The sequence below is a fragment of the Rhinichthys klamathensis genome, unplaced genomic scaffold, assembly GCF_029890125.1.
Source record: "Rhinichthys klamathensis goyatoka isolate OS25496 unplaced genomic scaffold, OSU_Roscu_1.1 h1tg001096l_1, whole genome shotgun sequence".
Lineage (NCBI taxonomy): Eukaryota > Metazoa > Chordata > Actinopteri > Cypriniformes > Leuciscidae > Rhinichthys > Rhinichthys klamathensis.
The window spans coordinates 31,370-103,458 of NW_026607340.1; the positions used below are offsets into that span (position 1 = coordinate 31,370).

Here is a 72,089-nt window from a genome sequence, read left to right on the forward strand (position 1 = left end):
AAAGTAAGAAATTTCTCTGAAACCGAATCTAAGGGCTCGAACGGAGCCCTAGACAGGCCTTCTAAAACTATTGCAAGGTCCCAAGCTGGCACCTTAGTGCGAGTTGCAGGCCTCAGCCTCAAGGTGCCACGAAGGAAACGAGTAATCAGGGGGTCTCGACCCAACGATGTACCACCCACCAAGGCGTGGAAAGCCGCTATGGTATACCTTGAGCGTGGATGGACATAAACCTGACGTAAAGCGTTCTTGCAGAAACGTACTGTGTTCACTGAACAGTTAACTGGATCCCACTGATGCTGGTGACACCAAGAAGTGAAAACTCTCCATTTTAGTGCATAAAGTTTCCTCGTAGTGGGAGCTCTGGAGCTTAGCATGGTCTCAACAACCTCGGTTGTTCTCTCTATGAGTTGGGTCCCCTCAGGGACCAAACCCACAGTTTCCAAATCCCCTGCCGGGGGTGCGATATTGCGCCCCCGGCCTGAGACGGAAGGTCTCTCCTGATCGGGATCTCCAAGGGATCTCAGTCATTTAATTAATCACTTAATTATCTCATTAACTTCAACACTGCTTCAGTGTTACTTTAACACTATCTAGTGTGCACAGTGAGCAGTGTTCATTTAACACTGAGGATTTTGAGTGGGTTAAGATAAAAAGACACACAAAGTTTTTTTTCTTTTTTACAGTTTTTTTTTTTTTTTTAAAGAAAAGCCATGATCAAAATTAATGCTGGAGATTGTTTTTGTTTTCTAACCTCCATTTATATTCCGCATGTAAATGCAGCTAACAGTGACCGCACTTGTCACGGACTGATGATGTAAAACGCCAGATGAGTCTTCTTGCATGCGTACATTTTTAATATGTCTTGACTGCCGTACAATCTGACATTAATGACAACTGAGATGCCACAGTGTGACATGGCTAACAGCGGGAATCATGTTCAAACAGTCTGACAAGCAATAAGCGTAAAAGTCTATTATACATCACACAGTGTGCACCCAGCTTTGGCAAAACTGCTAATAAAAAAATATAACTAAAAAAATACATAAATACATACATACATAAATACATACATATATTCATACAACATCATACAATACAATACAATACAATACAATACAATACAATACAATACAATACAATAAAATAGTAAAATCTTACCCAAATTGCCCAAAGGAAAATGTGATATTTCTGAAAAAATATCTAATAAGGAACTTCTCTCCTGCGGTTTTTGGATCACTTGTCTTCAACGTTATTGTGTCTGTATTTATACCTAAGTGTTCTGGGTGGGGTTTTCACATTGCACACACACACACACACACACACACACACACACACACACACACAAAAATGACTGAATACTTTTTTTTAAATACTTTTTTGAATCTGAAAACTTACCACATAGAAACTAATTGTGAACATCCCTACTTCTCTCTGTTTTCCTCTTTTTTTATTCTACACTACTGAAAATTGTGTGTTGCTAACCTGAGGATAAATAGCTTATATGATGTGTTATAATAAAGGCCAGGTTCAATATTTGTTTGTATGGTTCAGAATCTATGGGACTGTGCCATGAAATGTCACGTTTTATATTAATACATATATGTAGTAAGCATAGTTTATTTGGGATAACTTATTACACAGTTATAAACTTATGTGTGAAAATACTGATCATACTCATCATGAAAATACTCCTAATATTAGTCTAGTCATGCACCTGAACATACAGCTGTGCTCAGAAATGTATATACACTTAATGATCTATACAGAATCTGTAATGATGATGAAAAAAATATATATATTATATATATATATTAATAAAGGGATTTCTAGACCCAACATTTTTTTTAATTATTATTCTGTAGCCTACAGCTCTGAACATGGTTTATCTCCAACCTGAAGATGAATGGCTTATGACATATAACAAAGTCTGTAGATTCAATGTTTTTATGTTTCAGAAGCCGAGGCTCCAGCATGAAATGCCACGTTTTGGACATATTTAATGAGCTGAAGCTTTGGAAATATTTAAAATTAAATTGCCTTAAACTGGTTTTAAAGAATGCATTAAGTCTTTACGCTAAAGTCACTGACCATAATTTTAGGTGTAAAAATGTGCATATAAAGGTTAGTGCCTTAAGCAAAATATGTTTTTCAATTTCACAAAACCAATTCACAGTGCATTCAATTGCCAACACTTTAAAGAAAGTTGTCAGGTTTCATTTCAAGCAAGTCATTTCAGGAACTTGACAACGTGGTCTGTGCTTGAACAGGCTATAATCAGAATTCTATGTCTGCATTTAATTTATTTTACCCTAAAAAAGTTAAACTTTCATCCACTATTAATATTATCTAATTGACAATACATTATTGTCTCTTTGACTGTTCTTTTATCAGATTCATATGAAGAGCCAAACAAGCCAAAATTCATTATTCTACTCTCACACACACTTACATTCTCCTTTCACATACACACACTGAACAAAATTATAAACGCAACACTTTTGTTTTTGCCTACATTTGTCATGAGCTGAACTCAAAGATTTAAGACTTTTTCTATGTACACAAAAGGCCTTTTTCTCACAAATATTGTTCACAAATCTGTCTAAATCGGTGTGTTTTTAAATAAACATTTAAATGTTGGCTGTCATAAAAACTTGCCAGATTTATTCAAACATGCATTAAATATTGAAGAACTTTAAACATTATGATGAATGTGTAATATGGTGAATATATTTAGCAAAATGCTCCTCTCTAGAGTTAATTTTTCTAGTTGACTAACGAGTTTATGGTCACTGGATATGGTTTTTCTGAGGTACATGTGACGTTACATGACACCAGCTGCGTTTACATGGTTCAATCGGAATGAAATCAATCCGATTGATCAATCCGAACACGGTGTTTACATGAACGATAAATAAAGTAATCGGGTTGATGTGCGCGTTTATATGTCACAAGATTCAAATCGGAATTGATTTTTTGACATGCGCACACTGCACGAATATGCCGCTGTTTGCGCATAACTATCCTCCTCTATTGGTTCTTTATTTTTTTTAAACAGCAGACTTAATATTTATCCATCTCTGGTCATGATTTGGAGACGATGAGCATGAACCGCTTTGCCGTGCTGCTTATGATCACGCAGTAAAACCCCGCGCCCAAAACCAGTCGTCCATGGATGATAATCTGAAACAAGCACTGGTGGGACGTTGTCCCGCTTCACTTCACAGACGCTGAGTGAAATGAGAATTTTTTAATAACGGAACACTCATTTATATTCACTTTATTCAACGGGAAGAACAGCTCGTTCCGTGCGTCATACGCCATTACGCTATTTCAACGTCATTGCATATGCGCAGTCCTTTTAGTTTCAATCTGATCAAGTGTTTACATGTTCTCTCGATCGGATTACAAAAGGAGTAAACCACCCCTTTCAAACCGATCGAAATTTCAATCGGATCGAGCTCAATCGGATCGATTGAGGTGTTTACATGAAGGTTTTTTAGTCCGATTGAGCCGTCAATTCGATTATAAGTGTCCATGTAAACACAGCTATTGTTTACAAGTTGTTTTACTGACGTCTTTCCACGGTTGAAACACTGATTGAGCGATTCTATGTGAAAGATACGGATGTCGATAAGTTGTACTCTATCTTTTAACACACTTTCAGATGCTCGTTCATGTTTATTTCGCACTGTAACTGGTATTATTAAGGCGGAAGAGGAGATCATGTGCTCTCCGCGCTGCTGCTTCTCTTGAGTTGGGCTGAGCCAGAGCGATCTCACGCCACAGCGCCAAATCGGTATGTTTTTGAATTTCGTAAGAAAATGGACGTACTTTGTTTCATATCACTAGTAACAAAGCACAAAGATTATTGCGATTTATTGGATGGGATGCTCGCTACAATGTTCCATTCATTCGTCAACTGAAAACAGGATGACTAATCGATTCTTGGGATTTAAGAATCGATATCGGTTCGTAAAATTGAGAATCGATTAAAATCGAGAAATCAATATTTTTTACCCAGCCCTACTAATAGCCTGCCGGCGGTAATTGGATGATCAGCGGGCGGTCCTTTTAAAAACTCCTCTTCCGTTTGACAGAGGGAACTGTTGCGGCTTCTGGTCGGTTGCAATGGCTCAGACTTCCTGCCAGCCGCCAGATCAAAATATTCTTTCGGTTGTGTGTCTTATTTAGAACGTGATAATGTAGGAGAGACCTGCTCTTTTGTTTGGAACTTATTTATCCTGTTTTTTTATGAGCGTAGTTAGGTGAGCTTTATTGTAGTGCATTTTCTTTTCTTTGTGTTAGGTTAATTACGTTGTCGTTTAATTTCGTTAGATTGCGTTTTGTTTGTTTTTTCTCTCTGACGAGAATACCACTCTATTTATTTATGTCTCTATTAATTTTTCTTTTTTGTTAATGATACTATACTTAATATACTATACTAGGCCTATATACTATATACTGTATACTATAATATAATATACGGAACTATACTTTATTGGGTAACACTTTATTTTAAGGTGCTTGTAATAAGCAGTAATTAACAGTTAATAAGACACTTATAAGACCTTATAAGATGCATATAAGATGCATATAAAAAGATGCATATAAGCATTAACTAATGATAATAAATAAATTAAATTAAATAATAAATTTCTCAAGTATCAATATATTGCACTTTTAGAACAGCCGAACAAACATAAATGGTCACACAAACTCCCAGTCCCTTAAAAATTGACCTTCCCAAGAGGGAGTAGTTTCCCTGATCTCTTCAGGGCCTGGACCTTTAATTACCCCTTATATGAAGTAGTTCATGCTTATATGCATCTTATATGCATCTTATAAGGTCTTATAAGTGTCTTATAAGGTCTTATAAGTGTCTTATTAACTGTTAATTACTGCTTATTACAAGCACCTTAAAATAAAGTGTTACCCTTTATTGTTATATTGTTTTCGTTTGGGCCATGGGTCCATCTAACGAATAACTGATTTATTGTCATTTACTTTTGTGATTCACAATAAATTTATATTATATTGTATTCGCCGCCTTTGGTATTTGTCCTTCGGTTCTTTTGATCTGACGGCCTGCTTGAAGCCTGTCGTATATTTTTTCTTTAATTTATTGCATCTTACCCCTAGTAGTAGTAATATCCATAATTAGCGTAATTACTGTTTTGAAGTTGGAATGTAATGCATTTTTTTCTGAAATGATGACGTATGTGGCCCTCTGGAGAGTGTGGCCTTCAAAATGAGACACAGCTATTGTGGAGTCCCTGCAGGGACAGATTAATGCACATGCTTTCGTAGGCCGTGACCTAGGGGTCCACAGCGATCAGCGGGCTCTGTTCAGTCATTTTTACTTACACCTTATCAAATCTCAGGCCTATGGAGCAGGAAGGGAATTATATTTCTGGACAGTGTTGCATTTCCTTGCAATAACTGTTCTGTGGTAGCAGGTTTTTTTCTAGGGTTCCCCTCACACAACAGGATTTCTGATCGTAAATATTCAACATGTGGAGGCAGGCAAGATGGCTGACTGAATAGTCGATTTTTATCCGCTTCATTAATGAGTCCTGAGTTTACTCATAAGTGATGCTTTTATACTCCAATCATTGATTGTAATTATCAGTGATATTTTATATGTTTTTATAAAAAAACATTGGAAAATGTATTTTTGTGGAAATTGCTTCTTTAAATGTCAGATGGAAGAACACTGCTATGCGATCGACACTGTCATTCTCTGTTAATCTCAAAAGAGAAAAGGGTATTGCCTCAGATTCACCCACCCCGAAAAAAACTGTCCACTGTTGGCTGCAGCCCCTGAGCCCACTCCAGCCCATCCTCCCGCTCCAGAGCCCGCAGAGACCTTATTGAAACACGTGACCTGGTGGCGCTGCTCTGTAGGCAACCTGGGGCCCGTTTCAGAAAGGAGGTTAAGTGAAAACTCTGAGTATGTTAACCCTGAAATGAGGCAAACTCTGGGTTTTCCGTTTCAGAATGGGAGGTATGTCAAACCTGAGAAAGCTGAGTAAGTAAAGCCTGTTTCTAAAAGAGAGGTGACTTATTGTCACGGTGTGGGTCTTGTCTGTCACGTGATTCCCTGTTTGTCATGTGATCCTGCCATGTGTCTTGTCATTTTGTTATTTGTTTGCTTATTGTCCACAGGTGTTCCTTGTCTTGTTGATTAGCAGGGGCGTCGCTAGGCCCTTTTTAGGGGGGCTTCAGCAACCCTAAACTTCTGCCTAGCCCCCCTAAAAATGTGCGATGTAGGCTACACAAATTCGTGTTCGCTTCAGTCTTGTTATAATCAGATTCAGCGCGTTTTTCATCTTCAATCCACAGCGGCGCCGTGCAGAGAGCACGTCAGAAACAGAGGACAGGGTGTGTGTGTGTGTGTCTTTGTGTTCGTGTGTGTTCATCTGAGCCTCATTGGTCTGTCACTGCTCGTCAATGTCAGAATATTTGAGATGACCAATCAAATCAAAGTAGGCAGGCTTTATGTTCACAGACGTTGCTGAGCGTGAATTTTAACAGTGCGACTCGACGCGTACGGTCAAGTGCGAGATAAGATGTAAGTAGCTAAACTTAACATTTCATATTTTACTTTTTTTAGGTCATAAATGTTAAACGAATGACAAAAAATAATCAGGCAAACTAATATAGTTTTGTCTAATTTCGCCATTTTGAACTGAAAATAGGCCTAACATGTAATGTAATAATTAGTTTACAAGAAACATTAACAAAGCCGTTTTCATCATGTTAGGCACAAGATTAATAATGAATGTGTACATATTGAGAATATAATACAAATTGTAGCCTTTAGTAAATTAAAAAAGCTCAGCTTTAGGAGGGGAAGAGAAAGAGACTGAGAAAAAAAAGAAAGAGTGATGGAGATGAGAAGAGAGCAGGTATTGACAAATAATCTGCCCACTGACATGGTTTTAAAGTAATTTCTTATCCTTTTTTTTTGGTCTTCAAACATCTTGAAATGCACATATCAGAGAAATAAAAAATTTGAACCCTCTACCAACCTCAAATTTAGGACCTCTGTGATTATAAAGCCCTGTCTACGGCCCTATATTAGGCATAAGATCAATAATAAATGTGTAGCCTACATATTGTGAATGCATTTAATAAACTTAATTACCTTTAGTAGCTTTCAGTAAATAAACGCGTCTGAGAAAATGATTCATAGGCAAAATCAACCTATCAGTTGACCCTATGTTTACTTTCTTCACTGACAGACAAAAATGAAAAGCCTATATCAGTCAAAGCTCAGCTGGGCAAGATAAAAACAAAGAGAAAAAGAGTGTGATGCTGATGAGGAGATAAAAATAATCAGCTGCCCACTATCCAAGTTTTTTGGCTTTCAGAACATCTTAAAATGCAAATATGTAGATCAGAGAAATCAAAATTTTCTTGGGAAGACCCCGAACCCCCTTATTTGCCCTACCTCACATTTGGGACCACAGTTATTATAAAACCGTGCCTTTGCATCGTTTATAATGAAAATGGTTAATAGTGATCTTTAGATCCTAAACTAAAGTGTTACCTTTTTTTATATTTAAAAAAAAAAAAATCATATTGGGGGCTTTGCCCCCCTAAAATGAAAATCCTAGTGAAAATCCCCTGTTGATTAGTCTCCCCAGGTGTCTCGGATTAACCACGCCCCCTTTTTATTTTGTTTAGCTTGTCTGCTTGTGTATTTATACCTCTGTGTTTCAGTTGTTGTTGCTTTTAGCTGTTCCTTGTTACTGTCCTGAGCTCCATGTCCTGTCGATTACCCTGGATGACCTGTTTGTTTTATTAAAGTGGTGCTCCATTTGGATTCTCTCTCCGCTGTTTTATTGACGTCACAAAAATGAACAGCTCAATTTGAGGCATGATTGATTATATGTAAGTTTGATTGATTATATGTAAGTTTTGTTTATTATTCTATTTACATTTTGTTTATTATAATTATTTGAGGAAGTTATTTTTATGACCTCTTTATTGATAATTTGAGTTAATTACTTTATTTTATTGTAATTGTGTTAAGTGATGATTGTGGTGTCCCCTGTGTGTGTTTAATGGACTAGTCCTTTGTATATATAAGTTCCCCATGTGTGTCATTAGGTAGGTCATGTTGGTTTGGTTAGTTTGATTTGATTTCTGTTAAGTCTGGTTCTGTTCAGCTAACCCTTTTTCTTTATGGGCCCAAGACCTGACTTTATTTTCATTCAGTTTTCAATTATTTTGATTTTGTAACTTTATTTTTTGTATTTAATAAATCATTTTTGGTTGGAAATCCCGTGTCCTTTGCCCTTGACTGCTTGGTCCCTCACATATGGTGTCAGAAGTGGGATCCGCAGAGGGCACAGGTTTCCTATTTGTTGGTTTTTCCCCATTTTTATCCTCCCTGTGTCTTTTTGAGCCATGAGTCGGCCTGGAACGAGAGGGGCACAAAGGATGATGCCAAGGAAAGTACAGGAAGGAGAGGTGGAGACCGTAGAGGATGGTGAGGAGATTGTCCCAGAGGAGTCTGGAGGGCAGGAGCCAACGCTGGCAGATTTGACGAGTTTGTTCCGGGCCCACATGGCGCAGATGAATGCTCGGAAGGCCGGAAGGGCCCAAGAACAACAGGAACAAGAACGACGATTTAAGGCGTTGCAGCACCAGTTTGGCTTACTTCAGAGGGAGGTACAAGCTCGTACTCATACTCCACCCACCCCTGATCCACGTTCTATGAATCCAAGTCCAGAGGAAGGGCAGGATGGTGACCCTGATCTTGATCGACCATTTCCGGAAAGGAGGGAAAGAGTACTTCACCACGTGGACCAAGACAGAGGTCAGTCCTGGATCAAAGAACCCAGATTAGAAAAGTTAAGTGACTCTGATGACATAGAACATTTTCTGATAACCTTTGAGAGGATTTCTGCAGCATGTGGCTGGCCTAAGGCTGACTGGGCGTTCCGCCTGATTCCCCTACTGACCGGTAAGGCCCGAGCGGCATATGTGCTTATGGACATTGATGATTCGCTGGATTATGAGAGTGTTAAGTTGGCTATTCTGAGAAAGTACGACATTAATTCAGAAACTTATCGACAAAGATTTCGTTCTATGGAGGTTGAATCATCTGAGAGTCCTAATGAACTGTATGCCAGGCTGAAGCTGTATGGGAAGTGGATTCGACCTAAAGGTAAAACTATTGAGGAAATTGGAGAAATTATTATTCTTGAGCAGTATCTGCGAATGCTCTCTCCTGAGCCTCAGGTATGGATCCGGGAGCGGGGACCTGATACTGCTGCTGAGGCTGCATCCTTGGCGAATGTGTTCATTGCTGCACGATGAAGGAACCAGCCATGGAGTTGGCGGGGTGGGAGAGATTCTCGAAAGCCCCATGTCATTCATCCGCCCCAGCACTACCACTCTGGTAAGCCTCCTGAAGCAGGAAAAGCTGAAGCGGTGTTTCTCAAATCCCCTAGGAAAGTGCCTATTTGTTACCTGTGTGGCCAAGAGGGTCATACTAAACCTGTTTGCCCGAAGAACGTTAAGGTATCTCAAGTCTGTTATGTGCCCAGCAGTAATGCAGCTCCGGTGAAGCCCGGATTGTCCGTAAATATGACCACTGTGGAAGTGAACGGAAAGGAACTTCATGCTCTGGTTGATACTGGCAGCGACCAGACGTTGGTACACCGACGGTTTGTTTCACCTGCCTTGATTAATTTTACTGACCAGAGATTGATATGCTGTGTCCATGGTGATGAGAAACTGTTACCTACCGCGGGTCTTTATATCACAGAACGTGGACAGACTTATCTCATGGACGTGGGGGTTGCAGATAATTTGCCGTATCCTGTGATTCTGGGGCATGACCTACCCATACTTTTAGATTTACTGCAGTCAGAGCAGCTTTGTAATGTTGTGGTAACCAGGGCCAAAAAGAAACCGGAAGAGGAACCGACACAAACACCCAGTACTTTGCCTTTCTTTGATGTGGATATTGAAGTGGAACCTTCAAAGTCACGGAAGTCCCGTGGTGAAAAACGACGAGACAAACTTGCTTATAATGTTTCCAAGACACCGACTAACCCCTCGTGTGACTTGTTTCAAAGTTTCCAGGTGCCTACTAACATGGTCCAGTTACAGCAGGGGGACTTCAGTTTAGCTCCGTACCTCAAGAAAGGGGAACAGGAAGCTACAGCCAATGCGGATGACACTGACTTTGCCGAAAGATATTTGTTTCAAAAAGGTATTCTGTATCGTCAGTTCGAGTCAACAAACCAGTTTGTCGTGCCACAAGGTGTCCGAGAGGTAATCCTCCAGTTGGGTCATTCGATTCCCTGGGCTGGCCACCTAGGGAAACACAAGACCTTGGCCTGCATCAAGAGACACTTCTATTGGCCAGGATTAAGGAGGGATGTGACTCGATACTGTAAAAGTTGTCCTGAGTGTCAGAAAGTCTCCATGAGAAGTCCTTCCAGATGCCCTAGTCAACTTCAGTGGTCAGAGGGCGCAAAGATGGCTTTCCAAGACATCCAGACTGCCCTGGGTGGGGACCCTGTGTTGAATAATCCTGATTTTAATGAACCCTTTATTGTGCAAACAGATGCTTCCGAACGAGGCATTGGAGCGGTGCTACTGCAAGGGACAGGTGACGGACGACAATTGGTGGCTTGTATTAGCTGTAAACTTTTCCCGAGAGAGGTCCGGTATTCTACCATCGAAAAGGAGTGCTTGGCTGCGAAATGGGCTCTGGATTCCCTGAAATATTATCTGCTGGGGAGAGAGTTTATTGTGGAAACTGACCATAAGGCTCTACAGTGGTTGAAAAGGATGAAGGACACTAACATCAGGATTACTCGGTGATACTTGGCCATGCAGCCCTTCCGAGGGTATGATTGATTATATGTTAGTTTTGTTTATTATTCTATTTACATTTCGTTTATTATAATTATTTGAGGAAGATATTTTTATGACCTCTTTATTGATAATTTAAGTTAATTACTTTATTTTATTGTAATTGTGTTAAGTGATGATTGTGGTGTCCCCTGTGTGTGTTTAATGGACTAGTCCTTTGTACATATAAGTTCCCCATGTGTGTCATTAGGTAGGTCATGTTGGTTTGGTTAGTTTGATTTGATTTCTGTTAAGTCTGGTTCTGTTCAGTTGACCCTTTTTCTTTATGGGCCCAAGACCTGACTTTATTTTCAGTCAGTTTTCAAATATTTAGATTTTGTAACTTTATTTTTTATATTTAATAAATAATTTTTGGTTGGAAATCCTGTGTCCTTTGCCCTTGACTGCTTAGTCCCTCACACAACCACAACAGATCACGTGGTTTCAGACTCGATCGGAATCGGACTTTACCTCCCGATCAGGACTCGGATGTATATTGGGGTGTAACAGTAACTTACATGTATTCGTATTGAACCGTTTTGGTACGAGGCTTCCGGTTCGGTACGCATACAAACCGAACGATTACTAAGACCATTTTTCCTGCCGACAAAATCCGCGCTGGCGCGACCATAGGGCACGACCACCGCAACGTTGCGCAACATCAAATGGCAAACGTAATGAAAGCAGAACGAAACTGCGCTACTCATTATATTGTGCTTCACGGACAGTTTATCAGTTCGGACCAGCAGCATATGTGCAGCGCGAGCCGATCTTGATCAAGCGACACTTGTTATACAGAGCGCTAAAAGATGACGTGGAAACCAGGAGACACATTGTGCCGTGAATGAACTAGTTATAGACTTTAAGTCAACAGAGCAGCAACATTCACCATGGATTTAATGTAGTAACACTAACTGTAACCATGGAAGTCTGGCTGGAATAGTGAAATGCTTTCAAGTAGCCTACTTCACACCTTTTTCGAGCACTTCAAAACTCAAATATTATATATATAAATATATATTTAAATGTTATTTTTAATGTGATGACCATTTATAAACCTGATGTAGATGTAGGAAAACGTCTCGGGTTACGGCTGTAACCTTCGTTCCCTGAGAAGGGAACGAAACGCTGCGTCGGAAATCGACACATTGGGGAACGCCTTCAGCATGAAGTGTCTGAAGTCAACTATTCAATCTCGATTGGCGTAGCCTAATCACGTCACTCGTGACGTCGCATGTGACGGAGAGCGGAAGCTATAAAGGGACACCGGAACAAAGCAGCGTCAGCTTCTGATTGGTCGAAGCAAGTCGTTTTCAGGGCGCGAGCAGTGTGGCCGAGGGACGCAGCGTTTCGTTCCCTTCTCAGGGAACGAGGGTTACAGTCGTAACCCGAGACGTTCCCTTTCGAGGGAACTCTCGCTGCGTCGGAAATCGACACATTGGGGAACGAAATGTCCACTGCGCCACACTGAGAGAATACACCCTGGTGTGAAGCATCTGGCACACTCACGGACGATAGGAATGAGAAGGCAGATCCAACCTAGATTGTCATAGATTTGGTGTAAGAAGGGGAGGTCTGGAGCCGGTGGCTCAACGGACCCCATGGATGGGAACCTCAGACAGTAAAGAAATATTAGATGAGAGGTGAAGGCAAGAGCGCACCTCGTATATCAGTTATGAGAGGTTTCCGTAGATGACCAACTGTCTAATTGAAAAAGGGGGATAGCTCCTAGCCCTTGATACATATCTAGATAGATCTAACTCCTACCAGCCCGAGGCCTAACATAGGGGCCTCCCAGGCTCCGACCTTGACCATCCGACACATGCGATGGAGGATGGATTACCTGAAGAATCATGATACTGCCTACAGGCACCTCAGTGTCAAGGCAGAAATAAAGTAGAGTGGCTGCCACGTCATCACGTAAGAGGGGGCAGCACCACCACTCTTCCAGGGAGCAGGACGAGCAGGAAGCAGACTCAAATAGATTCTTATATGATGAATACCCGGAGAATCATGATATTGCCAACAGGCACCTCAGTGTCGAGGCAGAAATAAGATAGAGTGGCTCCCACGCCCTCGAGTAAGAGGGGGCAACGCCACCGCTCTTCCAGGGAGTAGGACGAACAGGAAGCAGACTCAAGATTCTTATATGTATTCCCATATAACTCATCCCCAGGACATGACGGGTGCCAGGGATTACCCGTCAGCCTGATGCCAATAGGCTAGATGACAGGATCCTCCAATCTAAAGGAACATGGAGTTTTTTAGTGGGAATGTCCCTACGAGCTCACCCTTAGAAGCTTGCGGAGGGCACTAAGGCCGCCACAGAGGCCCTAAGCATGAACGGGAGGTCCCGTTAGAGAACAGGATGGAACGCCAGTACTGAAGCCAGTGGGCAGTATTTAACTGGGTTCAATGCCGTACCTAACCTCTTAAAAATATTTAGTTCCTAGTAGAGTAGGGTTCTAGAATGGATGACCTAACTACCTCGATGGAAAGGGCAACCTATTTATGGGTTGATCCCCCTCAGGGGCCAGACCCATAGTCTCCATAACTCCGGCCGTGGATAAAATATTGTACCATAGGCCTGGGAAAGAAGATCTCTCCTAATAGGGACTCGCCAGGGAGGACTCTCCAGGAGACTTATAAGGTCCGAGAACCGAATTCGGCCAGTACAGAGCTACAAGGAGTAAACTCAAGCCGTGCCTCCTGACCCTTTCCAGAACCCCAGGGAGCAGAGCGATCAGGAAAAAGCATACAGACGTGACCTCGGCCACATCTGTACCATGGCATCCAGGCCCAAAGGAGCTGGATGTGAGAGAGAGTACCAGAGCGGGCAATGAGTGTTCTCATGAGAAGCGAACAGGTCAACCTCCGCTCGGCCAAACTCTCTCCATACAAGCTCAACTACTTCAGGGTGGAGCCGCCATTCCCCGGGCCTTAGCCCCTGCCTCGACAGGATGTCTGCTCTCACATTATCAACCACATGAATATAAATAGATCTAACAGAGAGAAATTTATCCTGGGACTATAGAAGAATTGATGCGCCAGTCTAGAAAGAGGGCGTGACTTCAGGCCTCCTTGGCGGTTGATATAAGAGACCACCGACATATTGTCAGTCCTAATGAGAACATGATGGCCTCTGAGGTCTACAAGGAAGTGCCACAGGGCAAAGGATGCAGCCAACATCTCCAAGCGATTAATATGCCATGAGAGATGATGGTCCTTCCAAGTACCTCGGGTGTAACGGTCCTCCATAACCGCACCCCAACCCGTGCGGGACGCATCTGTAGTCAAAGTTTTTCTCTGACATGTTGCTCCCGAAGCCGGGCCTTGAGACAAGAACCATGGTTTCTTCCACATGACAAGAGCACGAAGGCATCTGCGCGTAACTCTGATCATGCGAAAGGGGTTCGCCAGCGGAGAAACCCCGTGGTCCAGAGCCACCACTGTAAGGCCCTCATGCGGAGCAGACCAAAATGAATTACGATGGAAGCTGCAGCCATGAGGCCCAAAAACTCTTTGAAAGTGTTTGACAGCGATGGCTTGGCCTAACCGAATACTCTTTATTGTGGTTAAATTAGTATTTATACGAACAGGAGACAATTGTGCCTGCATCGTGACTGAGTCCCACTCTACTCCCAGGAACGTAGCCCTCTGAAGAGGAGTTAAGGAACTTTTCTTCACATTGAGTGTCAACCCCAAGTACCTCAAATGACGCAAAACAACATCTCAATGTTGAATCGCCAGTTCTTCTGACTGAGCCAGAATGAGCCAGTCATCTATATGATTTAGAATACGGATCCCCTGAAGTCTCAATGGAGCAAGGGCAACATCCATACATTAGTAAAGGTGCGAGGAGATAAGTCTAGGCCGAAAGGAAGAATCGTATATTGATAAGCTTTTCCCCCCAAAAGCGAATCTCGGAAACTTCCTGTGATGGGGTTAGAAGGGAACGAGGAGTTAAGGAGCTTGTGGATCTATCACGACAGACCAGTCCTTGGAGCTGGTTTGACTGACATTCGGTATCTTGAATCTAAACCCCCTCGGAGGTTGATCCAGTACCCTGAGATCCAAACCCAGGCCTAACTCCCCCTCCCTTCACAGGAACTATGAAGTGCCGGCTGTAGAACCCAGGCTCCCGTAAACAAAGAAGAGCCCACGTTGAGGTCTCCTGTGTTAAGAGGGACTAGACTTCCTGTTCCAAGAACTGACCCTGCTCGGGGCTGGCCAACATGTGAACCACCCCTAGTAGATAATATTTTTTATATTAGTTCCACTATAAGCAGGACCCCCTAGGGTGTATTTTGAAGACCCTTCAGGGTGTCTAGATATGCCATTATGGGGACCAGTCCCTCGAGACTGGCCTCGGCTAAAAAATTTCAAACGGCTTCAGTGACCTGAAGCAGTTAACTGGCAGGAACTAACCGAAATATGCTCTCTACAGACCTCCTGAGAGGCGGCGAACTCGATAGGGCCGCAACGTCTCCGGGCGGACACTGCCATTTGTGTTCGCTGGAAGCCGATGTGTCCCGAGGCGCCATCGGCGGCGGGAAGCAAACATCGATTTTCTAAGGGCTGCATAAGGGGGCGAGACTCTTGTACTCGCCCTCCTGGGGGAACGCCCATGAGGGTCCGCATGTTACGACAAGACCTCTTGGTCAGGACCATCTTAACCCGAGAGACAGTCCTCAGACCTGTCTTCGGTATGGAGGGCTTTGTGCGAGAACGTTTCCTCTGGCCCCAAGCCTTATATGGGGGGGCACGAGAGGCAACCTTCTCAAAAAATATGAGGAGCTGGTGGCTGTCCCATGAGGTTGCCCCCTGGAAGCAACCCCATGAGACCTGGACTGACAACTGGGGATATCTGCTTGTCGCTCTGTCTTCTGAAGCCTCTCGACAAAGGTTCTTGTCGCATCGCCAAAGAGGCCAGAAGGCGAAAGGGGGGCATCGAGAAGGAAGGCCCTGTCCTTCTCCCCAATCCCCAAGCAATTTAGCCATAAATGTCTCTCTGAGACGACTAGTGCTGCCATAGAACGGCCAATGAACCGTCTCTTTAATAATACAGAGAGATAAGTCAACCACTCTACGAAATTAAGTAGTGCCGTTGAGTGAGACCTCCCAGTTATCATCCAACTCTTTGAGGAGGTCAGCCTGGTATGCCAGGTATTAACCCCATCGTGTGTAGGCATGCACCGGCTTGACCCACCGCCATATATGCTTTCCCTAACAAATTCGAAGTACGAGATTTGGAGGGAAGTGTCTGAGCTATCAGGGGTGACACAATGTCGGGGAGAAAATATTTCGCAAAATATTCCTCTACCCGAGGCATATCACCTCCTAACCATTCTTATTAGATTCCCTAATAGATGTAAATATATACATGGGGGAAAATAATTAAGATGAACATGGATTTTTCCACGATCTCGACACCTCAGTATGGAGATCAGTGAAAAACAGAAGGCTCTGACACGAAGATTGTGACTGGGTCTGCAGGAAGCGCTCATTTTATTTTTCTTAGTCGCTTCCTGCTTATTAAATGGCCATTCAACATTTAATTTAGCCACTGCCCTGGTTACAACCTCCAGCAACTTTTATTCATAACGGGAAAATGGCTAACCTGTGTTGAGAATATCTAACTCCTCGGAGCCTGATAAATCAAACACCGGGTCTTTAACGCGGTCGGAAGAAGCCGCAGCGCGGGCTTCCGAACCGTGCGCGAGACCAGTGGAGCTGGTAAACAAACACTGAGAAAGGGTCGCAACCGTCTCAGTATTATATGCCAGCCCCACGTGCGAATCCCATGCATACAAGCGGCGCGCTGCCTCTACAGCCGCGAGACCTGATGCACTGGAATCGCGAGCCTGATCTATTTGATTGAACAGGCTCAAACGCGAGCGGAGCTCTTTCATATAAAAAACAGTTTGCACAGACAGCGCCCTCGAGCGCTGCCTGTGCATGCTCCACTCCCAGACAAACTACACAGAGTGAGTGTGCGTCACCCTCGCTTAAATAACGCGGGCAAGGTGACACACACTGACTGAATAGTTTCTCCTTATTGTTCGCCATGATATATATATATATTTCAGAGTGACAGACAACACCAAATAAGACAAACAGGTTGACACAGAAAGCGTGCTGAAGACCAGAAGCTGACGCTGCTTTGTTCCGGTGTCCCTTTATAGCTTCCGCTCTCCGTGCCTTCATGCCGAAGGCGTTCCCCAATCTGTCGATTTCCGACGCAGCGAGAGTTCCCTCGAAAGGGAACTCAAACTTATTTAAAAATATTTTTTCTTTTAATAAATAGGAAATTTCTCTGGCATTTCTTTCTTTTTGCAGTATCGAAAACGTACCGAACTGTGACACCACTGAATCGCATCGAACCGAACCATTAATTTTGTGAACCGTTACACCCCTAATGTGTGTATATATATATATATATATATATATATATATATATATATATATATATATATTCTATTTTTTTTTATACACTTTTTTTTTATTTGTTTATGTGCCTGGCCTGCCGGGTATTTTAAGGTGAGGTGCTATTTGTTTTTATATTAGACTTTTTTATATTGACTGTTGCACTAAAGTCCAAAAGTGAAGAATTTATGTTATTTATTACTTGATTGTTCAAGCTACCTCACAGAAGTGCTCTGTTTGTTAACATTGTTGTTGAATGTTAAAATACGGTGAATTAAATTAAAAATAAGGAACATCCTGGATATATTTTTTCGCTCTTCTTTATTCCTTTTTTATGTATTATAGAAGTATAGGATCGGGATTCGGTATCGGCAGATACTCAAAATCAAATGACTCGGACTCGGACTCGAGGGCAAAAAAACCTGATCGGGACATCCCTAACAGACAGCAATTATTTTATCGCCGGGCAAAGTTTGCAAAGAAATGTAAGATTTTTCCCATCCTCACCGACCTTGTCATAAAACTCGTTTAAATGATCATACGACGCCTCCTCGATACTTTGTCGAGCTCATGCTGCTTCTTGTCTTGATGACGGATGCGGCGGCCGCGGTGCGACACTGGTGGCTTGTGTTGCCAGATTGGGTGGTTTTTTTCGCTACATATTAAGGCCTGTTTACAGTGTGTTTTAGCCGGGTTTTCGTCTGGAAGGCTCTATAGAAATCTGGCACCCTATTGAACGTGCGTTCACAGACACCAGAATGAACGAGTTCACAGTATCGTTCATCAGGCAGTAATCCAGTACGTTCAGTTCACGTTAGCCCAAAATATGAACGAGTTCACAGTATCGTTCATCAGGCAGTAATACAGTACGTTCAGTTCACGTTCGCCCAAAATATGAACAAGTTCATGAACTATCGTTCAATGAACGCGTTCAGGCACAACACTGCCAGTGACATATCAGGTGATTCGGTCTCCTGAGGAGGGAGGTGTCGTGTATGCTATTGCGCCAGTTACAGATTTGGGCAAGGTACGGCGAGTGCATCGTTCTCTGCTGAAGGCTTGTGTCCGGAAGGAGGTTTTGCCGTCGGTTAGCCTGCTGGTGTTGTAGAAATTCAAGATGACCCCCAGGAGTATGAAGGGGCAGACGATGGCGATTTAATGGTGTTGGTGCCAGAGACTCCTCAGATTGTACAGGGTAGGGGACTTCGGGGTGTTGAGCGCCTAGTACAGCTTGAGGTGCAAGAAGAGTTGTTGCCGGCGGATCGTCGTGGTGCGGTTTTGCTAGAATCAGAAGAACGGGATGTAGAATTTATAGAGAGGGAAAGTGAAACGCCTCCCAGTTCCCACAATGAGAGAGTGGGTTCCCCTCGGTGGTCGGGTCGAGCCGGAGCAGGTCAACATTCGAATTTACATTGTCTTCCCCGGGCTGCAGTAGAGGTAAGAAATAGAGTAACCGGTGCATCTGGGATTGTAACCAATACTATTTTAGCTTTGTTTAGGCCTTGGAGTTAGTGAAATGGAGGGGTGGTTTGTAATTGACCTTTAGTCCATCATCGGGGCGCCGATGCAAAATGGAGGGGTAGATGTGACAGGCAAAGCGATTTTGCTTTCGTCATTGTATTTGCAATTCCAGCCTATTATCTGTGCCCCTGGGCTTTAAAAGCCGCAAAGTCTGTGCTGCCTGTTATGCGTCACTTTGTGAACTGCTGCGTTGTTAATGCGCATCCGTCACAGCTTCCTGGAAACCGGATGCGAGCACCTGAGCCGGTAAGGAGAATATACCAGTGGCGATTTCTTTAAGACTGCAAGGGAAGCTCAGCTTCCCCTATAATGTCAAAAATTAATGGTCAAATGTGTACTATTGTGTTAACGTTTCATTGACTAAAAATGCGTTAGAACACGGTCATCTCGAACACGAGTTCGTTTAGAATAAGCTACATATAGCAGGTCGGCTGACTCGATCTCCTTCTCATACATACCCGTAGCGCGTCACAGTGCATTTCCCTATGGCATTTCACCGTTGAAGCTCGGCGTCCATTGACTTCAATGGGGCTGCTTTGAACAGTTTTTTTCAGTGCTTCTAAACTAGATGGTCATTGGATAAATGCTGCGATTATGTCCCGCCCACGGACGCCGGGCGTCTCTGGGGTGAATAGGGAAGTGGGCTGGCCCTGGCGTCCGCGTGATGATTGGGGGACTGCATCTCCTTTTGATTGACAGTGATTTCGCACAATAAAAAAATCGCTGACGCGTAAGCTATTCGAGATATCGAGCTCAGTCTCATCGCGGATTTTGTAAGTGTAGCCTACTCGAAAGACGAACTTCGGTAACATATTTCTTAGTATTTGCAATTTTCATCAGACATTTCACAGTGTAACCTAATTCCCACATTTCTTCCGTCGATGTCAGGTGCCTTGTTACATGTGCGGGCGTGGTGTTTGAATCCCGGCACATCTGGAACAACAACACAAAGAATGGCAATGATATTTATTCTCCTTGTCCTGTGCTGGTTCGTAGTTTTTGTTTGTATTTTTTATTTTATTAATAAAATAAAATCAACTCTGAATCTGAGTCCTCGCTCTTTTTTACCATCCCCGCACCTGACAGTCGAGTAAAAAAAAAAATTAAAAAAAAAAGAGCTTCCCCTCTTTGAAAGACCAGCAGCTGCCACTGGAATATACTGCTAGTTGTTTTTAGTATAAAGTGTAATCGGTTACGAGAAATGCGTTCTTTCTAATGTACGTTTTAGAAACGCTGATTTGTGTTGGAGGGGGCGAAATGTGACTCGTATGCGAATGTCGGATATAGTGGAAAGGCGGATTAAGAAACGTGTTTTATTTTTCTGAGCATCGCGGCTGGAACAACAACACAAAGAATGGCAATGATAAACTCAGGTAATGTTTATGTGCTTTATTTAATGTTAAACGCGTGCAGTGTGATTCTGAATATCATTTAGTGCTCCCAGCTTTGTAGCCGTACTAAAACCAACAATGGATAATTCACCTCAGATCTTGAAATCAAACAAGTGCATTCTATGACATAGATTGATTTAGGAACCCAGTATGTATTTTTAATAATGCTTAAATGGTGTAACATTTGTGAATTTGATTATGTACTTACCCGTGTCCTTGCGGTCAACTGGTTAATCTCTGGTGCCGCCTGAGCCCGCCCTCATGCTGTTCTGATTGGCTGTGGTTTTTGATTGATTCTGTCGCATCTCAATCATTTATGAACCTCTTGTCCAACAAAAGACAACATTTAATAAATCAATCAAAGCGTTTCAATCCTCAGTTTATTCAGCTACAGTATGATGCCGGATAGTGATTTCCTGGAATGACGTGCGTTGTCTGCTTCTGTGGGGCATATTTGGAGTGTCAGCTCGAGAGCGCCCTCTGGCTTTCAGAAGGAGCAGCATTTACTACCGATCACAGAGCCGTGCTTCACTGACAAGCCCAATCGAGTGCGGTTTCATTTCGATTAATCGTGCAGCCCGTGCATCTAACAAATTATTTATTCAGGGTCATTGTGCAAGTTTACTGCAACATTGGAGCCGCGGAACAAATTGCAACAAACAGCCATTAGTAAAGGTGTCTGAAACCATTGTGGAAGTTATCAAGTGCACTCATTCAATCACACAGTGCACTGCGATAACAAATGTACAACCGATGTAAGCTATAGAGAATACCCATATACTATAGACTCAGTGTCCGAATTCACTCACTCGTTTTCATTCACTCCTTCAAGTGGACTACAGTAGTGGAGTAATGTAGGCAATATTGAATGAGGGTCTATGGGGGCGATTTCGTACACGGCATCAGAGTGATTTGTTCATTTTGTGTTGACCGCGTATGCACAACATCCCATAGGTACTGTACAGGAAACAGAAATGATTAGTTCACCTCCTGAGTCATTCGTTCTTTTGTAACGTGACATGACAGCCGTATTGGATACAGAAATTAGTTAAAAATTCAAACAAGTGTTTTTGTTTTTACTCTTACAGTAATGTGATGCTTTTCTGGTCACAAGGCGAGACACGGCAGGCAAAAACATCGGGTTTTGAGATTTTGGGCTATTTTGTCTTCAATAACATGTCTTCTTTCAGACTTGTGCTGAAAAAAAGTCCAAAATACACATTTAGGTCTTTATTTCACTACACTTAGTCTGTTTGCGTGTGTAGATTTTGCCTAAATTCATCAAAAGTTGGCGTTCTAAATCATCCCGCTGCTTCGCGATCTCTGTCTGCACCCTGTCATCACATATACCGTTGAAAACATAGACAGTAAAAGAAATGGACACAGCGACCCCAGAGATTTCAACATAGAAAGTTGAAGCCCATAAAAGCACTCACTTCCTGATAGCCAAGCGCACTGCGCAGGCTCAAACTGAGCATGACGACGTAGAGGTCACGTGAGCAACCGTTCTGACCTTCTAGTAGCTGTGCCGAGACAAATCTGAATTGAAATCTGAAACAAATCTGTTGTTGAAATATTTTGTCCCGTGGCTTTTATGAACTCTATCTATGGGAAGCCCTTCTCCCTTGACTTCATGCCTCCATGTCCACCCGATTGCCTCATAGACAGTAAACGATTGCATACGAGCTTCTACTTCTGTCTATACGGTAATTTCTCTACTGTGCGACAGAGCGTCCCGTGGTTATGACGCAATCGTTAGCCTATTTTTACAAAAACGGCTTCTACGGGGACCATAACGTAAAATACAAAGTAATGGAGACTTTTATCCATTGCCCCGTTTCTTAAGAAATAAATAATGGACAAATTGAGTTTTTGGACGCCTCAGATGTAAAGTTATTCGCTGTCAAAGTGACGCCAAAATGAATGGGAGTCAATGGGATGCTAACAGCAGGTGATAGCCAGCTACAATGGCGGCCCCCGGAGGCAGCTTCAACTTCCGGCTGATGGATTACCCCCTTGGTTGGAAAGCTCTCTCTCTCCTCTTCAATGCTGTCGGATCCAAATATGGTCATTTCCTGTTTTATCAGCAACCAATCATGAAAGTAAAATGGGCCATTTAACTCGAAATGCGCAATCTTATTGGCTGATGCCAATTTCTGACAACGTGATTCGTTCAGAATCGTCACGTGACGCGCTCTGACATTTCCGCGGTAGTTCATAATGTTGAAAGATATGCGTTCATTTAGCCTACTATTTGTATTTATAAGTGATTCTTTCTTAAACGTCAGGTTTAAAGTTTGTTGTCATACCTTGACAGTTTCGACTGCTGACTCTGCAGTCATCTTCAGAAGCGTAACGTGATGTTTCTGTGACGTCTACTATAGGTGTGATATATTTAGTTTTTGTCATTCCACCTGTGTGATGGACTGTTGATGTGTTGTTTTGGATGTTATGATCAGTGATGGATGAAGCAGTAATGAGTTTTGGATGTTAAACAGTGTGATACATGGATGTAATTCATGGCTTTTAATAGAAATTAGTGGAATTTTGCCATAAAAATCTTTAAAGGCCGTTTTCTCAAAATGAGTTTTTTCTCACACTCCTAGTGACGATTTTCCACTTCTGTAGCACCTACACACACCAAACTTTACAGTCGTATTCCTAACTATTTTGTGAAGGTTTGTTTAGAGGGATTTGTTGATATATCATTCTGGGCCTGATTTATATGACATTTTATGCCTAAAATTAGGGCGGAAATCAATTTAATAAGGCTATTGGCAGTATTTTCTGATTTACAGGGTAACAAAAGGAGATATTCATAATCCCCTCTGAAAATGTCTTTTCATTCAATATATCAACAAAATACAAAAATAATTTTGAACCTTGCTTTTTTCAATGGTCAGATTCGTCACTTCAAAATATATGCAAATTAGCACATATTTAATTAGATGTAGCCTGATTAGCATATTTAAACATAAAATTACAGAAAACTTTCACTACATTTTTTTCTCCAATTCATGCGAGTAATCAACTGGTACAGTTTCATGGTGATATCTGTAAGTTAAAATTGTTTACCCTATTCACCTGCAGTGTCCCGCCTTACATTTCTAATAATTAATACATTTGTGAATTTCTGTCATGATGGTTCTTTTCCATAGCTCGTAATGAACGGAATATAATTTAAATGATATTTTATTCATATGTCATGCTATGTCCTCTGTACTGGACACCAGGGTCAGCACCAGGAAAATGAAATGAAATTATATGGCAAAAACAATGGGATTTTTTTCGTTCACCAATCAATTTTTGGGGTTTTAACCAACATTTGTATAAAGATGATTCTTAACTATGTTATGAAAGATTTAACGGAATGAATTGATACACAATTTTACTTTATGCAATATGTGGGGAAAATGATGAATATTCCCATTCAATATATACAGTATCTAATTTGCATATCAATGTTTCTTGGGGTAAGATTTAATGAAAAAAAATAAGTATAATAATGGGAGTAATAATTGGCACTATTTGAATAATAATATCTAATATGTCATAGGAATATTGATGTATAATATCTTTCCCTATTCAGTTGTTGTGTCTCCCAGAATGCCTGATGAACATGATAGTGTCTCTACAGTGGACATGTACGACATTAATGCCCTGTTCTGTAACAGAAAGTCATCTTTTGATTTGAAACCCCATAACATTTTCCTGAGATGTTGGTTTATGAAATACAATTTGAAAAGTAGTCCGATTTAAATTATAATTACAACATTATCATATTTCCAAAAGAGTGCAACATTTGATCACCAAGTCATTTTTAAAGAGCAAGGAGGAGTTGTTTTCATGGTGAAACCCCCAAACATGTGGCATGCTCTTCACAGGACACCCGGACTTTAAAATCTGGTGACTTGGATGGTGTCAGAGAAATTCACTAAAATATAATAATTCACAGAATTCTGGGTCCCAGGAGGATATGGTTCAATGTTGTTGTAGCAAACAATTGTGTTTAACAGTTTTCCACTTATTTACTGAAGAATCCTGTGAGTTTAAGCTTGTTTTTATCCAAAACCCAAACACCAAAGGCAGTGCTTTTTTGTAGAATTTTATTTTTGAAATTATTTTATAAAATCATCGCTTTAATTAATTTATATAATTATAGGATTATACTTTTACTGACACACCCAGCCACTTCGCCCCACCACGCCAGAGAGAGATCTGACGAACGCTTGATGAACAGCAGGAAACCGAGGAGCAGTCTCTCTCTCTCTGTGTGTGTGTGTGTGTGTGTGTGTGTCAGGGTCAATTCACTCATCATCAGTTCATCTCCAGTGAAATAACCACACAAACAGATAAACAGGTCAGGATGACGTGTGTGAGAGAATGTCATCCATCCCTCAAGGTTAAAACACACTTAAATGGCTCAGTTACTGTGCAGATTAGCAGTAAAGGTATGGGTCTACCTTCACAGCCTGTGGGTGTTTGGCACATAGCAGTTTTGACTGGTTAATCATGCTGTCATTTGGGTGGAAAATCCAATCACATTATTCTTGGCTGCTGCATTGTACTGGAAACAACTGCAGAATTTTAAGGAGGAAGCAGTTTTGTTCAACAGAGAGACAACGGCTAGAGGACGAGCCACATCCACTAACACTCACTTCACTAAATCAAAAACACATATTGAAGTTACTTTGTCAGAACACGCCGTCTTCATGTCTTGTGCTAGATTCTGTTTCCCTGATGAGTTTTTTTTTTTGGCCCTCGCTTTACGCTGCGTACAGACATTAAGCATCGAGTCCTGCATTGTGTGCAGCCTTCAGGTTACCTAAGGCAGCGAGGAGAGCAGGCTGAAAGGTCTCTGAAATTAAAGATATATATCCAGAATGATATACTGACTCTGTTGTGTTCGTACAGGCAGGAAAAAATAAAAATAAAAATTATATATATATATATATATACACACATACACTGCCCGGCCAAAAAATAAATACAAAATATTCCCTGTTTGGATTTAAAAAAGCCAAATGCTTAAGAGTCTTTGACTGGATAATTATTGCAGTGATTATTATGTTTCTATCATGTTGTATGTTTGGCAAAAGTTATTCCAACCTTAATTGATGGAGTGAGTAGCTTTTCATTTCTAAAAACAATGGCCATATTGATGGAATAACATCACAACATGTATTTCCCTCAAGAGGTGCATCAAATTTTAGTCAAGATCTTGTATTGTCAATGCAAGAGTCCAGCACTGTGTGAAGTCTCCTCCAGCACAACCCAAAGACTGGCAATGAGTTTAAAGGAGAACTCCGGCGCAAAATGAACCTTTGGTCTAATTACACATTGTTACCTAGTCAACCGTTATCTGAGATTTGTTTTCATGATTATCGAATGTAAATAGTTTTATCTCTAAAAACAGTTTAGCCTATAAAGCTAGTATAACGGTACAGACAGTTTAATAAGAAGATATTTTAAACATACAGTCAACTTCGTGTATACAGGCAGAAGCCATCTTTGAAAAACAGTCTCTACCAGTCGATCTACGAACGCCGATCCAAGTGCGCTGGTGAGATGTGAACGAGCTATAAGTTGTGATAAGGTGAGTGCGAACAGCAGGCTTGGATCGGCGTTCGTAGATCGACTGGGAGAGACTGTTTTTCAAAGATGGATTCTGCCTGTATACGCGAAGTTGACTGTATGTTTAAAATATCTTCTTATTAAACTGTCTGGACACTGACAAAGTTCTCATGCTTCGGTTTGAAGGTAGGGACCCTCATTATGCTACCGTGATAGTGTGGGGCTATTTTCAGCCTTGTTAGTGGTATTAACAAGCGATTTTTATTTGTCATTACACTGTGCCCAATATACTAGCGTTATATTAGCTTTATAGGCTAAACTGTTTTTAGAGATAAAACTATTTACATTCGATAATCATGAAAACAAATCTCAGATAACGGTTGACTAGGTAACAATGTGTAATTAGACCAAAGGTTCATTTTGCGCCGGAGTTCTCCTTTAAGGTCTGGACTCAGAGGAGCCGATTCATTTGTGTAAATTAATCTTCATGCTCCTCATAACCATTCGAACACAGTTTGAGCCTGATCAATCTTCACATTGTCATCCTGGAATATGGCCATATTCCTACATGGCTGTTTAAGAAATGAAAAGCGACACTCTGTCAATTAGCATACAACATTATAATCACTGCAATGATGATTAAATCATAGACTCTTAAGCATTTGCCTATTTAAATCCAAACAGCAACTTTGTTTGTGGGCAGCCGGTGTGTGTACATACACACACATATATATAAATATATATATATAAATAATTCTAATTAGTGTTCAATCATGGAATAATATAAATCAGGCCAACTTTCGAAAATTGTGCAAATACAATGACTAAAAAATTCTTATTAGGGTGAATTTCACAAAAACATGTCCAAGTCATATTTTACTCCAGAATAAAAACGAAACAACAAAAGAAAAAGAAATAGTATTCTGCATAAAGAAAATGAAGCCTATGCTGGCCCATTTCTTTGTGGCATTTTTTAAGTACAAATCCCCCCCTAAAATACACTTCTAATTCTCATAACCGTGACCATAATTCTCAACCATAAGTGAAAACAACACTTGTAAAGTACTACTGTACGAATGCGGTAGTATTTCTTGTACTGAGTTCAGAAAAAAATCATTCTAGACCAAAAAAGGATGTTTTCCAATGCTGTATTTTTTCAGTGCAATAATGAGAATCTTATTTTCTCGAAGCGTAATATAATGTCTTATTTGGATTTTGGGGTGAAATATGACCCATACAATCCTTTGTGACATTCACCCAGTAGTAACACTTTAGTTTGGCATGGTATGTGTACACACCATCATAAATTTCATGTACAATGAATTAACAAAAATAACTCAAACTTTAAACCGTTTCTAATGACAGTCAGTGTAGCAAAATATTAAATTATTCTCCATTTCGAATTAATTAAAAACTTAACAGGTTACAATAATGTGAAGGAAACCTGGACAGAGGAAAACATATATACACAGACATAATCATACAGTATGTGCGTGAACTTTGCCAAGAAGAGATTCATGGTTCTTGCAAAACATGTTGAAGCCAGGAGTGCCCTCTCCTGGTTTTACTTTCAACAGCAGCATTTTTGCACAGCGTAGGCTGACTTCTTAGGGGTAAACCCACAAGGCATTTCCTGTCAGAGGACTCAATATAGGGACTTAACAGCGACTAGAAGTTCTGATACAAATTCACAACTTAAACCCCATTCAACTGGAAAAGTCTTACATAGATCTATAGTTTCACAATTCAAAATATATACTATTTACGTCCAGTGTAACATTTTTTTTTTTTCATTTGTTCAAGTTTGAGAAGTTCCAACTTACTCGATTCAATTCCAGGGTGAAGTCTCTGCTAAACTTTCACAGTTCACGCTGCATGGTTATTTTAAAGTTAACAAACATTGATACTGAATGGATTTCTCTGGTTAAACACCTTTTTTTTTTTTTTGTCCTTGATAAAGTAGAGCTACTGAGGGACGAGAAATGCACTGCAACATCACATGACCAAAACAAGTGCCAACTGAGAGAGGAAGCAGGAAACGTTAAATAAACAAATCAAGGGTGAAAAAAGCAGAGATAAAAGGAGCAATAGAGGTGTAGTGCAAAACTGAAGCGCGGCTGTGTTCCTGGTCTATCGATACACGAGGTGGGATATGGTGCTGGATTTGAAATTGAGCTGATGATTGGGCACAAAGTTATGATGAGGATTTTTGCGGGTGCACACATCACTGCCGTAAAGGCTCATGCACATGTCACATGACACCTTGGAGCAGTTCACACAGGTGTGGGAGGCCCCGGGCTTGTTGCAAAAGCCACAGCGGGAGCCGCCCAAACTCATGCGCTCCCCCCCGACGCTGCTGCCGCCACTGTTGACGGAGCTGACCACCGATCCCACGGGTTTACTGGGAAACAGCTTGCCGCTCATCACAGCTTTGTCCAGCAACAGCGAGTGGGACTGAGCGTGGGGGAGTGGGTGAGGGTGCGTGTGGGAGTGGGCGTTGGAGTAGACGGACAACTTCTCCTTGATGGGCATGTATCCGTCCAGAGGGCGGGAAGTTTTAGTGAAATCCTGGAAGCCGCAACAAGGCGTCGGTTCCACCGCATGGCAGGACGAACACAAGATCATGTCGCACCGCTGGCAGGAGGAGAGCGAAGGGCAGCCCATCCCGCAGCCCTGGCACTTCATCATGTGCCCCTTCAGAACCCAACCGTCCCGGGCTTCTCGCGGCTCCCGGCTCGGCGGTCTGGAGGGCGTCTGGAGGCCACCCAAACCCCGCTCAGTGTACAAGTCCACCTCATCCAGGGAGGACAAGTGGTAGGAGTATGGCTCGGGCGGGGGCGACTGGATGGGAAAGAAGTCCGCCACTGGGCTGTACGAGGGCGCAGCTGCCACGGGGTAAAGCGAGGGACTCGGTCGGAGGATTTCATCCTTCATGTCTTCCTCCGTGTCGACGAATAGCGGCTCTTTGCGGAGGCTGAGCGAAGCCTTTAACACGGGCTTGCTGGCTTGGTGCCAGTGTCCTGCGCTGTCCGTTACATCCACTGATTTGGAGGGTCGACCGCTTCGCCTAAGATGGGCACGGTCGATATCCACGGGCCGCACCGACAGGCGGGACAAGTCCCCGGTGAGGCTGTCCCGTCGGCGGAGGGCGTCAGCACACCCTGCTGCATCTTCTCTGGTGTTCCTCCTCACATCCACGGCCTCCAGCTCCGAGGCGAAGCCCCGAGACATGGACACCACCTCGCTGAGCAACCGGCATTCAGCCTGGGCAAGAAGCAGCTCAAAGGAAAGCTGCCGAAGGTGGGAGGCTCCGCCCGGATGGTCCCGGACGTGGTACTGCAATTCTTGGTCTCTTGAATAGCCCATGGAGCGCAGAAGTGAACGCAGGTCCGCGTCGCATATCACCGACTGCAACTGGTACACGTATGGCCCTGTGAAGGTCTGTAAGTGTGAAAGAAAAGTCATTAAACGGTCAAAAGCAAAGGGAATTATGACATTCACACTGTCTGATATCTTTCACATTCACAACCAAGAAAATGTAAGGTAAGGTATTAATAAAAGGCTCAATAGTAACAACCCCAAAATGCACTGAATCTACAACCTTAGCTCCTCACAGAACTCGTTTCCTGATATATCGTAGTTCACCCAAAAAGAAACATCTTTCCTTTTGTGCTCCACAGGAGTCAAGAACTGCAAAATGTGATATTTTTGGCCTTTTTTTGAGAATCCTTCAATCTCTCGACTCACCTTAATGCAACGGAACTCCTTCTTCCACGGAAAGAGCAACAAGTTGGTACAGATGGTTTCCAGCGTCGCAAAGGCTGTCTCCAATGTCCGCAAGTTTGCGCCTCTCTGAGTTCTCAGTGAGTTCTCCGCTACGTCGTAGAACCGAACCATGCGAAAGCGCTGCCCGGGATCAGGCTGGTATGAGCCTAGCAGTGCCGTTGCAGTGGAAATCAGTGCTTCCTCAGTCTTAGCCCCCGGCTTATCTCCTCCTCCGTCACCGGTTCCCTCCTCGAGCCGGTTCTCCAGAGATGCCACATACCTGCGGAACAGATCTTCTCGCAACTTGGCATCCATTGGTGGCAGTGGGCTGCGTAGCTGGCAACCGCTTATCCCACAATCCAGGTGTTTCTTTAAATGGGACCCCTTGCCATCTCAAGGCCTCTCTCCCACTGGACACCGGAAGACCTGGGACAACGGTGCAGTATAGTGGGGAAAATCAGCAAGTTGCGATCATCCTCCAAAGGAGTGATATGGAATAATGAAAGTGAAGAGGTGTGCGGTTTAATTTGGGCGTACACCTTGCCCAGGGCTCTTTCCTGCAGTTATAGGCATCTCTGGGTGCCTCATGAGCCAAAACACCTCAAAAGAAGCAACATGACATGAGAAGGTGGTTGTACTGGGAGCTGAATGGAGACTCCTCACCTTTTTAAGCCCTCACGGTCAGGTTTTCCCCTGCAGTAGGTTGAAGGTCAGGGCTTGCAGAGAGGAGAATACGTTAAAAACACCATGTCCAATGCTGCAATGAGAGAAGAACAAATCTGTTTGAATAACACCACTCTGTGTAATAAGCGGAGGCTTGCCTCAGTCTATTGACCTGCAATCACAGAGCTAGTTAATAATGCATGCATCACAGAAAGACCAAAGCAGACCATGAGAATGAACATTATATATTTGTGATGTGGTCTAAATTATAGTAGGCGGTTTTTAAAAATGTTCTGAGCTTTTGTGAATGGAAATGTGTGTAATTATGTGGAATGAATTTAAATATGGGTTAGCCTAAACGGAGTAAAATGTTTGAAAGTTAGCATGGGCAGTTAGCTCCTGCTAGTAGATGCCATAACAACACCGTTTTAGGTACAAAAATAATCCTCCTCCTCTTAAAGACATTAAAATGTAGTCATGTATTTGTTTGTTTTTTTGCAGGCAACATATACACTACAAATATTTCATTATAAAAATGATACTGTTTTTTGAACGGCATTTAAAAAAAATGGATTAACGCAAAATGGACTAAACTTTTGCCTTTGATATATCAGCTCATGTAACCAACAGAACCAGCAGTGAAGGGTTTCGGACTGTGGTTCCATCAGCCAATCAGCATTTACTGCTCAGGTGACTGACTCATAAACGCCCGTCACGTGTCCAAGGATAGCAGCATGCAGAATACTTCCTGAGTTTATTGGGAATCTGAGATGAATGGGAATTCAAATGGATAGCTTTCTCCAGGTAATATATAGATGCTGATATCATCAGCAAATTAGATTAAAAAAAATTACAAACAAACTGGTAAGAACAGGGGACAATTTTTGAATTGTCAATCTTGTGAATGACAGGAATTTGGAACTTTCCACAAAGCTTTGTGTATATAATACAGGAGCTCAAAACGACTATGTTTCTAGTAATGAATTTGGACTGTGTACAATAAGGCCACACAAACCACTTCGCTCCTCACTGGTTAGGCTGCCAACTGAATACTCACACAGTATTCCCAGCATTTACCTTCATTGAAAACTGATGAGGCTGTCATTCAAGCTACCAAATACATACTCTTAACACTAAGTTATCTATCTATCTATCTATCTATCTATCTATCTATCTATCTATCTATCTATCATTATTATTGTCATCACCACCATCAGGATATCATCCTATCATAATCACAACATCATACTGAACATAGAGAATGTGAAAAAAAAAAATCCACCTAAACAAACCAGGGTTTACAGAGAACAGTGAAGTATTAACAAATGAGTATTTCTGCCATTGCTGCAGTGATAAACAGTGACGTGTGTTAGCAACACAGCTAATATGAGTCTCGTTTACTTAGTAAACAAATCTGTCAAAGCACCGGACAGTTCGATCTGATCTCTGAACAAGTGTTTATTACAGGAATAGACATTAATATTGTCGTTACTCTACTCTTAGCTCGTTTCTATGGCTGATATCAGATGCAGTTAGCACACCACTGCTAACATTAGCGCAGTTGCAGGGCCCTGTAAACCCACACACCACACAATTTAACCACACACCATCCTTCATGTACTTTTTAATTACCTCAATATGAACAAGACGTGAATGTAAACATGCCCGGTGAGGGTCGTGCGGTGCTGGGCACCATTAATGAGCCGCCCTCCTCCCCATCATCCAGCGCCTCTTACCTATCATCCAGCGCCTCTTACCTTCATGTTCCGCTGGAAATCCCCATCGCCACACTGCGCATGCGCCACACTGCCTCCTCTGCGCGCTCCCGAGGCTGCATGCTGCAGATAGGACTAGCGTTGGAATCTCCGATTCATTCAGCGAGTCGGTTCGGCTACATGATTCTATTCATTGAAGTCATCGCTCAAAATCCCAGAAGTCCATGCGCTGCATTCATAGTCTTTGTTTTTTTGTTGTTGTACGTTAACAATGTTTGCTCAAACACCGAGTCATTTTCAGTTAGCGTAGGATTGTAATTGTACAAATATTTAGTGACGACGTATGTGTTCCTGTCATTCCAGTTGGGACATTTTTCTGTCAAATGTTACGTTGTTTACGTTTTTCACTCATCAGTTTCACTCTAAAAAGTTTCAACCATAGGCGTAGACATAATAAATTCGTATGTATTATTGTCTATGGCTTCAATTAACGTTACCTCGCGTAGAAATTCATGATTTTCATATTCACGCTTTCCGAATCAATTAAAAGAACCGGTTCAAGTGATTCGTTTATGAATCGGATACCACAAGCAGCAATATCACGCTCATAACTCGTGATTAAAAGACGACACACGCACACACTACATTATGTACCATCTTTCACTCATTTGGGTAACCTCTGCGGCTTTTTGTCATTAGTCAAACAGGTCTGTATTAATGTAATTTCTCATGCGTGTGCATGAGATCAGCTGAGTTTGTGCTCCTCCCACCCGACAGTGAATCTCACCGGACTGGAGTTCAAGAACACGGAAACAGCGCAGCAGACATGGCAATGCTCAAAACAGTCACTCAAACTGATGTGAACGATGCTGAAGATAATGAATTCATATGTCCTGTGTGTTTGGAGATATTTATCTGTCCGATGACCACACAGTGCGGACATACGTGAGTATCCATGAGGTCTAGTGCCTTACCGCAGTAACTTCTCGATTGACATGTGTAACTAATGTTCATTTCGTTATCACGTGAAACCGACGCACAGCTTTCATGTCATGTAGTTTAAACTTAATATGATTGTGCCCAATTATGATCAATACATGTAGTTGTGATATGAGTTTCCCAGAAGACAGAAATTGGTTACTTTCAGTTTTGCTTCTTGTGTAGAAAACTTTGCAGTGTGGGATTGTGGGACTTGTAGTGCTAGCTTAATTATGCTTTGATCAAACTACAACACCCACAGTGACCTATGAAACGGGGTCTTTTTCATTTTGATGAGGTTTAAAAAAAAAAATTAAGGGTCATACATTACTGACAATCATAACAAAACACCAGTAAAAGCGCTAAAAAGAGGAATACTTTGTTAAAATAAATTGAAGAGTATTTTGATTCATGGACTAGTTTATTTCTTTAAATAGGAGGGAACTGGTGGTAACAGTGTTGATGAAACCTTCAAGTGTACATTATATCAATTACAAATATATAGGGTGAATTAAGGGTGATTGGGCCGGTTTTCTTAACTTCCGCCTTGTGTAAGGTTTCTTGCCATAAATTAAAAACATCAGCCCAACACATGATGCATTTCTGTAATCTGAAGATGTTATCTATCCATTTGAACATGAAACAGGTTTATATTATAATGAATGGATGCATGACTTACATTTTTATGCAAACTGAGCCAAACAGCCCAACATTTTTATGGTTGATTAAGGGTTTGCACAAGTGAAAATGTTGGAAAACACCAATTTAGAGCATAATCAATGGTTATCTATTGCAAGGTTAATTATTTTCTTAATTAGCTAAGTCTTTAAGCACTGACACAATCACCCAATGGAAAAAAAACCAAAACAAACTATATCTGAAAATAGAAACATGAAATGAACACATTTTTACTGATTGTGTTGCACTAGTGCATCATATTCATGGTTCCATCAACAGTTTGTGTAAAATAGTAGTTATGACAATTTGATGACCTTATTATTTACCTTACTTCATGCATTTCAGGGTCAACTTCCTGTTTGATGCCTGCCCCGCCCACCTACATAATGTCACACCAATGAGGGCGTCCGATTTTGATTATGTGGTCTCACAGATAGGACTCAGCAAAAAAGTTTTTATTTTCAACCATTAGGCAAGAAAATGATGTCCCCTACCCTTAATTCACCCTACACAGTGAGAAACAGAGTCATGTGTCTTGTGGGAAAGTGGGATTGTTTTGTTTTCATCCAAATGTGCATATTTGCATCAAACATTACTGTTTTAAATAAACCGTATCCGTTTGGCCTGGTCAGATTCTGTGAGAGCTGCCTCCGGGAGTGCTTGCGGCCTCAGAAACCTGTGTGTGCAGTCTGCAGGTCTGATCTGCACAAGTGGGATAAAGCAGAGCGTTTACAAGACTTGATGCAGAGATCGGTCGGGAGGTGCAAAGGCTGTACAAAAGATGTGAGTTAAACTGTGGATGTTACGTTTAGATGGCATTACTTACTCATTTATAAGTGCTTATTCTGGCCAAAAAACACCCACTTAATCAGGAGGAGATTGTTAAACATAGTAGGGACATGTTTATCTGAAATAGATTATACTGCAATAATTGACTAATAGATAATAGAAAAAAAGGCATTGAATGGTTTTACAGGAAGTATTAAAGAAATTAGTGACAACAAGTAGGGTTGCAATATTGACAAAAAAGATATCTTGGTGTGCATTTTTTAAATTAAATTAAAAATGTAGCTGGGTGTGTTTTTGTGCTAGTAGCTTGGAAGGTTTAGGCCTGTTGTGAGTCCTGAAGATTTCCATATTCTGTGCCGTGATTAATTCATAGTAGTGACAGAAACTAATGGACCTATTATGTCCCTTTTTACAAGATGTAATATGACTCTTATGTGTCCCCAAAATGTGACTTAATTTTAAGCTCAAAATACCCCACAGATCATTTATTTGACCATGCCCAAAATGCACGCTTTTGGGTAAAAGCAAAAGCAAGATGTTTTTGTGTGTGTGTGTCTTTAAATGCAAATGAGCTGCTGCTCCCCGCCCCCATTTCCAGAAGAGGGCGGAGCCTTCATGCCTCCGCTCAGATACTCCAAAACTGGTGAAACGGCATAGTGCAGTTCGCACAAAACCTGTTTTTGAATTCCACTGCGCTGCCTTTACATTATTTTCCACGCAAACATGCGCTAGAAGGAACAAACTGGCACACACTGGGAAACTGGGTCACATGGGCAAATGGGCACTGAACTTAAAACACAGTTAAACATCAAAAATCTGACATCATCATAGGGTAGTTGTGTAACATGACGCTGACACACATTTATGTTCAATCCCCATGTAAAAGTCAGTTGTGCATAACAGGTCCCCTTTAAGGGGTGATATTTGCCCCCCTAAATTGATTCATTTTAACTTCATAAGAGCATTCCTTTATTTTCTAAACGTATTAAAAATATATGTCAACTTTTATGTCAAACATTAAGCATTTTTTTTTAAACTTAAAAAAAAAAAAAAAAAGGTGCCGGTTTTTCGCATGCGTCGGTTCAGCCAATCAAAATACACTTACGTCACTGGTAGTTCCTATCCACCTTAAAGCGAGTACTTCCGTCATTAGTTAGGAACTATGAAAACACTCCGCCGGTGCGAGAGTGTCAGGAATACATTACAAATGAAACACAGCTCCCCTAGCAGAGCAGGAAAACAGAAGAGACGAAACCAGGAATGTGGCTCTGCTCCCCAAAGTCTTTTTCACACAATCCCCACCGCTATCAGCCAACACACCCGCCAGACACAGGGACCAGCTCTACCTCTCTCCCGGGCCCGCAAATGGCTTTTGCATCGGGTAGTTATAGGAACTAGCCACCAGGGCGGCTCCCCGAGAACTAAATGTTCCCCTAGGACAGTTTCGGTTGCATTCGCTCCGCCACACTGAAGTCTGAAGAGACGTAAGCTGGACGACAGCGGCAGCGTGGCATTCAACAACGGCAACGACTGGGGAATGGAGGACGCTGTGATCGCCGGAGCTGGGTGTGTGTCGGTGTGTCGTGGGCTTCGGGATGATGGAGATGGAATGTATATATATGTTATGCAATGGAAAGAGCAAAAAGAGAAATCTCCTATGTTAAACTGCGGGGTACACATCATCGAGGCTGAGAAAAGACCAACGCCGCAGACAAAAGGGCGACGGGACAATTCGCTTTCTGTGTGTTTATTGTGGAGTAAACTGTGTGCGTTTACACAGCTTTTTAAACCTATCAACGTACACTTCGCCTACATCACTGGTGGTTCCTGTTGTGCTGGGTTAGAGCCTTCTCTGAAGTATGAGCTCATTTAGTTCCCCCGAAAGATGTTCCTAGAACTAAATCCGTTCCCAGTTCCTGCGGTGCAAACACGGCAAAAAGTGTGTACTTCCGTTATTAGTTTTAGGAACTATGAAAAGTTTCTTCCGGTCGAAAGCCCCTAATGTTTCGGTGAGTGTAGCCCACAAACGACACAACACGAGGTATACATCTCACAGGCAGTGTTAGCTAGGACGACCCTGGCTATCTGGCCGAAACACTAGGGTCTGTTGAACAAAGAGGGCTGAGATTCTTAGGAGAGGGCCAGTTGAAATCAAAGGTAATTTCCCAGTTAAAGTCCCCTTGTACTCAATCATTTTATCACGTAAAAAAAAACAAAAACAAAAAACTTAAAACACGTCTTTGTTCGCCAAAATGACATTTACATGTTTCTTCATGCCTTAAAATAGCTTGAATGTAACTCGACACCCTTGCCTCATTTACTATGCGGGGTTCTATGAATATGCAAATGAGCCCCGCCTCCACTCACTCACTCAGCTCAGAGATCCACTGGTTGACGATCACACGTTGATCTGATTGGTTACAAGGTAGTTTGTGGCGTCAGAAACACCAGCGATTTCAAACCGTGTGTTTGAGATTGTCTTTGGTTCACTGCAGTTTTAAGGAGGAAATACTCAGCAATGCTGTCGACTTATGAATTTACACATCATTTGTCTTAAAGCGTATTAAAAACACCACATAGACACATAAACAACATTAAAAGCTGGATTTCCACCACATGGGGTCTTTAACAGTGATGGCTGTCGATTCACACACAGCATTGACTTCGCTAATATGAAAAACGGTGAAAAGATCATCAGACCCGGCTCTACAGGGGTGTTAGAGAAACTGTAATAATAGCATTTGCATTATTGGCAAAATAGACATTTGCAGCGTTGAGCAATGTAGCCAATCGCAGACATATCTGCTGATCTCTTCAATGACATGGAGGTTTATTCAGCTTCAGACGTTAGTCAGAATCCAGAGTCTTTTTTCATTGCTAAGTTGTACTAAGTTTTCCTAAATGATTAAGTTAACCCAGTACCTTTTAAACACGTTTTGATTCGTGTCAGTCTGATCGAAACCTCTGCACCCTGATTTGTGGAAATTGTGTACAGGCAATCTGATGTGAGCTTTCAATTTCCACAAGTGCTGTTCAGTTTAGTGTATCAGCCGGGCCGTGAACAGACTGTGGGTTGACCGTCAGCTTGCTGTCTGGATCCAAGATGTTACCAGTTAAAATGTGTTTCTACTACCCAGGTTCTTTTGTCTGACATGAGAAGCCACACAGGAATTTGCTCCAAATATCAAGACTATATCAAGGATGGTATGAAGTCCATTTCAAAGACCCAGCCTTCCATTGTCAGGTAATATAACATTCTTCAGCATTTGATATTAGGGGTGTAACGGTACATGTATTCGTATTGAACCGTTTCGGTTCGAGGCTTCCGGTTCGGTACGCATACAAACCGAACGATTCCTTGGACCATTTTTCCTGCAGACAAAATTCGCGCTGGCGCGATCACCACACCGTTGCGCAACATCGAATGGCAAGCGTAAAGAAAGCGGAACGAAACTGCGCTACTCATTATATTGTGCTTCACGGATCGTTTGACCAGCAGCATCTGTGCAGCGCGAGCCGATCTCGATCAAGCGACACTGTCACTACACAGCGCTGAGAGATCCAGTAAAGAAAACATTTGAATTCGCCACTGAAGTAATAACATCGCTGCGAGATCTACTGAGAAGCATTCACATTTCTCCGTTATTACCCGTAGATCTCTATTAGATCAAACAGCGCTGACGTGGACACCAGGAGAAATATTGTGCCGTGAATGAACTAAGTTAGTAATACTTTACGTCCACAGACCAGCAACATTCACCATGGATTTAATACAGTAACACTAACTGTAACCAGTTTAGCTGGAATAGTGAAATGCTTTCAAGTACTTCACACATCTTTTTCCAGCACTTTAAAACTCAAATATTATATAAATAAATATATGAAGAGTTCAGATGCAAAAGCCTCTAAGTGCCATTTGAAATTTTCTTCTAGAATGATCATTTTTATGAAGCTTGTATATTTAAGTTCAGTAATTTCACTCAAATGACAATTAATAGGTAATCTTCATTGCCATTTAAGTGAAATTACTGAACTTAAATATACAAGCTTGATAAAAATAAAGAAAATTTCAAATGGCTTTTGCATCTGAACTCTTCATATATTTAAATGTTATTTTTAATGTGATGATGACCAAAACATTATTTGTTCATCCTTCAAAGATGACACCCATTTATAAACCTGAAAGTTTCAAGATGTAGGAAAACTCAACTTATTTAAAAAATATTTTCTCTTTTAACAAATAGGAAATTTCTCTGGCATTTCTTACTTTTTGCTGTATCGAAAACGTACCGAACCGTGACTTTAAAACCGAGGTACGTACCGAACCGTGATTTTTGTGTACCGTTACACCCCTATTTGATACTGAATATGGGTGATTTTTCAATTAGGATTTAATATATATAAATATGATATATACATACACACACACACACATATATATATATATATATATATATATACATGCATATAGGATATGCCTTATATACATAGCATATTTACATCTACTGTCACCATGAACTCAAAATTGGCGATTATTTTTTTTTTTTTTTTATGGAATACTGCAGTTCTTATAAATAATTAATTTATACACATCTTTTTTTTTTTTACAACCTGTCACGCACATGAGATCACAGCAATAGCAAACCCTGATGTTATTATAGACTTCATAGAGAGCGAACATGTCCGACAGCATTTCTCACTGCTTAAAGGAATAGTTCACTTCAAAATGAAATTCCTGTCATCATTTACTCGCCCTCAAGTTGTTTCAAAGCGGTATGAGTTTCTTTCTTCTGCTGAACACAAAGGAAGATAATTTTAAGAATATGGGTAACCAAAACAGTTGTTGGACCCCATTGACCTTCATAGTATTTGTTTTCCTACTATGGAAGTCAATGTCATCAACTGTTTTATTACTAACATTTTTCAAATTATCTTCCTTTGTGTTCAGCAGAAGAAAGAAACTCGTACAGGTTTGAAACAACTTGAGGGCGGGTAAATGATGACAGCAATTTCATTTTGAAGTGAACTATTCCTTTAAGCAGTGAGAAATGCTGTCGGACATGTTCGCTCTCTATGCAGTCAGGCATAAATAAAATGTACGTAATGGATGCGGTTTAAAGACATGCTACAGGTCCTTTGGATTCACATTGGGAACATTTCTGTTGCTTCTACAGGGCGCCACATAATAATGCTTACCGCACATATAAGCTTCTTCTGTTCTGTGAGCTACTGGACCCAGAATGAGGCGTTCTGTGCCGCTAAAAGGAGAAACACAATCCACTGGAAGGATTGTTCTATGAAATTAAATATTAGTTCGAAAATTAGTTATTTAATTAATTTGTTGTCTTGTCAATCAGTTATTGTAACCTCAGTTTGTCAACTCCGTCAGATGAAGGTTTCTGTTCGTATTGAAAGAAATATTGTTATTATTTGTTCCATTTATTGTGTTAAAATATGATATTATGTCTGATTTACCAAGAACATTGGTTATATATGTTTAATATTAAAAAGAAGGGTAGATAATTAAGGAATTTAGGAACTGGATTGTTCATCAAAAAAATGAGAGAATGTATTTATTGACTTACCTTTACTGAACACCATTATGACATTGTTCAAGTCTTTACAGTGTTGTTGGATGAATCAAATTAAAACAGCATGCTTTTTAATGCGTCTGAAGGAGTTGACACAAATTAAGTTATGAAGTGAATAAATGTACATTTTCAGAAAAACCTGTTCCCTCACATGGTTCATGAGATATAGCCGACGTGAACATGCATGATGTGTGTGTTTGTGTGTGTGTATATACACTCACCTAAAGGATTAGGAACACCATACTAATACTGTGTTTGACCCCCTTTCGCCTTCAGAACTGTCTTAATTCTACGTGGCATTGATTCAACAAGGTGCTGAAAGCATTCTTTTGAAATGTTGGCCCATATTGATAGGATAGCATCTTGCAGTTGATGGAGATTTGTGGGATGCACATCCAGGGCACGAAGCTCCCGTTCCACCACATCCCAAAGATGCTCTATTGGGTCGAGATCTGGTGACTGTGGGGGCCATTTTAGTACAGTGAACTCATTGTCATGTTCAAGAAACCAATTTGAAATGATTTGAGCTTTGTGACATGGTGCATTATCCTGCTGGAAGTAGCCATCAGAGGATGGGTACATGGTGGCCATAAAGGGATGGACATGGTCAGAAACAATGCTCAGGTAGGCCGTGGCATTTAAACGATGCCCAATTGGCACTAAGGGGCCTAAAGTGTGCCAAGAAAACATCGCCCACACCATTACACCACCACCACCAGCCTGCACAGTGGTAACAAGGCATGATGGATCCATGTTCTCATTCTGTTTACGCCAAATTCTGACTCTACCATCTGAATGTCTCAACAGAAATCGAGACTCATCAGACCAGGCAACATTTTTCCAGTCTTCAACTGTCCAATTTTGGTCAGCTCTTGCAAATTGTAGCCTCTTTTTCCTATTTGTAGTGGAGATGAGTGGTACCCGGTGGGGTCTTCTGCTGTTGTAGCCCATCCGCCTCAAGGTTGTGCGTGTTGTGGCTTCACAAATGCTTTTCTGCATACCTCGGTTGTAACGAGTGGTTATTTCAGTCAAAGTTGCTCTTCTATCAGCTTGAATCAGTCGGCCCATTCTCCTCCGACCTCTAGCATCAACAAGGCATTTTCGCCCACAGGACTGCCGCATACTGGATGTTTTTCCCTTTTCACACCATTCTTTGTAAACCCTAGAAATGGTTGTGCGTGAAAATCCCAGTAACTGAGCAGATTGTGAAATACTCAGACCGGCCCGTCTGGCACCAACAACCATGCCACGCTCAAAATTGCTTAAATCACCTTTCTTTCCCATTCTGACATTCAGTTTGGAGTTCAGGAGATTGTCTTGACCAGGACCACACCCCTAAATGCATTGAAGCAACTGCCATGTGATTGGTTGATTAGATAATTGCATTAATGAGAAATTGAACAGGTGTTCCTAATAATCCTTTAGGTGAGTGTATAATATACAGTTTTGTGTCGGGTATGCATATTCAATCATTTTAAACCTGTTAAGTGTCACCCCCCTTTTTATTGAATAGACATGAAAATGCACATTTCGAACTTAAATGGTTTTAATTCAAGAATGCTTTGGAGTATAGACGTAAGATTGGTCTTGTTATAAAGAAGACATTTGGCCGATTTTTGTAGAAGTGAAATCAATTAAGAAAGTGAAACAGAAAAAAAAGTTATAGAAGTTTGAGTTTATGGAAATGTACAATGTAAAACAAAATAATTATTCATATTTTATTTAAAATATATATTTTCAAAACCTGGGCTACTCTAAAACTGCAGAAAAAGCAAAGCCAAAAAATCTGAACTGAATCAAGAGTTGTGTTTCAAATTTTAGGTTGATATCTCAAAAAATGAGCTTTCAGTAAGATTTTGTTTGGGCGCAGTACCGAACGCTTCCACTAGGGCACAACCAGACTCCATTACTGCCCATATAAGGGCGCCTCCATTTCCAAATGTGTTTTAAGTGATATGAACCATTATTTCCACAATTTTCATACAATTTATGAAGTAGACATCCGATTCAGAAGTAGTATGGGAAGTTTGGCAGATTTTGATATGAATTCAACCTCTAAGAAACACATACAAAGAACACGCATGTGCGTCATAGCTGGCTGCCACATCACAAATGGTGAATTTATAGTTTTTTTCTTTATATTTAAAACATTTTCAGACCTTTTTTTCTAAAATAATTGAATGGATGCTATCTTTTGATCTCTTGGCATGAAAACTACCAGGTTTCTACCATTTTTTTCATGATTTTTCATGTTCATTTCTATTTCAAAATAAAGGTCTGAACTCGCCTTAGGGGTATGAAAATATTCTTGTTGCAAATTGATAAAGTACGGCTCCTCTGTAATTTATTTTGAAAATCAGTCAACAAATATGGAAACTAGCGATTATAAGCTTTCAAATGATATATAGTTTGTCAATATTACTTAAGGTTTTTACTAAGATATTATTGTTTTAAAAATATAATGGCAAACGTCCCACCTGTGGGACGGTGGCAGTTATGTTTTATCATTCAAAGAATATATGTTTCTTATATAACAACTAATCATTTCTTTATTTTAAGTTAAAAAAAAAGTTTAAGTTTAAAAAAGAATCGAAGAATCTGAAAACTTCAACTTTCACAGCTTGAAAAAGATATTTAAATGAGTCAAAAGTGCCCCTGATTGAAGGATCACCCATTTGTTGTGAACCCTTCATGTGGACTGACACACACACTGCTTGGTTCCCTGTTCCTGTAGCTCAGTGCCGAACCGGCACACGTTCACCTGTCCCTTCTGTAAGCAGCAGAACCTGGACCAGGACGGGCTGGTGGAGCACTGCACCTCACGCCACGCACACGACCCGCGCCAAGTGGTGAGGCTTTAATCTGTTCATGTCTTTAATGTAGTTTAATGTCAATTAATGGCCAAAGGAACATAAGCATATTTTGTTGTAGTTACAGTCACATGAAAAAATAAGTACACCCCTATGGAAATTGTGGGCTTTTTTTTGACATATTTGTACAAGCAAGACTCTTTGAAACAGTGCATATTAATAAAGTTGATATACGTGAACAAACCCACAAGGAAAATTCACTTGTCTAATCATGTGTTTAACAAAAATATCAATAAATGTTATTTTCCTCTGTGGAAAAAGTACATCCTTGGGCTCTAGTTACAGCTATACTTATTTATCATATTCTGTGTACCGATTTCAAAAAGAGGATCAAATCTTTTGCTGGGGTGCAAATATGTCAAAAAGCCAACAATTTCCATGGGATGTACTTGTTTTCACATGGCCGTAAGTCAGAGATGGGCATAAATACATGGAAATGTATTTAAAATAAAAATACAAAATACCGTGTGGGGAAATGTAGTTGTAAATGGCGTGTCTGAACTAGTCGATGCATGAATCCTGGACCCTGATAAAGAGGTTGACTGGCAAAAAGTATTTTATGTATTTTGAAAATACAATATTTCTCATCTTAAATGCATTTAAAAACAAATCACATTAGATTTTTTTCCAAAGGCTTCAAAATACAAAATAGTATTTTGTATTTCAAATACATATTTTAAATGCATGTATCTGAAATACTGCCCATCCCTGCCGTGAGTTTAGGAGAATAAACAGCTGCTAGTGGCTGGTTGCATAAAATGCTTAGACTAGACTTACCGGTACAAATGTTTTTCTTCAAGAGTGGTCATAACCTCTTAAAGTCAGTTACGAAAGGAAGATTGGTCTAAATGTAATCTGAAAGGTAGGACTGGTCTAACTGCTAGTTGAACGGTCTAGTCTTAAATCTACTCTTTTCCTCCTCACACTTAAACAGATCATCTCCTCACAGGTCAAAATGACCCAGAGCTTAAACAATACACACATTTCCCTGTCCATAAATCTTATAAATCGTGTCTATAAACACCAGTCTATTTCTCATTTTTGTTGTTGATTTTTCTTTTATTTACCTCTATTATTTTAATTGAAAATAAGCTTCCTCTTTTTTTTAAACATTATTTCACAAAAACAACAACATAAATAGATTATTCCAGTCCAATTCTAGTGAAAACCTCATATTAGGTCATGCACTGAGTCATTAAAGTGTCATTGACCTACATGTTATGATTATGGCCACTAGAGGGCATACAGGGTCTCTATGGAGCTTGAGCAGATAAACGGGAATATGGGAACAACTCCAATTTGAAATAAAATTGTTCTTGAATTTGTTTTGTATGCATTCAGATATATATATATATATATATATTTAGACATTTAAATAACTAATCTTTTATAAAAAATATTTTAAAAATCATAATTTGTGTGTGTGTGTGGATTTGTATGAAAAAAAGTAAAGTAAAACAATGAAATAAAGAGGTTGAGGATTAAGGACTATTTTTTGTATACCCACAAAAACTTGAATCTAGTGTGTGTTTGTGTTTCCTATTTCAAGTGTGGTACCATTCAGATGAACACCTGATTTTTTGTACTTATTTTTTAAATAAACCCTTTCCGATCACAATGACCCAGAGAGAGGAGTAGGGTTCACGAAGGGGATATTTGGATACTTTACTGCAACCAGTTTTATTTATTGTAAATTGCATGTATGTACTGAACAATTTAACCAGCAAGAAGTCACCATCTCCGAGAATTAGGGGGAGATTAAGTTCTTTATACAGTATATCAGTTTTGATAGGGTTCTCTCTCCATTGCGTGAGCCTTTACCTTTAAATAGAGAAGACTCTGAGAAGTGGCAAAGAGTATGTTCATCTACATGTATATTGACCATCATTATTAAATCAGGATGTACTGTTGGAGTCTCTGGAAGTGAGTGTTGGTCTCTAACCCCGTGTCCCTCCTGCAGGTGTGCCCGATCTGTGCCTCCATGCCCTGGGGCGACCCCAATTACAGGAGCGCAGACTTCTTTCAGCACCTCAGGATAAGACACGCTTTTTCTTACGACACGTTTGTGGTAAGTGGCTTATAACAGTTCAATGCCCTGCTTTTCCACGGTTAAAAGAAATGCGTCACACTGTCGATACACTAAATCATCCAGCTATCAACAGATCAATTTTCAGTGATTTAACTTGCATTCTCTTAGTAAATTAAGATTTTACTAACCTTGTATATTACCTTTGGTATACATAGTTAGTCAAATTGAAGTTAAGCTGGGCGTTAGCCTTTCAGTTTCGCAGAGCTTTGTGTTAAACCATTTATGTTGTCAGGTATCGGGTAGTTGTGCAAACTTATGAAACTGTAAAGAGTTACCTCTGTGCACCAAAACAAGTCGAGTATACTTATTATTAAAACTGGAGGAACTTAAAGGTAAAGTTCAGCCAAAAATGTACTCTCAAGTTGTTTCTTTGTTCTGTTGAAATAAAAAAAATACATATTTTGGACGATCATCAGTTGGACCCCATTGACTTCCATAGCATGGGAGAAAATACTGTGAAAGTCAATGGGGACCAGAATCTGTTTGCTTACCAAAATATCTTACACATATAATAACACATATTTCCACGTCCCTATAAATAACCACGCATTGACCAAAAAACATGTTGCTTATCCTTTATAAAATCTATTAAATGAAAGATCATACTTTTCTAACCTAAAGAATGAAAGCAATCATGGTAGTAATGATGATCGGGGGACATTATTCTGCTCTGCTCTCAAACTTATGAGTTTTTGCTGTTTAAAATTTTAAGTTGCTTTGACTAAATTGCCTACAAATGGACTATTTAATGTGCATGCAATATCCAAGACTAAATAGTTCAGTCAACCTCTAAGTGAATGAAATTGCTGGCGGCCTGTGTTCTGAGTTGAGACGGCTTGTAACCGATCTTAAGTGGAGATGTTTCTCTTTTCATCAGGATTATGCTACAGATGAGCAAGCCATGATCCAGGAGGCTCTACAGCGCTCCATGGTGGAGAACTGACGTGGACGTGACGCAACCAAAAACTACTGATTGTGCTTAAAAAAGAATCAACAAACTACAAGGAGATTCAGGGCTATTCGGATATATTGTTATACACACACAAATTTTGGTGATGCCAAAGTTTCCATTGGTGTAATATTGAGGATTTGCTTATTCAAACTTATAATAATAAGCATATGGATCACATGCATTCATATACAAGACATTACGATATACATTCATAGCTGTCAAAATATATTCTGCCAATCTATAATTTTTTCAGCTTTTATAACAGATTTTTGTTTATGTAGTAAAGTTTGTATAGCAGATTGTCAGATTTTGTGGCACTAGAACAGAATGGCCCGTGTAATTATTATTATTTTTTTCTTTCCTTTTATGGGTTATTTTGAAACCTCAAAATTGAGGTGAGCTCATAGGGTAGAAATACTGCTATTGAATCAGATCAGTCTTTTGATCCCGAGATTGTGATTTTTGGTTTATTTAGTTGTTTTAAGAAGCAGTTTAACACTTGTGGGAGGTGTGTTTCACGGATTAGTCTTGAGATATGTGTTTGTTCAAACCAATAGGGGGCAGTACTGTATCATTAATCCACTGTAGACGTACATGGCTCACTCTGACTTATTAAAGGTTTGTACTGATCTGCCCTTAAAGGGATAGTTCACCCAAAATGTTTAAATTCTGCAGTTATTCACCCTCATGTGAATACCCAAGTCCTGAACGTGCTGACTTTCATTTGTGTGGACAAAAACAGTTCTTCAAACCGGGGAGAAAGTGTCATTCAGGTTTGGAGCAATATGAGGATGTGTAAATGATGACAGAATATTCATTTTTGAATGACATTTTTAAGCTCAAAGTTCATAAATGTAACCATGTAGAGGCTGTTTGCACTCTTCCTACTTTTTTTTCGTGTTTATATAGCAGTCATACTGTAGATAGCAGTTTTATAATATGTTCTGTAATATTTAGTCTGTTTAAAATGGCAGTAGTTTGAAATCCTACAATATATTGAACAAAATTATAAAATTGCGCCCTATAAAGTGGAACTTGTGAAACTATAAAGTGTTGCATGTTGTTCGATGCAGATACGTCATATCCTCCGCTTGCTTTCTTCATGTGTTATTATTATTAGTGCATAATTGTACTGATTCATTAACTTGTAAGTTACTTGGGTGAATTGCTTGTGTATAGTTAATAAACTTTTTTTCTTTTTCTTTTTTCAAAAGCCTTTAAATGTTTCAAATGAAGCTTCTTTTCTCAATCCTTGATTGTGTTATTGGAAGCATGTTGAAAAAACAGCCTTTATTACTTCACCCCTTCACATATTGCTTTTCCCCTTCTGTTTAATGCATGTGCATTCAATCTGGTTACAGTGTGAATCTCTCCCCCCCGTCCGCTGTAACTCCATTACTGTTGCTCATTTTCTGTCCCACAGCGACTGTCAGCTCTCATGTCTGAAGGTGCTAAATCCTGATAAATTAAAGCTCTTTAATTATTTAAACACTGGACCCTGAAATCAGCGTGAGTGATTTATACCGGTGTGTTAGACATGCTGGGCCAGAAACAACACCCACCTCTCTGATGGATGGCTAAATGGAGGGGGGAGAAAACACACGCTATAACAGTAACGGGCCCTTTCCCTGAAACCTGTCACAAAAACCTGCTCATCATTCAAGTCTCCAAAAAGGATCCCACAGCCTGAGGATATAAAAGGAAAATCCTAAATGCAGTTTGATAGAAGAAGAGGGAACCATTTTCAGTTCCTCGTCCACTTGTTTAGTCTGACGTCACAGTTTCTGGGAGTGAACTCTCATACTAGCATACACATGCTGTAATACTCATGAAACATCATGATCCTAACTTTACTGAAATCTCCACTGGACAGACAGTGATTCATGTTTCAGTCCGGGACGCTGAGCCCAGAGACTGCAGTGTACACCGTGAGTTTGCTATAAATGAGTATAGTGCTCATAAACGGCTGTTGACGTATCATTCTCACTTGAATCAGAGAGAAACGGACCTGGTTCCAGGTATCGACGACAGTATTTGATGCGTCGAGTGGGCGACCTCTTATGGTCTTAAACATTTTGTTCACACTTGGTATGTTTGGGTGGATTAAAACGAACCCTGGTGCGATGGCTCTGTTAGTGCGGGTCATTTGAATAAGTGTGAACGCTGCCGTCTGAACCCTGGTGCCACCAAACAAGAGGACCCGAGACGCTGAAAAGATGGGACTCGATCCACTTCCAAATGAACTCTGGTGCGGTTCAACTCAAATATGAACTCAACACACACCAAAAACAGGACTTGATGTCACAAGATGCGACCCTGAAGAGAACCGAATGCTCCAGCATTTGTTTTTTCTCATCATAGTCGTGATGTTGCCCATCACAGTTCAGTAGAGGATCAGAACCGGGTCTCCTCACAGCAGATCTTCATTTGTGTGACGGAGGGATTCCTGACGCTGTTTTACACATTATATAAGCTCTTCATGATTCTCAGCTGCTCAAAACACCATCATATGTACAGTAGCTACACACATACAACGAGCGCTCTTAGCCCAGAACACAGCATTGGTTTGGATGTTCGGTAAGCTCTGTCGTGAAATATATGTAATATAAGCCGACCAATCAGGTTGTGAACATACAGTATCCCTATGTCTTAAGGTTCGGTATCTTTAGGTTCAGTGTTAAAATACCAATGTGAACGCTAAGCGGACCAGGACTAAATGTTTTTTGATCCAGACCAAGTGAACCAAACCACAAGTGTGAACACACCCTTAGTCCCGGTTGCTTAGCGTTCACACTGTCATTTTTAACACCTAACCCAAATATACAGCGAACCGCACCAGAGTTCATTTGGAAGAGTCTCATCTTTTCAGCGTCTCGGTCCTCTTGTTTGGTGGCACCAGGGTTCAGACGGCAGCGTTCACACTTATTCAAATGACCCGCACTAACAGAGCAATCGCACCAGGGTTCGTTTTAATCCAACCAAACATGTCAAGTGTAAACAAACCCTATGAAGAACTCTTTAGCTACATTATGTAGCTGTCGGGATGGATTTTGCTGGAAATTGCACACATGCATGATTCCCGTGTCACGTCATACCTGTACACAGACTTGCTCCGGCATGAAGCTGTTTGAAGCTTGTCACAACGAATGAGCAAAAATTACATAAAGGTTATTTATTCATCCATCCACTCCAAGATGTCCAGCATTCATGAAAACACCTGTGCCTCGAAGCATGTTCATCCCTGCAGAGGAGCAGAGCCCAAGAATACGTTGAAATGTGTTGATATTAAGCACAGCCTACTAATACTTTTAATGAGAGTTAGTGTATATGTAGTTGCAAAGTTACTTACAGTTAGTAGAGTGTCTAAAGTGGACCATCGAAATAAAGTGTTACCAAAACATTAGCGCCTAAATAATGAACACTGTCAGATGCAGTGTTAATTTACTACACTTGCAGAAGAACATTGTTTTTGTTGAACTTCGGCCAAAGTTTAGTATGATACCATTGGAGAACACTTTCAAATTATGTAGGATAGGATATGAAACCAGGAGATCCTTGAAAGATCTATTTGATAAACTAAAAAAACAAATCAAGAACAAGTGTTTCTTGAGATTAAACCTACGATGTGTAGAACCGTATTTTTAAGAGGAGCTCTCGCTATGCCTCTATATTGCTTTTTAAACCCATTTATTTGGGGTTTGTGTAGATAAATTGTTAATTGCACTTCTTTGTGAGTGACAGGGGAATTTATGATGAAACTCTTCCCGGCAATCAGTGGCGAACGGCAAGTTTATTTACACCGTCCACAGGGACAGAAGATGCTTCCACAACGTGTGTGTTGTCTTTCCTTCCCACACACTGTTTCAGTAATTAGTTTCCAGGTCTCCATCAGGCCCCTGCCTCTACACAGTCAGTTCTCCAACCTGCTACATGCTTTTCTTTTTTAAAGATTACTTCTTTCTTCTTTTGTATTATTATTATTTTGCTCCTGGCAGCTGTAGAAGTTCTCCAAGTTTGATCTAACAAGTTATAGGGCTTCCAGGCAGGAAGGAAATGGTCCTGCAAAACACTGTCTCTCGCTCTCACCGTCTCCTCGTCTCCCTCCCTTTTTGGTGGCAGTAGTTTTAAGGGAAGATAGAGGTAGGAAAAAAAGAGAAGAAAGTGAACATACTAAATGAAAATTTCATAAAGTTGAGCATGTGGTTTCTTTGATGAGGGAATGTGAAACGGTGTTAAGTCTCAAGGCTGTGTGAAAGCGGTTATTAGCGCCACATGTTCCTCCTGCAGGCTTGTGCCGTGAGAGAGACGAGGGTTTCGCTTTCCTCAGATGTGTCTCGTGCCTCCTTTTCTCATGTTCCCTTCTTCAGTCGCCCGTGTAGTCTCCGAACTCATCACCTGTTAGAAGTGAACTTGACAAGCGCTCGTCATCACCATCATCTCTGGCAGTGAAGTTGTTCTCCAATTGACTGAACAGACATTTTGACTAGGCCCACATACAAGTGATCTGCAATTTCTGCAGAATTTGAATGGCCGTCTTTCACAAATTCATACACTTATATTCTTCCTTTTATTTTTTTGCTTATATTACACTGATTGCGTAGCCTGGTTAAAACCAGACCATTCTCAGTTGTAACTGAGTTATGGTCTGGCAAAGCGTCATAGACAAATCAGTTCCAGAGGGGCGTCACCAACGGACGTCGCGGATAGACCTAAACCCAATCAGAGCGATGAAGGAGATGACGTATGCAGAGCGGCGGAGAAACATCTCCGAGTGTTGTTCTTTGCTCGGTTTTTAACAAAAAGGAAACGTTCAAATTGCTTAAAGGAGAACTCTGGTGCTAAATGAACCTTTGGTCTAATAAAACATTGGTACCTAGTCAACCGTTCTCTGAGATTTGTTTTCATGATAATCGAATGTAAAGAGTTGTATCTCTAAAAACTGTTTAGCGTATAACGCTAGTAATGGGGGCATTTAATAAGTAAAAAGAAATCGCTAGTTTATACCACTAACAAGGCTCAAAATAGCCCCACACGAACACAGTAACATAATGAGGGTCCCTACATGCAAAACGAAGCATTGAGAACTTTGTAAGTGTACAGACTGTTTAATAAGAAGATAAAGATGAAGACAGTCCACTTCGTGTATACAGACAGGAGCCATCTTTGGAAAACAGTCTCGACTAATCAAACCACGAACGACGTGCTAAGTGAGCTGAACTGTATGAAGTTCAGTGAACTTCTGAACTGTATGAATGGCGTTCGTGGTTTGATTAGTCGAGTCTGTTTTCCAAAGATGGCTCCTGTCTGTATACACGAAGTGGACTGTCTTTATCTTTATCTTCTTATTAAACGGTCTGACTTACAAAGTTCTCAATGCTTCGTTTTGCATGTAGAGACTCTCATTATGTTACTGTGTTAGTGTGGGGCTATTTTGAGCCTTGTTAGTGATATAAACTAGCGATTTCTTTTTACTTATTAAATGCCCCCATTACTAGCGTTATAAGCTAAACAGTTTTTAGAGATAAAACTCTTTACATTCGATTATCATGAAAACAAATCTCAGAGAACGGTTGACTACCAATGTTTTATTAGACCAAAGGTTCATTTTGCGCCGGAGTTCTCCTTTAAAACAGACGCGATAGCTGATTCGAACGAGTGATGTTCGCCGGCGGCATCCATCTTTGTAATGTAGGCTACAAAATCTGCTTCAAAATCCCAGCGCTGTCGTCATCGTGTAAAGCCCGCCCCAACGTTTCTGATTGGTGCCTCGATTTCGGCGGATTGGAAATGGGCTTGAATGAGCTCTTTGCCAGACTAACTTTCAGAGCAAATCTAAATTTGCCGGAAGTTGTCTGGGTTTTCCCAGGCTACTGATTTCAGATACCAAAAAGAGAATCAGAAAGAGCTTTACTGCCAAGTGTGCTTCACTGTAAACCCTAACGCTCGAAATAATTAATTGGTTTGAGTAGAGCCAACTCAAATTAAACAAATTAGTTCAATCAAATGAACTTTTGTGAGTGCTTAGAACTTTCTTTTTCTTTTGAGGTCATAGAACTGACACGTTTTAAGTAAATTAATTGTTTCCTTGTTCGGAGTTTAATTAACTTTTTTCTTTTAATTTCGACAAACTTAAATTTAACTGAAACTGGGCTGGGATTTCTATTTCCCAGCATGCTTTGGCATGACACTCAAAAGGGAGAGTAAATGCTAATGTTTTTGGTGCAATATTAATGTTAAGTGGGACATTTAGTTGTGTTTAATGTTGTGTTATGCTAGAAAACTCTCTGTAAAGTTATTTGTTTATGTAGGGTTACCAACATGGTGACGAGTGGAGCATGAAGTTTGAGAACAGATATAGGTTAAATGTTTCATATTGCTGTATTGCTTTTTTCGATAGTCCACTTTAGACATTCTACTAACTATAAGTAACTTTGCAACTACATGCCAACTAACCATCATTAGAGTATTGGTAGACTGTGTTTAATATCTGCTAACTCTTTATTGTGATGCTCCTCAACAGAAATTCTTCTGACTATAAGTAACTTGGGAACTACAAGTCAACTTATTCTCCTAACCCGAACCCTAACACCTAACCATAACCTAACAGTCTGACAGTCTACTAATACTCTAATGAGAGTTAGTTGACATGTAGTTGCAAAGTTACTTATAGTTAGTAGAATGTCTAAAGTGGACTATCGAAATAAAGTGGAACCAGGAATTGTGTTACCAATTAGCATGTTAACATTTATTGAATTAGCTTGTTAAATCTAGCCAAGTTTCCACTTTCCACTGCTAAATTGAGATTGCATGATAATTTTAAGTTAAATGTATGAATTAGCTTACTCAAATATTTCAAGTAAGGAGCAATTAAAATGTATGAGTAAAAATCCAGTTCTGCTTACTTTAACTTGAAATTTCTTAACTTGAAAAATTGTATGTAACTGATTACCTCAAATTTGTTGAGTTTTGCCAACTTATTGGGGTTTACAATGTGGTATTGAACCTTCCAGTACACACACATAAATATAACAAGACACATCATAAAGTTTAAGAATAACACATATAAAAAAGTATAAGACAGAATTTAGTCAGAATACACATTTACAGAGAATGAACATATTTACAGTATTGTGAATAATAATATAAATAAATAAATAGGGCTAAATTACTTTTACAAGGATATTGCACACAAAGTGGGGTATTGGATCCTGTGTCTAGATGTTCTAGACTAACTGTCCGTTGTAGTCTCCTGATGGCTGAACCAAACCAGACAGTTACAGATGAACACAGGACAGACACATTGATTTCCATCGCATTTTTTTTTTCTACTATGGAAGTCAATGGGGTCCATCAACTGCCTGGTTACGGACATTCTTCAAAATATCTTCTTTTGTGTTCAGCAGAAGAAAGAAATTCATTCATACAGGATATTCATTTTGAAGTGAATTATTCCTTTAACCTTTCAGCAGCATTTGTATTTCCATTTAACTGATGTGATGCGTAGAACAACCAAAATAATACAAGCATCTGTTTTGGGTAAAACCTGACACACTTTTAGCGCCACTCACTGGAAATTTCGCTTTGAGAAATGCCGCAAAACGTGCAAGAAGCAATGGGGTATTATATTCCCATTTCCGGCATTGGGATGGCGAGTTTTCGCATTTTCTTCACAAAATGTAAAACATCTATTTTATTGTCCTCTTGTCTTGAAAAGGTGTATTAAACATTAGAAGAAAATGTCCATTTCCACTGCCCATTGAACTCTCTTTCACATCAGCGTGTTCTGATCTTAATATGTGCTCCCAATAACATGATATTCACTCGCGGCTGTGTACTGTTTATCTTCTTATATTTGTGCCTGGAAAGTGTAAGGTTTCTCTCCTTCATATTTTTGCTGATCCAGGTATATATGTGCGTTTTGATCATAGCATGGGGAGTCCGCTCACCGCCCAAAAATTCCTCAACGTCAGGAGAAACAGGAAGCCCGAAACAGGAATCCCGCCACATGCCCCGGCGGCACGGCAGGTTAATCCTTTCAAATGTTTGAACAGAAACGGCCACCGGGCATCCCCGACTTCAAGACCCAAATCTGCACGACTCTTCCGCTGCTAAACTCCTGCCGTCCGACTTGCAGCTCTTCCTGTGTGGCTGCCTGTGTGTGGGAAGCGGCCGAGACTTTGATTTTTATAACGCCTGAAACCAACCTGGCACTGAATCAGCTCCTAACACTCACCAGGCTTTCCAGGCGCACTCTCGTTAACTTCCTGCGCTCCACGCCAGCCTTAAAGAGAGAAAGAGGAAGGAAATAAGAGAGAGATTGGTATATTGTGAACCCACAACACCTCTCCTCAACCCGACGTTCATGAAATGACTGGGAAAGTGACCTCCAATCATGAAGGAACTCTATATGCCCATAGGGAAGACATTACTAATGAGATCTCTGTAATATCTCTATTGTTTGTTTGCGGTCTCTAGGGGGAGGAGAGATTAGATGGAGTCGTGTGATTACATTTTTTTGTGTGTGTTCTATTGAAAAAAGCGACTTAAGGTTGCGTAAAACTTTTCTGATATTTCACTTGAGAGAAAGACCCAATGATCTCTCACGCTGCTCCTCTCAACCGTGTCACGCAGTGGTCTGAGATTAGCCAAGTCACAAAGTCACAGATTTCAAAATCGATTATTTCTCATCACATTTTTAAAGCTATCTTTGATCGTTTTATTTCTATAGGAAATAATAAAGAAGAGGTTCGAATAGCCCGCCTTATTGGCAGAAGCTATTCAAATGAATTTAACTACTGGCGTGGAGAGTACGGCGGGGGGCGCTATAGCTTTTGACGTGAATGACCCGGGTTCGAATCCGCCTTTTTCCGAACTCATTCTTCTCCCTTTTCCCAGTTTGATCAGCTCAGAGAGGCCTTTATTAATACAAAATCTGAAACTATAATTGGAAATAAAGTGCCTAACATGAATGTAATTGTGGGAAGCAAGTGCTTATTTGTCAAGTACAGGTCCCAATAAATCAGCATCCATTTATAATTTTAATAAATATCACACTAAACTTGTTATTATTGAATACTGTTTGTACAACAATACACTGAGGTGCAATTAGTATCTGCCACTGTTTGCACAATATAACTAGCATCTAACTACTACTTTTCCACTTAGCATCTATGGCTATCTACACTTAGTGTATACGTCATTTAACGCTATTTGCAGTTATAACAGCCTGTTCTCACGTTAATGCGTCTCTATAGCACGCATTGTGTATTATCGTGCAATTTATACGCGAAAATGAGTTTTAACGTGCATATGATACGCAGTTTTCGCGTGCATTTGATACGCAGTTCATTTGCGTGTAATACACACGCACCCCACACCACTCATTCTACCCAAACGTATAATACACACGCACCCCACACCACTCATTCTACCCAAACGTATAATACACACGCACCCCACACCACTCATTCTACCCAAACGTATAATACACACGCACCCCACACCACTCATTCTACCCAAACGTATAATACACACGCACCCCACACCACTCATTCTACCCAAACGGATAATACACACGCACCCCACACCACTCATTCTACCCAAACGTATAATACACACGCACCCCACACCACTACTAAACCTACCCATGCGTATCCTATGCACGTAAAAACTCATTTTCGCGTATAAATGAAGTTCCTAAACGTAAATTAGGGAGGAGCGAGCCCATCCAATCTTTCAATCAACAAACAGAGTATATAAGCAGCCGCTTACCTCTCCCTAGTATCAGCTGTTCCAGTATGCATTACTGCCGCAAGGAATAATGTCCGACATCACGGAAATCCAGCTCTTTCCTTCAGACGACGAACTGTCAAGCCTTCCTGGGACACAGCCAGTCACACCCCGCGTGAGATCGAATCTTACGGATCATCTTCATGAGCGTTCTGATCGAGAAATCCAGCGCTCATATAAACCACGTTCCAAAAGGCAACGCTCTCCTCTATCTTCAAGATCGCCAGTTTTAACTGAGCCTCGTCCATCTTCTCTCCATTCTTCCGCTGCTAATACACCGATTCCACCCATTTAAAAATGTTCAGTCAACAGCCTACGTCAAGTCCTCTCCAGCTCCGGAATCCATTTCTCCTGCAGATCAGCAAAAGCTCAACTCTACGATCTTTACATCAGTTCTTACAGTTCCAGCATTCCATCAAACACTTCAGCATCTTATAAAAGCAAGACTCGCACCTCTTCTACCTCCGTTTCTCTCCCGGTTCGGCGTTCCGAACCCACACAATCCCAACGCGCCGATCCAAAGCCCGCCGGCGCCGCCGCGCAATAGCATCCAGCTGCAGCTCACACTTCCTTGTCCGCCGGTATTTCCACCCGGCCAGCAACAGCGGCCGCAAAAAACAGTTCCGCTTCTTCTCCAGCTCTCACAAACTTCATGCAGTCAGCCCCACTCCCCAGGCAAGAACCAAACTCACAAACACATTCCTCCGACTTCCCTCTGCTTCTCCAGTTCTCTCTAAACTTCTTTATAATAACCCTTGTGCCAGGTCACCCTCGCACACCGTTACATTTTCTCTCACCCTCAAACCAACCTACTCAAAGAGCGGATCCTAGCGCGAGGTTGCCTTCGCTAGCCATCTTCCCTCTTTCCTTCCATTCCAATTCGCCTCACCCCTTTTTCCCCTTCTATCTTCCAATTGTCTCCTAATATTCTTTCCAGTTCACATCAGAGCGTGAGGTTGCCTCAGCAAAGGATTTCTACACTTTTCCACACAAAACCTCCCCTTCCTCTCACTTAGGCCATGCCAGCCATCTTGGACACCAGCAGTGTTCTTCTTCTTCGTCTTTTACTGGCGACTTGCAACCAATTGGAGCATTATTGCCACCTACTGTATCTTATTTACTTTTGCTTAAATCCTTAGGTTTAGTCCAGTTTGTTGTAGATAAGATGATATGATTTTAAGCACCATCTTTCTGGATTTATTTGAGAAGATATTTGTAATGTTCATTTGTTTGATTCCTTCATGTTCCAGTCCATTCCTTAAATCCATTCTTTGATTTGAGTATTTAATACACTCAAACAGCACATGTTCCACAGTTTCCACCAGCAGTGTTGGGGAGTAACGGAATATATGTACTGGCGTTACGTATTCAGAATACAAATTATGTGTAGGCCCATCTATATTCCGTTACAGTTACAATTTAAATAGTTGGTATTTAGAATACAGTTACATTGTTGAAATCATTGGATTACATTACGATACTTCTGTTTCACGAGTTTAGTGACTCTCTAAATACATTAAGGCAACTCAGCATTTCCCAGAAGCCCCAATGTGAAAACGAAAAATGTGCGGTTTGCGTGATCAGTCACAATGAGTCGGAAGAGGAGCAGCGGGAGCTAGAATAGAGATGTAGCCGGAACTACAACAGAGACGGGGCAAGAATGCGTTTCGATCTCGGAAATTCAAACAGCATTTCACTTTAAAGAAAGAGAAGGGAGAACGAAATATAGCCTAACTGTGCAGTGCAACCTCTGCTTGCCAGCAACCAACCTCCTTTCAGCGTCCAAAGCAAGGGGGTAATCCATCAGCCGGAAGTTGAAGCTGCCTCCGGGGGCCGCCATTGTAGCTGGCTATCACCTGCTGTAAGCATCCCATTGACTCCCATTCATTTTGGCGTCACTTTGACAGCGAAGAACTTTACATCTGAGGCGTCCAAAGACTCCATTTGTCCATTATTTATTTCTAAAGAAACACGACAATGTATAAAAGACTCCATTACTTTGTATCTTACACGTTATGGCCCCGTAGAAGCCATTCTTGTAAAAATAGGCTAACGATTGCGTCATAACCACGGGACGCTCTGTCGTACAGTAGAGAAATTACCGTGTAGACAGAAGGAGAAGCTCGTAGGCAATCGTTTACTGTCTATGAGGCAATCGGGTGGACATGGAGGCATAAAGTCAAGGGAGAAGCCCATAGATAGAGAGTTCATAAAAGCAACGGGACAAAATATTTCAACAACAGATTTGTTTCAGATTTCAATTCAGATTTGTCCCGGCACAGCTACTAGAAGGTCAGATTTGTCCCGGCACAGCTACTAGAAGGTCAGCTCGTCGTCAAGCTCAGTTTGAGCCTGCGCCGTGCGCTTGGCTATCAGGAAGTGAGTGCCCATGTTGGGCTTCAACTCTCTCCGTTGAAATCAACGGGGTCGCTGCGTCCATTTCTTTTACTGTCTATGGTCCAAAGACTCCACCTCCAACCTGAAGAAGCATCTTAAAGTACAATCCGCTTGCCAGCCCATTCACTCTCAACAGCAGTCCATCTTCCAGCTCCTAACAATGCAATCGCCATGGAACCACTACCAGTCCCAGCCCATCTCCGTTCCCTAATTCTATCAGGTGCAACTATCGATCTTCCTTCTCTACTGACTTTCGTCCCTCTCAATGAATCCCACCGCTCGTTTGACTTAAATCGTTGATCTTACAAATTCTGTACAACCTTCAAAACGAGTTCTCTCACTTTCAGAATTTTGCGTTGCTTTTGCCAGATACACAGAAGTAATTTGCTCTTCATTTCCAGCCAGACGCAAGGAATTAAATGACTACCTCTCTACCATAGCAGAGCTCAGTCTCTCTTTCGGAGGTAGTAATTTTTATACATACCATAAGCTTTTTCCAGCTAAATCCTAAATGCGCCGCCCGCGTCACACCCTGGAACCAGTGTCCTTACTGGGAGCCTTGGACCTCGAACTATATAACAGAGTCTTCTTAGGCGTTCGAAGCCCTTCTTGCGCCATCTGCAGGTCTATCATTCATTCTACTTCAGAATGTCCCCAAACCAACTCAGATCTTCCGAACCATCCAGCTCCTTTCCAAGAAAAATCCACTTGATATGTCCCTCAATCAAGGAATGACCGTAACCAGATTTCTACCTCAGTTCCAGGCAGACAAGTGTGCAACAGCTTTAATTCATCACGTTGCAACAGACAACGATGCCACTTCCTCCATGTCTGTAATTTCTGTGGCGGAGCTCACGCCCGTTCTATGTGCCCTGTGCGGCGCTCCTTTAGCTAACTTTAACCGTCGACATTCTTAGCGTCTGCCTAACCACTCTCCGCTCAGGTCTTGTTCTCCTAACAAAACAAGAGCCCCAGACGCCATGTTCAATTTGGCTTTCTTCCGATCACCAAATCAAAATGCTAGGTCGATGGTCGTCCCTCGCCTTCGAAACATACGTTCGTTCAGATCTGCATAACATTAGGCAAGCACAGCAAACACTAGCATCCCTCTAAGTCTGGACCGCTTCTCCCTACTATTTTGCATCTCCCCGCTTACCTAGCCCCGCAGGGCGTGTATTCATCTGGATGCAGTGAGAGCTCTCCCTTTTCAGATGTGCGTGACCTACCACTCCTGGAGTGGGGTCTCCCATCTGAATCGCCGTGTGGGCTCTTCCGTTCAGAAGCATCATAGGCTCTCCCGTTCGACTCGCTGTGTGGGCTCTCCCGTTTTGATCGCCGAGTGAACTCCCTATTTATACATATGGGGGGGCTCTCTCCTTCGAAACGCTGCGGGAGCTCTCCCGGTCGAATTGCAGTGTGAGCTTTCCGTTCGGGCGCCGTGGGGGCTCTCCCTTTCCGAATCGCTGTGTGATCCTTCATGTTTTTAACCATGGAGGCTCTCCCGTTCGGATCGCAGTGTGGGCCCTCCTATCCGAATAAATCAGGACTGGAGGTACCAAGGATCGTACGTCCCTCGAACGCGACGGGCCATTGTGTCTTTATGTGATCTCCGCCCCCTGCGTCAGAAGGATGGTAGTTCTGCTTTTCCTATGTATACCGTAGGCTCCCTCTTGCTGCGTAGGGAGTTTCGCTTCAGACACCGGTGGCCCGTTCGCCTTTAGGGACGAGGACCTTCTTCCCCATTTGTGACATCTGGAAGCCCCATGTTCTCTAACTCCATGGAGCTCCATGTCATGGATGTGGCAGGGCGTTCTCCAACCTCGTACTCAAACCTCCAGTCCCAAGATACTCCCGCAGGAGTAATTTCTGAAAGTCACTGCCGCAGCAGTGCAGCGGTGAGATGTACCCCAGTCAAATTTCCACAAGCCCATGTCGTTTCACTCCACAATAAACGCAGGCACACTCTTTCAAACACAGCTCCCGCCGGAGCTCCACTCATAGCCCCACATGGTGGGCATAGTAGGGAGACGCAGTTCCAGCCAGGAGCCCCTTTAAACATATCACTGCCGCAGCAGTGTCCATCCATGCTCCATACAGCTTTCAATTTCCACTCTTTTGGGGGGTAACATACTTTAAGCTTATAGGCATCCCGTATTTGATCACGTTATTCTAACTTGCTGTCCCAAATATTTATTCAACACTTTTGGGGGGTATATCAGAGCTCGAGTTGAAGCTGCTTCATCGAGCCCCTCTCCAGCGGACAGCAAGCCAAATAAGTTTAACCTAATATCTTAAAGATTTTATGGGCAAACGAACTCGTTAAATGAAGTTCCTAAACGTAAATTAGGGAGGAGCGAGCCCATCCAATCTTTCAATCAACAAACAGAGTATATAAGCAGCCGCTTACCTCTCCCTAGTATCAGCTGTTCCAGTATCCCTCCACCTCCCCAAACTCCACCTTCATCTTAGGTACCTTGCCCTTTAATTAACAGGTCCTACATTTAGCCACTGGGGGGTATATCAGAGCTCGAGTTGAAGCTGCTTCATCGAGCCCCTCTCCAGCGGACAGCAAGCCAAATAAGTTTAACCTAATATCTTAAAGATTTTATGGGCAAACGAACTCGTTAAATTACACGATAAACACATAGAGTTTGAGAATTTAGTGTGATCGGGTTGGTTATAACGCTATAGTACAAAGAAAGATTGTTTTGTTGCAATCGGCACTTAGTCTAAATAGCATCTATCATTATTTGCACTTATTGGAAATAGCTGCAGCCTAATAAAAACACAGTTGATAAATAAAAGAGAACTGTGTATTTCTCAAAGTCTCCTGAGCTCTGAAGGTCCGACCTCTTAGCAATAAGGAGGCATTCGCACAGTCTCAAAGACTGGCTCATGTGGGGGACAAGGGGTTAAATCCAGACCACATGCTGTCTCCCTCATTTTATCTCTGTACTCTCTCTGTCATTAAACAATAATAGTAACTTGAAAACAAAAGGTTTTTCATGCAAAGTTGAAATCAGCGACCATGTGACCTGATGCATTCATTCTCTTTTGCTGTGGGAATGTGACGTATTAGCAGTCCATGAACTCTCCATAGGGATCTTGGTTCACTGGAAGCCTGCACGAGAGCCATGGCATTTGGCTTATAAATGATCTGCTTATTATAACTGCAGCCTTTGTATTTCTTTGCTACAATATACTAGTGGCAGATGCAAATGCACGGTGGTTTCTGTGGCAAAGGAGTCTTGGTATGGTCGCGTCAGGAGACGTTTCATTGCCAGGGAGGAGAAGAGCTGAGATGAACTCAGAGGTGTGTGAGTGTGTGATGGAGATATGGACCTATGGACTATTAGGTCACCACACTGTGGCTTTGGAAAACATGGTGAATGCACTGACGTTTACCGTCTTCCTCAGGTCATCTTTTCCAGTCTGTATTTCACTAAAGTCACTGGTGATTCACCAGTGTTTTAAGAAGCTATTTGGTTTATGGTCACTCTGAGATTGTTTGGTACAGACATTTTTGCAATACATTTTTTTGTAATTTTTCAGTCCAGAAACATATTTTTATTCTTAAAGTCACCATGAAATCAAAATTGACAATTCTTTTAGTGTTTATCAACTCTTTTCCTGGCACCATTTTTTTTAAGTTTCCAACCCCCGCCAGCGTTTTTGATCATTTTCAACAAAAGTTTCATGGCCCCCAGAATAATGTGTTGTATGAATATCTGAACATGCAATCAAAAGAAAGAACAGAGCCTCTGCTTTTATAATTTTTACTCGAGCTTAATGCATTGGGTTTTTTTAATCAACATTTGAAAGTTGGTATAAGTTTCATAAAAAGCAGCATTTTATGCTGTCCTGTAGCTCGTCCTGGGTCGACATTTCATTCAGTAGCGTTAGGCAGTTTTGATTCGCTCTTTATTGTTGATGGTCACGTTATTTTACGCATATGCTCGCATTTGCTATCGCTTGTTTCTTCTTCTTCTTCTCGTGTGTTTTGATCAGGAGAGTCAGTGCTCTTTCAGAGATGTGTAATAGCGCCCCCTACCGTATAACAGTGAAAACACTGAAAGCCGGAAAATTCTGTCAAAAGCGGGAAAGAGTTATGAATGATTAACCTGTGCACATGATTTTTTAAAACAAAAATATGAAATCTCTCAGATTAAATTTTTTTTGTGAACTAACCCTTTAATCCGAAACATTAGCATGCCCCTCTGCCTCGCAATGACGTCTCTTCTGTGATGAAGTGCACACGGTGAGGGAAGTGTGATTGTCCAATATGAGTTTCAGTCCCTCCTTTCTAGTAATCTGTCACTCACATGATTAGTTTGCAAGCCACAACAGGGAAGAAAAGGTGATAGAAATGTCCATTTAATGCCAACTTTAAACTCAGAAGAGTGTAATGATGTTTGTTGTATATGTGTATGTGTAATCATGAGTGGGCTCAGGACACATCTCAGTTTAGCGAAAGACCTCGGAGAAAAAGCCTTGGTGAACATTCACAAAGAGCAAAGTACACAACTTCTCCTCACAAAACTTCACTTCAGAAACATATTGCACATAAACTGTACACTGAAGCAATATATATATATATATATATACATATTTATCAATAACATCTAAATAACATCTAAACAAATTAAAACATATATATATTTGAGAAAAGCCTATAGCCTACTGTACACTTGGTTAATTTTTGTTACACCATTGGCAAATTGTGTTTTGTTTTAAATATATATTTTTTGATTTATGCATAAAAAAAAACTGTTTGCCATGGGGTAAGAAAAATAAACTTGTGATTTTGCCTATCAAGTAAATTATACATATTTTACATTTTTAAAACTTTATTGTCACTGTTCACAATCTAAGCAACCTAGACGTGCTGTCGTATATCTCCTTTTCTGATATATTGAAAATCTCTTTTTTAGAAATACCCTTAAATGCCAAATATACTTTTTTGGGTGAATTATTATTTTGGAATGATGGATAAACACCTTATGTACAAACTGCTAATTCTCATCTAAGTGTTTTTCATAAATTATTTTAAACCTTTTAAACTGCTTTTAGACCACACACAATTTAATTATGTTTAATTCCATAAATTATATAAATAAGTTATGTGGCTTTTACTTCATGGCTGTTAGTTTTGAGGTTGAAAACAAACAAACTGGGAAATGAACCAAAAATCACATACAAGCAAGCAACACAAAAAAATAAATTAATAAATAAATAAATGAAAAGAAACCAGGCTTGTCAATCGATTTCATGGGTTTTTTAAAAGAAGTCAATACAGGATTTTTTGTCCTAGAAAGAATGAAGTTTATATACAGCATCGCTAATCTGAGAGAACACTTTACATAAGAATTAATCCGCCTTTTAACATATTGATGTATTGAAAGATTAGCTCTCCTACATGTGAGATAGTGTATATGCTGGATAAGAAATGAAAGATAGAAGAGGAAAAAAAAAAGGATGGAAGCTCATTTTTTTACACCTCCCTCTCAGAAAATGCGTAAAAGGAGAGTGTATGAAAGCATCTCGGGATGGCGAGGCCCAGGGCTATTATTCCCACATTAATTTTTCTATTTGAATTCAAGCCTCGCTGGGAAAGACTCCAGGAGGGGCTGATGGGACGGGGGAATTACAGGCTTTCTGTGATGGGGCACTGCAGAGGCCTTCATGCCCAACAGGGGAGGCAATTTCACTTCCCAAAAACACCATCTAACTGTGTCTTTCACGTCTGCCTCCTGCTAAATCCTGGTTTCAGGAGAGACTCTCTCATCCCCGAGCCTGCCAGCTCCTCCAGTCGAGCTCCCAGCCATCCTCAACCTCCGCACCGCCTCTGGACGTCTTCCTGTTAATTAGGAACCAGAACATCTCTTTTGGAAAAATATTTGTGCTTCTCAAACGCAGCACTGCTATTCTGATCAGCAACGGGACTCATAAGGAATTGGATTCGAGTTCGCGGGCCCTTTCCATTAATGATTCTTTTCGTGCTTGAAGAATAATTGGTGCTGAAGAAAAAGAAAATTTGTTTGTTTGTTTGTTTACCAATTTGTTAAGACAAAGCTCTCTTCCTTAAACACATACTTGAACTATGAACAAGCAGCCAGGAATTACACCGATGAACGTAATAACTTAGAGTCAAGAATCATTCGGATAGTTTCAGCCAGTGGCTTATTAAACTGATTTGAAGTGATACTTTTTTTCTTTTTTTATCCATTGGATTCATTAAAAAGAATCAGTTCGTCGGGCGCTCGAGCTCAAGCCCCTGCCCTTCTGCCTCTGACTTGATAAGTGCCCTTGTGCATCTTCAGTTCTTATTTCAATTTGGCCCATGGCATCAATTCTCAATTAAGCGTGTATTCACAACTTATTCTTAATAGCCGAGGAATAAAAGTATTATCCAGTGAAACCATCTGCCATTTTCTGAGAAAATAAACATTTATATACTTTTTTACCACAAATGCTTCCGCCTATGACCTCGTAATGTGTGGCGCATCACAGCTGGTGCAAGATGAGCATTTGTGGTTAAAAAGTATCTAAATGTTTATTTTTATAGAAAATGGCTGCTGGTTTCACTAGATCAGACTCTTATTCCTCGGCTGGGGTCGTGTCGAGACTTTGAAGCTGCACTGAAACTCACATTTGGACCTTCGACCCGTTGGACCCCATTGAAGTCACTATATGGAGAAAATCCTGGAATGTTTTCCTTAAAAAAAAACGTAATTTCCTTTCAACTGAAGAAAGACAAACTTGAACATCTTGGATGACGTGGGAGAGAGTATATTTTAATTCTGAAGTGAACTAATCCTTTAAGTTCGTTATATTGCATTGACAATTTTTTTACAAAATATTGTGAATTTTGACTGTTTTTGCTCTATTTTGCCAACAAAACTATTGCCAAACACAGCAGAAAAGTTGCATCTCCCAGCAACACACAGCGGTGTTTCATTCTTGAATGATTCGCTGTTTTTGAACGAATCGGGTGAGTCAATGATTCAATGACTCATTCATCACACGTGCTTCTTACATGAATGAATCAGCTGGTTTGAACCGGTTGAATTAATAATTCTGTGATTCGCTGGCGGATGTACTGTAGTTTAACATAGAATAGTAGCGTTTCATTTTTCCCAACATTTGATATTTCTATATTCAAATTGTTATATTTAGAACATTAATCTCAATTGTAATTGCAGTAAATGGATTTTAATGAATGGTAAGATAGATTTTGTTTAATTTAATTGGTATAACCGCCCTATAGTGTATAGTGTTAAATAGTGTAATTAATTAAAAGATTATCAACAATATGTAACTTAATAATTATAAGAGGGGTGCCCATTTTCACCTGAGCACATTTCCCCTAAAAATGTCAGCAACTGTACATCATAACTCCTTTTGATGTGGTGGTGTAGATTCAACAGTGGTGTGGTAAACACTGCCAGATGATTTATTATGGATGTTCCTTCCACACTGGAGAAGAATGGAGACATTAATGGTCCGTTATCATGAAAATCATTCAGTTCCACTCTTATTTTTTTAACTTTAGAAACGGATTTGAATAAGAATCAGTTGAGTCTACCGCTTTGACAGTGATTTCTGGCATGTGTGACATGTGAAAGCACAGTGTGGAAATAGAGAGGGAATCAATCACTAGTGCCATAAAACAGGTTTGTTTAGTGTAATGTTGTTCTGGCTGTCATAAACCAGGTTAGAGCGGACACATCGCAACCAGTGATGGATGACACCCGGCGTCTGAAACTTATGCTGCCTTTCATTGGGTGCATCATCCTCTTTCTGCATGGAACAGAAGTCACACACACACATGGACTACCCATTCAGTTACACTTATCACCAACAAGAACCCAAAAAGGAAGTTGCTTACAATGCCTTGAGAACACACACACCACACAATAAGTAACCCATCTGAACACACTCATCATTTCTATTTAGACCTCCCGTTTCTCTTTGATTTCAATCACTGGTGTGTCTCCTGCCTCTGTTTTTATTCTTTAGGGAAAAAAAGTCGCAGTTAGCTCATCTGTCAATCAAAGCACATAAGTTGTCTGTTAAACGCCATACACCTCCACAAGCTCACGGCTCAATTATTAACGGGCAGGTACTAAGGCAAACTGCTGACGGGACGCCCCCTCTTGACAGCTCATTTGAAAGACAATGGCCCCATGCCCCCTCCACCCCCCACTTAACTTGTCAAAGCAGTGAAAGCACCTTGAATCTGCCTGGCGTGACGTCAATTACCAAGCCATTAGAGAGAGGGATATCACCATTTAACAGAGAGATTTATGAAATCGCCAGCCCAAAGTTTACTTCTTTCTCAACAACATACAGTATTATTGTTAAAATGCGGGTGTAGATCCTCAAGAGGGATTGGGGACGCGTCTCCCAAATGCCAAATGAAAATGTGTTGTGTGTCAAAAATTCCTTACAAATAAATGTAAAATCCACCTTTAAATATTAAATGATTATTATACATAACAAAAGTATTAAATGTTTGTAATAATAGCCTCTATTTTACCTCCTCTTTTGGGTTAGTGGTTATCACTATGTGAAAAAGAAGTGCGCTTAATGTATTAAATCTGCTTTTGTAGTGAATAACGTAAAAACTGTACTTGGAAATAATTCATGACTATGTTTGTTAACATTTTACACAGTGCACCTGGTAATAATGTCAAATGAAAGTTTTACTTTAAAGTGTTTTTTGTTTCATTATGTTTTGATCGTCTTTTGTCATGCTTTAAAGAACACTTAATCTGATGTTTTGACTAACACACTAAAGCACATGAAAAGTGCTTGATTATAATTTCAAGTGTGGTGCATTCCTTGATACTATATTAAAAGTTGATATATTTTAAATGTACCAAATTGCAAATTCATCATTACAAATGTGTAATTACAAATAATTTAAATACATGACATACAAATGGCAATAAAGTACATTTTAGTTCACCATACACGCTTGTCAGCACATCTACATTAACTTTAACCATATTTGGTTAAAATATGTATTTGGCTCTGCCACTTTATCCTCAATGGTCACATTCTGGAAACCATGAATCTGACAACACGTTTCTCACAGTGCTGACGACTAATACCAATAAGAACTGAACTGCCAATTTAGTTGTGCAAATCTTTGATTCTTTTAAATGACATTCTACAGTTGTCATGTAAGACCTTTGGAAATCCTGAGTGACAGCTGTGACGTTCTGACGGAGGATTGTGATGGTTTTGACTGTTGTGCGATCAAACATGTGATTCTGATGAAATCCTCCAGTTTTATCAATCTAAAAGGAACTAATCAAAGCACTAACGTGTTAAAAAGTTCCCGAATATCACAGTTATGTCGTTTGTCGTGGAACAGAAAGAAAGCGACGGTGTCCCAGTAACTTTCTATGCAGCACTTTTCTTCACTGGTGTGTCTGCTTTACATTCTGATGAAAGATACACATAGCTGGTATGATCAACGGTGTCCCTCAAGGGCGCGGATCGCGAAACAAACCATCGCGTCACAATAACGAACCGCCCCAGAGCGCTTCCACTGAACATCTCCATCCTGCTCTCTCTGAGCTCAGCTCTCTAACGCCTGAGTTTCTTTCCCTTCGTTTGAGAAGAGACGACGCAGGCAGATCTGTCACTCCTCTTTTCTTCAGCGCTGCCACACACCTTCCTCCTCTCGTATCTGCTCAATAATTAACTAGGCAGGTAGTGAGTCGTGCAGATGAGGCGCGGGTGGCCGAGGGTAGACGGCTTTGAAGAAGGGTAGGCATGAGTGTGGATTTTTGATTGAGGTAGGTTTGATGGTTTGACAGAGCCGTCGTTGGAAAGATCAACGTGGGCGTTATTACACTTTATTGTGGGTGTCATATTAGCAGATATGGGCTTTGTTCAGACAGGCAGCAAAAATCTGATTTTTGGCATATCTGAATTCATTTAGTTTTTGTAGTCTGGACCAGTAGTTCCCAGCCTGGCTCCTGGAGTATCCCCATGAGTTCTCTCTTATCTAACATACCCCATTGCGGGTCTTGGGTTTTCGAACAAGTTGAGGAGTAGATTAAGTTTAATTTGATTAGGGAAACAAGCAAAGTTGGGGGAACTTCAGGACCAGGGTTGGGAATGTCAAAGATAAACATGGAGACTACATCCATACGTGGTTTGGAGTCAGTTTAGTGCATCTCAGTCTAAACTGTCGAACATAATTTGTTTTCCATCCTCACTGACAACTATCCCAATCTTCAAGCAAGAAGGAACTGGATGAAATGTTCTGCATGATACTTGTGATGCAGCCTGAATCATGTTCACAGCATGTCCGCTCGTTGGCCAGAGGAGAACTGGTCCCTCTCCGACTGAGTCTGATTTCTCCCAAGGATTTTTTTTCTCCATTCTGTCAACTGATAAAGTTTGGGTTCCCTGCCACTGTCGCCTCAGGCTTGCTTTGATACACTTAATATTCAACAATATTATTGATTTGACTGACACTTTTATGAGAACTGAACTGAGCTGGACGACTCATTACATAATTGATCTTTACACAGTTATTGAACAGGGGTGCGTTTCCCGAACAACGACGTAACTCGCTGCTTCACTACCGCAGTACGATGCATCGTTGAAGAAATCAACTAGCTAGTCACGACTGTTTCCCGAAACATTTAAATTGGTCGTTCAACCACGTTGGTTAATGACGTCACGCACGTAGTGGAGTATTGACTACTTTAATTAATCTATTTGAGATCGAATTAATGCTAGATGTTTTGCTATAAATTACAGACACGGCATCTGAGGACTATCTCTCATTTTTCTCAGTTATTTTGCTTTATTTCCAGATTCAATCATAGGCTCGTTCTTACGTAGCAGAGCACGTTCACACATGCACACTCTTCAAAAACAACGCTTTAAATCTCTTGACAAACTAAAAGACATGAATGACATTTGTATGTCTTCTAAATAAACGACACAGGTTGCTCTGAATGTCAGCTTGCTTATTTGGCTCAAGATACGTATTTATTGAGTCCACATGTCATGCAAACAAGAAACTCTGCTTCTAAAAACAGGTCGTGATCCGTCTTTCCAAACACACAAATGTGAGATGCTGTTTGCGAATGTTCGTTGGAACGATGGTTTCGGGAAACACGAGTCGTTGAACTGCTGATAATGACGGAAGTTGCGACCATAGTTGGGTAACGATGCTTTCGGGAAACACACCCCTGAACTGAATCAACACTGAACTGACTTCAGCTGAACAATCTCACTATTGCTTTTAGAGATGCTTTACAGCAGAATTGAACTCTGTTTGCATCATTGAATCATCAGTGTTATCACTGTAAAGCTTTTTTAAAACAATCTGTATTGTATTAAGCACTGTATAAATAAAGGTGAAACTACTCTCACTTGTTTCTTGGTATTGCACTGATGCTTACTTCACCACTATAGCAAGCAGGGTAAGTTCACTGGATTCTGACAACAATGTTTGAACAAACAGATTCAAATTGATATTTGCCAAATCAGTCCTAAAGATGAGATTTAGCAGCCATATCACCCTGTAGCCCAAGACTGGTTGCCCACTAAAGCTAAGCAGGGCTGAGCCTGGTTAGTACCTGGATGGGAGACCTTCTGGGGAAACCAGGTTGCTGCTGGAAGAGGTGTTAGTGAGGCCAGCAGGGGGCGCTTACCCTGTGGTCTGTGTGGGTCCTAACGCCCCAGTATAGTGACGGGGACACTACACTATCAAAGAGCACCGTCCTTCGGATGAGACGTTAAACCGAGGTCCTGACTCTCTGTGGTCATTAAAACTCCCAGGATGTCTTTCGAATGAGTAGGGGTGTAACCCCGGCATCCTGGTCAAATTTGCCCAGTGGCCTCTGTCCATCATGGCCTCCTAATCATCCCCATATATATTTATACACTGATTGGCTTCTTCACTCCTCCACCAGTAAGCTGGTGTGTGGTGGGCGTTCTGGCGCACTATGGCTGCCGTCACATCATCGAAGTGGATGCTGCACATTGGTGGTGGTTGAGGAGATTCCCCCTTCCATGTGAAGCGCTTTGAGTGCCGAGAATAGCGCTTTATAAAATGTAATGAATTATTATTATTATTTAAAAACCAAATCGGACTTGTTCGAGCCTAAAATGTGTGCAGTCTAAATGAATGCTTTTCGCTCTGGAATCTGTCTTTCCGCATGGTGCTTTTAGATGAGAGGTCTTCATGCTCTTTCAGTTGAGCTGGGTAACCCGGCTAAACATTAACACCACTCCAGGCGGAGGACACTCTGACCCAGGTGGAGGGACAATAACGGGGAGCACTCCTCATTGCCCTGCATTTATGTGTACCATCAGCAGATTCTTTCCTTTCTTTGACATCTTTATGGCCGTGTTTTTCAGGCCTCCCTCGAGCAATTCTTTCTTTTCTGTCTCTTCTTACCAAACTTGTGTCTCATGTGCAGATTTTTGGCATTCCCAGCTACGGGTTTCTCAGGGAGAGTTCTAGAAGAGGGGAAAACAAGCACAGCTTTAAAGTTTTCCCGTAATGGCCGAGCGGGCCGAGAGGGGAAGCGTGTTCCCGGAGGGACGGGAAGACAGGAAGGAGTTCTGGCACAGGCTCTGGGTCAGAGGACAGCAGGGAAACGGTCAGGACATCATGTGAGGACACAACAGCCATTACCCATTACACACGGCTTATTTATTCCTTCATTAATGTGTGTATTAGTGTCAGAGATGAATTGACTTGTTTACTGCGTTTGAGGTTAATGCTATAACTGAAGACTGCCCTTTGGATCTGTCCCTGCAGGAAACTGCTGAAGCACAGCGGTGCCCTGGTAAAGTGACCGGATCAGATATTAGTACCAGGTAACTGTAGTACTGAATGATTCATGCACCATGGTATTTATTTACATGGTACTCCAAGGCAGGGGTGCCGAAAAAGGAGGGACGGCTGGAGCTTTTGTTTCAGGCTTGAGGGTTCCTGAACTGAATGGCCCAGAAAATGATCCCGATTTCAACCAAGGCCAAACCGTTTTGATACTAGATCCAAGAATTGCTTACTGTGGCCTTGCTCCAAGGTACTTCAGAGAATATCACAGTCCATGAGTCCCAGCAATACCATGTTTGTTTGTTTTTGTGGATACGTTATTTCGGTCACACTTTATTTTAAGGTGTCATTGTTACAGTGTAATTATTCATTTCTGTAAGAGTAATATTCATGAACTAAATGCACTTGTGTAGGGATAGGGTTAGGATTAGGGTTTGGGTTGGTTTAGGGTTAGTTACTTGTAATTATACATCATTTATAGATTAGTAAATATCGTAACTACATGTGATATATGTAACAAAGACACTGCAAAATAAAGTGTTACCAAAATAATCTCCCTGGATTATTAATGGCAAAAGGAATGTTTGGAAATGTAAACTGATATGTCCTACTTACAGCAAAAGATAACTTGCTTAAAACTTTTTATTTTTTGTAAAAATCCTAATGTGCCTAAGACTTTTGCACAGTACTGTATGTTACATGTATTTATAACGGTAAATTATGCATAATTACATGCAACTAACCCTCAACCAAATCCTAATCCTACCCTAACCCTATAGTAAGTACATGTAGTTAATTATCATTACTCGGTACTTAAATGTATAATTACACTGTAATACTGACACCTTAAAATAAAGTGTAACCGATTTTTGTCTGCACAAGGAGTCTGACGACAGCCGGTACGATCAGGTTTCTTCAGGTTGCTTTGCAGGAATGTTTCTTTAAGAGTCTTAGAGGCGTTTGCTGCAGTTCTTCTTTCAGTGTCTTCATGTAATCACAGACAGACTTAATGATGGCGAGATGATCATACCGGCTGCTGTCAGACTCCCTGTGCATTCAACAATCTCACTGGATTATTACAATTAATGCCAAAAGGAATGTTTGAGAATGCAAACAGCAACATATATAAATAACAGGCTGAAAACCATTTTGAAAATACAAACATGCCTTTTGCACTTTTGCACAGTACTGTATATAACA

At 41.0% G+C, this 72,089-nt stretch overlaps 2 protein-coding genes across 4 annotated transcripts; one reads left to right on the forward strand and one right to left on the reverse strand.

Moving 5' to 3' along the window:
• Positions 1–27,127: 27,127 nt before the first annotated feature.
• On the reverse strand, positions 27,128–32,073 carry spata2 (spermatogenesis associated 2). Of its 3 annotated transcripts, XM_056244796.1 has the most exons (4): positions 31,976–32,073; positions 30,219–30,312; positions 29,538–29,981; positions 27,128–29,231 (listed from the first exon to the last, which is right to left on the reverse strand). In XM_056244796.1, exons 3-4 carry the CDS (start codon positions 29,868–29,870, stop codon positions 27,921–27,923), a joined length of 1,644 nt encoding a protein of 547 aa, XP_056100771.1. In that variant the 5' UTR covers positions 29,871–29,981; positions 30,219–30,312; positions 31,976–32,073; the 3' UTR covers positions 27,128–27,920. The 3 variants fall into 3 exon arrangements, with proteins under 3 accessions (XP_056100771.1, XP_056100768.1, XP_056100769.1); XM_056244793.1 differs by having other exon boundaries at positions 29,538–30,312; XM_056244794.1 differs by lacking the exon at positions 31,976–32,073 and adding an exon at positions 31,851–31,956 and having other exon boundaries at positions 29,538–30,312.
• Positions 32,074–32,657: 584 nt separating this feature from the next.
• rnf114 (ring finger protein 114) lies at positions 32,658–46,032 on the forward strand. Its single transcript, XM_056244798.1, has 6 exons — positions 32,658–32,878; positions 34,222–34,372; positions 37,516–37,622; positions 42,704–42,818; positions 44,800–44,907; positions 45,806–46,032. The coding sequence occupies exons 1-6, from the start codon at positions 32,673–32,675 to the stop codon at positions 45,869–45,871; spliced, it is 753 nt and encodes a 250-aa protein (XP_056100773.1). The 5' UTR covers positions 32,658–32,672; the 3' UTR covers positions 45,872–46,032.
• Positions 46,033–72,089: the final 26,057 nt, after the last annotated feature.

What these genes read in the sequence shown, in the direction of transcription:
- spata2 (XM_056244796.1), bottom strand. Translation starts at nt 29,870, where the DNA reads ATGGATGCCAAGTTGCGAGAAGATCTGTTCCGCAGGTATGTGGCATCT. An exon ending in AGGAGTTCCGTTGCATTAAG is followed by an intron (nt 29,232 to 29,537) that starts GTGAGTCGAGAG and finishes TCACACTTACAG; the next exon opens with ACCTTCACAGGGCCATACGT.
- rnf114 (XM_056244798.1), top strand. Translation starts at nt 32,673, where the DNA reads ATGAGATCAGCTGAGTTTGTGCTCCTCCCACCCGACAGTGAATCTCAC. An exon ending in ACCCAGCCTTCCATTGTCAG is followed by an intron (nt 37,623 to 42,703) that starts GTAATATAACAT and finishes CTGTTCCTGTAG; the next exon opens with CTCAGTGCCGAACCGGCACA. An exon ending in TTTCTTACGACACGTTTGTG is followed by an intron (nt 44,908 to 45,805) that starts GTAAGTGGCTTA and finishes TCTTTTCATCAG; the next exon opens with GATTATGCTACAGATGAGCA.